Source organism: Oncorhynchus kisutch, linkage group LG26 (assembly GCF_002021735.2).
Source record: "Oncorhynchus kisutch isolate 150728-3 linkage group LG26, Okis_V2, whole genome shotgun sequence".
NCBI classification, from domain to species: Eukaryota; Metazoa; Chordata; class Actinopteri; order Salmoniformes; family Salmonidae; genus Oncorhynchus; species Oncorhynchus kisutch.
This window is the reverse complement of record NC_034199.2, coordinates 7,377,568-7,442,818: the sequence shown is the minus strand read 5'-3', so window position 1 is coordinate 7,442,818 and position 65,251 is coordinate 7,377,568. Positions and strand designations below refer to the sequence as shown.

The 65,251-nt window shown below is 43.3% G+C and overlaps 1 protein-coding gene across 4 annotated transcripts; it reads right to left on the bottom strand.

The window, feature by feature from the left end:
* Nucleotides 1-6,418: 6,418 nt before the first annotated feature.
* hecw2a (HECT, C2 and WW domain containing E3 ubiquitin protein ligase 2a) lies at nt 6,419-63,464 on the bottom strand. 4 transcript variants are annotated; one of them, XM_031805916.1, is made up of 30 exons: nt 62,853-63,463; nt 47,399-47,803; nt 41,877-41,984; nt 41,288-41,382; nt 41,107-41,176; nt 40,026-40,195; nt 39,425-39,564; nt 37,075-37,175; nt 34,584-35,416; nt 27,555-27,855; nt 27,194-27,286; nt 26,319-26,469; nt 26,026-26,132; nt 21,792-21,916; nt 21,236-21,421; nt 15,775-15,846; nt 15,030-15,132; nt 14,189-14,285; nt 13,981-14,064; nt 13,764-13,849; nt 13,353-13,473; nt 12,845-12,958; nt 12,536-12,688; nt 12,260-12,358; nt 11,779-11,908; nt 11,419-11,565; nt 10,827-10,941; nt 10,467-10,552; nt 10,049-10,161; nt 6,419-9,078 (listed from the first exon to the last, which is right to left on the bottom strand). In XM_031805916.1, exons 1-30 carry the CDS (start codon nt 62,902-62,904, stop codon nt 8,967-8,969), a joined length of 4,569 nt encoding a protein of 1,522 aa, XP_031661776.1. In that variant the 5' UTR covers nt 62,905-63,463; the 3' UTR covers nt 6,419-8,966. The 4 variants fall into 4 exon arrangements, with proteins under 4 accessions (XP_031661776.1, XP_031661775.1, XP_020317590.2 ...); XM_031805915.1 differs by having other exon boundaries at nt 15,775-15,909; nt 27,194-27,244; XM_020462001.2 differs by having other exon boundaries at nt 15,775-15,909; nt 62,853-63,462.
* Nucleotides 63,465-65,251: the final 1,787 nt, after the last annotated feature.

Genomic DNA, 65,251 nt, shown 5'->3' with positions numbered 1-65,251 from the left:
GACTACTAAAGCTGATGGCATCAAACCTAGCAGCCTCAGGCATGTTTTGAAAGAGACCAGGTACCCTGTGCGAAACAGTGCTAGGCAATTCTGGAATGTTCTTATACGTTTCACTGAAAGGCAAGCTTTGAATGATACCAAATCTAGGATTAAACCTAGAAACAGTCTTCGTGGGAATTAGAATGCTCTTCGCTGTGTTTATTCTGAAACCTAGAAATGTCAGGTGTTCCAAGAGCAGCTGACTGTTCTGTAGCGTTGCGATTTGCTCCCAGAGGACACACGCCGATTCCCCCTGAGCCCAAGTATATATAAATCTCTCTAATCGAGGTGGGGTGACTGCAAATTGCAGCAGCACCCTCTGTCAGGGGAAGGGTATTTGACAGTAGAAAACGCACTGCGCATGCTCGGCTGGCCTGCACCGGGAAAACGCTTATGTGGCCTATCACTACAGAAAAAGCAGTAGTGCCCTCTGGTGGTGTTGTAGGCAGGCACGCTGTTTGTTTTGATTTAGTCAGAAACATGTCTGACTGCGCACTTGGCCTGTAGCTTGGTTGCGCTAGTGGTAACATCTTTTTAGTGTGAACTGACATTGGGGACTGACATCCCTCACCCCTGTGGCGACTAACTTGTAGACCTTCTCTGTCGGGGAGGACTGGAAATGCTCGTACTTGATTGGTAAGGTGGGGCCAGTTGAGGTCATGGAGGACTTCTGGCTACGGTGTTGATGGGAAGCCACCAGTGGTTGGATGGGGGGCATGTGGGCAAGCCCAATCCCTTCCATGTCAACACAGTCCAACACCGACCCGCCTTGGATAGGGTTCTTGGAGGAGAAAGGTGTACTCCAGGTATGGGTAACCTCCTCCAGGCCTTCTGAAAGACTGGTAGTAATTGCATGTCCGCCCGTTGGACTTTGGGTACCCTCGTAGTGGGACGCACAGCTTTCGACCTTCGCCTCTCCCGAGTCCGTACGGGAGTTGCAGCCGATGAGACAAGACTAACTACCAATTGGATAGGGGAGAAACAGGGTAAAGATTTGAACAAAAAATACAATTTTGGGTGCGGAAAAACAAACAATGCAGGTAAGAAAAATAAGTGTCAAGTAAAAAATAAAAGTAACAAATAATTAAAGAGCAGCAGTAAAATAACAGGAGCAAGGCTATATACAGTGGGTACCAGTACAGAGTCAATGTGTGGGGAACTGGTTAGTCAAGGCAATTGAGGTAAGATGTAACGTCCTCTCACTGTCCTCAACTTAACATGTGTAAATATTTGTATGAACAAAACAAGATTAATTAATGTAATTAAGTGGTGTGCTCATGTACTCCCTGTTAATTAATTAATGTATGTTCATTAATTGTTTATGGTTCATTGAACAAGCATGGGAAACAGTGTTTAAACCCTTTACAATGAAGATCTGTGAAGTTATTTATTTAGTTATGTAGGTAGACTTAAAGTGCCTATGAATAGATAGTAAACAGAGTAGCAGCAGTGTAAAGGGGGGGGTGAAATGCAAATAGTCTGGGTAGCCATTTGATTATCTGATCAGGAGTCTTATGGCTTGGTGATATAAAAACTTCTTAACAGCTTCTATCTAGACTTGGCGCTCCGGGACCGCTTCACGTGCGGTAGCAGAGAGAACATTCTATGACTAGAGTGTCATAGAGTGTTTCCTGTATTACTAAACATTGAGAGAGCAAACCACACACAAGTCAGAGTTATATTAGAAAGTGCATCTTTAATAATATGAGCTTCACCATAGCCCTTTTTGACTCTCAGATCAATTCGGTGTCTATAAATGAATTCTCAGAGTCCCTACAAAACAGTTCTTAATATCATTTATAGCCAAGACACACCCATCTCAACTCACATGACGAAACACAGATCTCAGGAACAGTTCACAAATAACCTTTTACTTGAAAGAGGAGTATCCCATAGTCAGATAGCATTAGCTATAAATTATCATTCAGTTTGGTCTCCTAAACGAAGATCTTATCTCGTTCTTGGTACAACATAGTACCAAACCATTACCTCATCCAATGGCATATATCAATTGTCAATTCTAGATACTCCCATCTCAAATACACCCCCTCCTGGACAAGATCAGAAAAGACAGTGAACCTCTTAGGTCATATACTAAAGCAAGATAAGGGCAACCTCAGAGGAGACGTACAATAGTTACAGACACATTCCCATAAGAAGACAAACCTCCATTCTGTCCTCCTCCCCTTCTGATATTCTTCATAGCATCACATGGTTTAACAGATACATTGACATATGAAGACAAGCCTGACCTCTCCCCTCTCTGGGCCCCAAGTGACTAAGCCCTAGCAGAGAAGGGATAACTGCAAACTGCCAACAGTATTATCCAAAAGAAGACATTCTATTGACATATCTCACATAAGCATGATTATGTTTCATTTACATCTTATTTATCAATGTTACCTAACTAATTCTGATTCAGCCACGACAGGTCCTGATCACATAGCAGGAGAGGTTGTTGTCCTGGCACCACACGGCTAGATCTCTGACCTCCTCCCTACAGGCGGTCTCATCATTGTGGGTAAATCAGGCCTCCCACTGTTGTATGGTAGACAAACTTGATGATGGTGTTGGAGTCGTGCCTGGCCACACAGTCATGAGTGAACAGGGAGTACATGAGCACACACCCCTGAAGGGCCCCCGTGTTGAGGACCAGCGTGGCGGATGCGTTGTTACCTACCCTTACCACCTGGGGGTAGTCCATCAGGAAGTCCAGAATCCAGTTGCAGAGGGAGGTGTTTAGTCCCATTGTCCTTAGCTTAGCGATGAGCTTTGAGGGCACTATGGTGTTGAATGCTGAGCTGTAGTCAATGAATAGCATTCTCACATAGGTGTTCCTTTTGTCTAGGTGGAAAAGGGCAGTGTGGAGTGCAATAGAGATTACATCATATGTGGATCTGTTGGGGTGGTATGTAAATTGGAGTGGGTCCAGGGTGTTGGTATTAGACTCTGTCAGGGAGAGGTTGAAAATGTCAGTGACGACACTTGCTAGTTGGTCTGTGCATACTCAGAGTACACGTTATGGTAATCCGTCTGGCCCTGCGGCCTTGTGAATGTTGACCTGTTTAAAAGGTCTTACATCGGCTACAGAGAACGTGATCACCATCGTCCGGAACAGCTGATGCTCTCATGCATGTTCTAGTGTTACTTGCCTCAAAATGAGCACAGAGGTAATTTAGCTCATCTGGTAGGCTTGTGTCACTGGGCAGCTCGCAGCTGTGCTTCCCTTTGTAGTCTGTCAAATCAAAATATATTTGAGAATCTTCAAAGTAGCCACCCTTTGCCTTGATGGCAGCTTTGCACACTCTTGGCATTCTGTCAACCAGCTTCATGAGGTAGTCACCTGGAATGCATTTCAATTTATTTGCAAGCCATGCCACATCTGACGAGTGTCGAAGCCAGTATAGTACCATTCAATCCTAGTCCTGTATTGACGCTTTGGCTGTTTGATGGTTCGTCGGATTTCTTATAAGCTTACGGGTTAGAGTCCCGCTCCTTGAAAGCATCAGCTCTACCCTTTAGCTCAGTGCGGGTGTTGCCTGTCATCCATGGCTTCTGGTTTGGGCATGTACTTACGGTCACTGTGGGGAAGACGTCATCAATGCACTTATTGATGAAACCAGTGACAGATGTGCTGTACTCCTTAATGCCATCGGACAAATCCCGGAACGTTTTTGCATGTAAGAAGGAAACAGGAAGATATGGTCAGATTTTCCAAATGGAGTGCGAGGGAGAGCATTGTACGCGTCTCTGTGTGTGGAGTAAAGATGGTCTAGAGTTTTTTTCCCCTCTGGTCACACGTTATGCTGGTAGAATTATGGTAAAACGGATTAAAGTTTCCCTGCATTAAAGTCCCCGGTCACTAGGAGCACTGCCGCGTTTTGCTGTTTGCTTACGGCCATATACAGCTCATTGAGTGTGGTCTTAGTGCCAACATCGGTTTATGGCGGTAAATAGACAGTTTCGAAGAATATAGATGAATACTGTCTTGGTAAATAGTGTGGTCTACAGCTTATCATGAGATCCTCACCTGAGGAAGAGTAAAATCTTGAGACTTCCTTAGATTTCATGCACCAGCTGTTTACAAATATACATACACTACCGTTCAAAAGTTTGGAGTCACATAGAAATGTCCTTGTTTTCAATGAAAACATACATGAAATGAGTTGCAAAAGGAATAGAAAATATAGTCAAGATGTTGACAAGGTTATAAGTAATGATTTTTAATTGAAATAATTGTGTCCTTCAAACATTGCTTTCGTCAAAGAATCCTCCATATGTAGCAATTACAGCCTTACAGACTTTTGGCATTCTAGTTGTCAGTTTGTTGAGGTAATCTGAAGAGATTTCACCCCATGCTTCCTGAAGCACCTCCCACGCGTTGGATTGGCTTGATGGGCACTTCTTACGTACCATACTGTCAAGCTGCTCCCACAACAGATCAATAGGGTTGAGATCCGGTGACTGTGCTGGCCAGCTGACTGCTTCTTCCATAAATCGTTATTGCATTGTTTGGAGCTGTGCTTTGGGTCATTGTCCTGTTGTAGGAGGAAACTGGCTCCAATTCAGTGCCATCCACAGTGTATGGCATGGCATTGCAAAATCCAGTGATAGCCTCCATTCTTCAAAATCCCTTTTACCCTGTTCAAATCTCCCACTTTACCACCACCAAAACCCCTCCAGACCATCACATCCACCATGCTTGACAGATGGCGTCAAGCACTGCTCCAGCATCTTTTAATTTTTTCTGCGCCTCAAGAAATGTTCTTCTTTGGGATCCGAACACCTCAAACTTAGATTTGTCTGTCCGTAACACTTTTTCCGATCTTCCTCTGTCCAGTGTCTGTGTTCTTTTGCCATTCTTAATATTTTATTTTTGTTGGCCAGCCTGAGATATGGCTTTTTCTTTGCAACTCTGCCTAGAAGGCCAGCATCCCGAGTCGCCTCTTCACTGTTGACGTTGAGACTGGTGTTTTGCAGGTACTATTTAATGAAGCTGCCAGTTGAGGACTTGTGAGGCATCCGTTTCTCAAACTAGACACTAATGTACTTGTCCTCTTTCTCAGTTGTGCACCGGGGCATCCCATTACTCTTTCTATTCTGGTTGGAGCCAGTTTGCGCTGTTCTGTGAAAGGATGAGTAGACAGCGTTGTACGAGATCTTCATATTGGCAATTTCTCACATGGAATAGTCACAGTGAAGAGGGCACAGTGTGGACAGGAGCCAAGGGAGGCTGTCACTTCCTGGCCATGTTGCAGCCCAAGGCAAGCGGAGCACACCAAGTGGGTGTCCTTGGCCGATATCTTGTTTCCACAGGTGCAGAGTCGTGCCAGGAGCTTCCCTTCGTTTGGAATGGGAGATTATTTTGTTGCCATAGCTGGGATGCTAAGTTTCTAGCTTTCACTCTGTGGCACTCGAATGGCCGGATACCGTTTCCGAAATGACAGATTAGAAAAGATTAGAAAAGAAAAATGTACTAATAGCTAAGTAAAACCACAAAAGCTATAGCTAGCGTGGTGGCTAGCTTGCTAACGACTAATCACTGTTGGGATACAGCCAACTTTGTCGTGAACGAGGTAGCCGTGTCACAGCTGTACCCGTTCCTCCCTCTAATAATTTTCCTCTAACTATGGTGAAGGAAAAGGAAAATTGCCACCACTGCACAGTCCAGAGAATCGGGCCTGGCGAGCGAGTTCTAAGCTCAAGTCTGTGAACAGTTTAGCTAACTCTGGAAAATGCAGCCATGTCGAGGTAAGCTTTCTGATGAGAAGCGAGAAGAGGTGTTTCAATGACTCAGAGACGCTGCGTCTGACCTTTTTTTTTTTAGGAGGGACACTCTTCCCCGACTCACACGTCTCGAAGTCCAGCCAATCATGGGTGGTGTAAGTTTAGCAAAGGCTTCTGAAGAATACGCCGTATCCCATAAGTGAAATACCAAAAAGATTACTTGAAAGAGAATAACATTGTGTTATCTGATCACAGAACAATTGTCTCCCTAGGACAGGGTCATTCTGACATGTATTGCACAAAAAGCTGAAACCATCAATACAATCATTGATCAGCAAAAAAACATACTTTGCCTTTGAATTTATTAGTTGGGCCTGGGTATTTTCATTTTTTCCTATAGATGTTGTTTGTGGAATGCACAGTTAAAATAAGATGTGTTTGTTTATTTCTGCAGAAAGAAATATGTAGGATAGAAGAAGAGATATTCTCTATCTTATAGAACAGAAAACCATGTCCATTCTATGCTGTAGATCTTCATCTGCTGCTCTCTAAACGTTGGGCCCACTAGCCCCTGGTTCATCTCTCAAAAGATACACAGAAAGAAAACACGCATTCATGTAATCGCTAATTAAAACTTACCAATTAAAACTTGACATTTGTCATTGTCTTTTAATACAATAATGGTGGTGAAATGGAGAGATACAGGAGCTTTTGCATAGAGTAGTTCTGACACATATGTCCAATCCTATTGGTAATTGATCAGCCATGGGGAGTGGTGGTGGCGGTGAGCTTGGTCCTCATTGGGTGAGGAGCAAACTGACTTGATTCTTATTTGGACATTTGCAGCAGAAGAAAAATCCTTAGCGTGGAAAATGTATTGATTGGCAGAAATGATTTAAAAACAGTTGTGAATGGTTACTGGGCATGCCATGAAACTGCCCCTCTAAACTCAAGGGGATGTGTGGCCGAGGCTGGGGTCATTCCTAATTCTGTAAACCTGACAAAATTAGGGAGACATGCTTGACTATGCAAGCCCCAAACCTTTGGTACATTCAGTGCAAAATATATATTTACACACACCCACAACAGGTGCAGACATACATGTACACAAGGATGAGACATACAGGACCAGCACACACCGTGTGGTTCTCTGTGTAGCCATGAACCATGACCTCTAACCTATCATCAAGACAGGTGATCTCATGAATGTAACAAAAACAATTCCCTTAAAGTGTGTTGCCATAGTACTTCGGTAACACTAGTCATAACCCTTCATATAAACAAACAAAGCTTTTAACATTTCACAATTGTGAAGCCATAAACAATGTGGCACAAAACCTAAATATTTATTTGACCGCGTCCACCTCATCACGGACACATTTATAACGCATTATAGCAGCATACCCTACAGTTCTTATCCGGCTCCTCCCGCCCTTTTCTCAACATCGATAGCGATATCCTCATGCAAAAGTTATTAAGGACAGACTTGTGTTGCACTATTTCTGCATGCAAATATCGAGATATAACACAACACCATCTAGGGGTCCCGGGCTCAGTGCAGCTCACAGAGTTGCTGAGATGGACCTTGCATGCAGTTTCAAGCCAGGCTGAGATATGAAGGCTTCCTCCACAATGCATCACAGTGGGGCTTCCAGCCCGAGTGGTCTGTCTAGCTCGCACAGACCTCTGTACAGTAGTTGTAATCATGCGTACACACATAAAAAGGGTGTGTCTGTGAACACGTGTGCGTGTGTGTGTGTGTGTGTGTGTCTGAATGAGTCCGTTGGGTAGGGGATATGCACTGAGAAGTCCAAAACCAGGATGAACACGTGCTTTCAAGAGATCATAAGCATCTGTGTAGGTGTGTAGTGTATGTCCCGAGCTTATATATGCTTCCATAGCTGTGTGTACGGTACTGAAGTAAGTATCATATCATGTGCTGCCCCCGTGTTTGTATCCTGGAACTATTTTAGAATACAATTAAGAGTTGTAGCTCTGTTTTTGTTGTGTGTAACACACCTAGCCATTTGAATGTTCTTTTGACCGACCAAATAAACATTACAAAGTCTCTCGTTACAACTTTTCGGCTGTGACCCAAGAGGAAGAAATGGGTGCGCCCCACTATCGGGTCCCCAACCAACCCTCCTCAAAACACTGAGTGAAAGTGTCTGTCATAACAAGGCACGTGTCCGGTGCCACTTTCAGCCTTGGCTTCCATATTCAACAAATTTTAGGTGATCCACTTCCTGGTGTTTATTTGTCTTTGGCCGCAAAGGCTCCTCCTCCTACTACAGCAAGCCAGAGATGCTGAAGTTTCATACATTCAGTCTTTTATGTGATACATTCATCAGTTCAGTGGATGGGAGGCAATATCATTAGTGAGAAATAGAGCCATGTTAGGCAATGTCTCAGTGGGTGTGTGTGTGGAGCTACATATGTGTATGAGAAAGTGCATCTCATTTATTTTGAAAAGAGTGACCCTACAATTGTATTTGTTATCGTGAGTTAGTGTGTGCCGGTTTTCGAGCCTTGCTCATGTAGTCTAGCACAAGTACAATGTGTTTTGGAGTGAGTCAATGCCTTTGGTGCACCTTAGGAACTGTGACATACAATTTAATCCCCTCAGAAATTAGAGTCATCTTGAAAGTGTGTGAGAGTGAATGAGTGTGTGTTTGAAGACAAGGAATTAGTCAAATTATATATTATAGTGTACGTAGTCTCCAGTCCCAGAGTAGAAAGACACAGTTCCGAGGTCCAGAACAGGGGGTCAATCCAGGAGGAAGCATAGGGTATTAGGAAGAGGTGTCTCTGAACTTGAAGGGCAGTCTGAGCCCCTGTAGGAAAAAGGAGATACAGTAACCAAGGCCAATAAACAGATAAGAGATAAAGCACAAGTGTGGTGGTTGTTGTACACAGGAATCAAATGGAGGGCATCAGTGCAGGTAATGGAACAGTAACGTGATTCCAGGAAGTGTGGGATCATGGAGGCGGGAGGTATAGCCAAGCCGGAGGGGGGGGGGGGGGCAAATTGGGATTGTCTTGGTGATTCTCCAAAATGATAATTTCTGGTAGATGTCTTTTCAGTTTCCATTGTGTACTGTGAGTACTGTCTCGCCTCAAGCTAAGGTGACAGGATTTCCTCTCCACCAATTGTTCTTTCCCAATTCGACCCCTGGCTGTGGCAGCCATTTTGGAGAGTTTTACTCCAGGCCAAAGGTGCTGGTTTCCTCTACGGCTGTCAGCATCTTCTCATAGAGCATGGAGAAAGAAGGGTACGGTGGGAGGTCCAGACGGTTAAAGCATGTGTGAGCCCTGTAGAGAGGCAGACTGATAGTGAGAGGAGCGCACTGACAGATGCACATAACATACAGTCGTGGCCAAAAGTTGAGAATGACACAAATATTAATTTTCACAAAGTTTGCTGCTTCAGTTCCTTTAGATATTTTTTTCAGATGTTACTATGGAATACTGAAGTATAATTACAAGCTTTTCATAAGTGTCAAAGGCTTTTATTGACAATTACATGAAGTTGATGCAAAGATTCAATATTTGCAGTGTTGACCCTTCTTTTTCAAGACCTCTGCAATCTGCCCTGGCATGCTTGCATAATCAATGCTTGGAGTTTGTCAGAATTTGTGGGTTTTTGTTTGTCCACCCGCTTCTTGAGGATTGACCACAAGTTCTCAATGGGATTAAGGTCTGGGGAGTTTCCTGGCCATGGACCCAAAATATCAATGTTTTGTTCCCCCGATCCCACAGCTGAATCAACTTTAGGAGACGGTCCTTGCGCTTGCTGGACTTTCTTGGGCGCACTGACGCCTTCTTCACAACAATTGAACTGCTCTCCTTGATGTTCTTGAAGATCTGATAAATGGTTGATTTAGGTGCAATCTTACTGGCACCAATATCCTTGCCTGTGAAGCCCTTTTTGTACAAAGCAATGATGACGGCACTTATTTCCTTGCAGGTAAACATGATTGACAGAGGAAGAACAATGATTCTAAGCACCACCCTCCTTTTGAAGCTTCCAGTCTGTTATTCGAACTCAATCAGCATGACAGAGTGATCTCCAGCCTTGTATATGTATATGCAAATTGCCATCATACAAACTGAGGCAGCAGACTTTGTGAAAATTAATATTTGTGTCATTCTCAACTTTTGGCCATGACTGTACATGCACCGCATACACACTAATTAATGTGCATACATCTCACACACACACATAAGAATAGCTCATATAAACAGGTAGGCAAACATGGACAGACAGAGGGGTGTACTATACCTGGGTAAGGAGGTTATTTTACCCCACTTCTCCACACAGAACCTTCGTGGTCCATTGCTACCTCTGAGGGAGGCAAAGCCCTCATAGGGAATACTGGAGGTGCCTGTCACAAACTAAGGAGACATATACAATCCCCATTTAGGTAACATTTTATTTTACAGTGCCTAATGACCAGGTTTTCGCTGAGAAACTACATGTTAACAGGGCAATTATGTCAATATTACCCAGATTTATTTATCGGTTACTAGGGGATAAATTGTACCAGGAAGTTCCAAATGTTACCAAATAATATCACCTTCAATACCAGATAAATACCAGTGGAAACAGGGCTGAAAAATAAAGAGTTAGCAAAGTTAAGACTGGGGAGCTCAGCCTTTCGTCAGTATCATATATTGGAGTGTCCCTTGAAAAGTAGTACCTGCAGCAGTCGGAGTCTCTGCTCATTGTTGAACCTCTCCACTGCTGCCCAGAACCAGCGAATGACTATGTGGTTGTCATGGTAACCTAGGGAGAAGGATGAAAGGTGTACCGATCAGCCATAGACCAAAATAAGCCTGATCTTCTTAGAAGCACAATCTGTAACAAAAGTGGTGCCCATGAGTTGTGCGGAGCCAAGCAGTAACACCTGATTCCATCAAAGCCATGATCTAAATCTTTAAAGACTAACATTAGATGATTAATATAATCAGGGGCGTTACTAGTTGGCTGTAAAAATATCCCCCCACACCGTCTGACTCTCCAAGGCTAAAACTGCCCCCCGCTGCTCCTCTGTCTCTACCTCCTCTGTACTCTGTGTTGTTTCTCCAGTCGGCCAGGTCGATCTCTGCAGTGCCAGCAATCACCAGCTCCAGCTCTCTGGCATCAAACACAGACACCAGCCTCACGTCCACCACCTGACCAACACATGTCACAATTCTGATACATTTTCTATTACAGAGACATTACCACCTGGCCAAGACATATCACAATACTAATATACTCCTAATACATTAGGAGTAACCACATAAATTGTTATTGGCATGCATGATTATCTATTTCAGATAAATTACCCCTTGCTGCATCATTATCTATTACACAATACCTGACGTATTGTACATTGTACAATACATATGACAATGATGGACCATTATCAATGATGTGTGTGATGTCATAGTTACACAAAACACAGGGCCCTATGTCACAACCTGGATTTTAACCTTTATTTAAAGCTTTTTCATCAAACTATCCCCTTTTCTTTTCATGTCAGATGTTCCAGCACTATCCTCAGACAATTGCTTAGATTTTGCTGTAATTCTAATTTCTGTCTAAGGCTTAAAATACAGGATAAAATCTTGCTATGTCACATGATTGCGCAAAACACAGAGCCCTACCTCATAGAAGCCTCGCACCAGGCTCTCAGTCTGCTGAGCCACACCCCTTTCGATGCGCCACTTAACCATGCGCTCGATGTACTCCTTCTTATTCTTCTCTGACACTGGAACACCTGCACCGCCTGGCTTCAGCTCTCTCTCTGTGATCTATAGGGCCGTAAAGATAGAAACACAATATAGGGTGAATCCTACCTTACCATTGACATCAATGAATGACTAAGTAAAGTCAGGATTCACCCCCAAATACAACACATTGCAACAAGCAATTAAATATCAAATGCAGGGTAGTGTATGTAGTCTAAAATGATTGAAGATACATACAATACATTCACTATTCAAAACACAAGCATACACACAGACCTGCCCGAAGACCTCCTCGTTGACAGTGAAGGTGAGGTCCAGCATGTCCTCGATGTCATTGTCCTTCATCCACTGTAAACTCTGGTGGAACTCCTCGTCCAGGAACTCCAGGTCACTCAGGTCACATGGGCTGTAGGGGTCAAAGGTCAACAGAGGTGAAAAATGTATCTCATAACTAAGTCTTATATTAACATTTTAGTAATTTAGCATGATGTTTTCCAGAGTGTATATCAACCACATAATGAAAGCATGGTAACTGAATAACTAAAAAGTCAAATCAATCTAACCAAATCCTGTCTGTTCAGCTTCTTCCAGATCAGTAGTTACTACCTAAAAAATAGGTGGTGTGTATTTGTCATATAATTTATTTTATGCTAAAGCATAACTGGCCATTTGCCAAGGTGGTTGCATTGTCAAACATATAAAAAATGTGGTGTTCATCGCCATTTGCTAGCTAAGAGAACCTGATTGAGAAACTTACATACGCAGCAGGCCCTTGTAGAACGGGCGGGTAAAGAAGGCATCCAACAGATACTGGTGGATCAGAGCCAGGCCCAGGATACGCCCACTGAAACGAAACCTGGAAGACAGCAACATTGCTAGGTACAGTATGTACAGTATACGATGACAAGTCAGATGTTATTATAGGTCTATCTGCGTCTTTGTTCCTTATTTTATCTACAGCATGTCTGTCTTCCTAAATCCGACCACTCGCCTGTCCATCCATCCGTCCTGGTAGTGTAAACTTGTCACTCACCACTCGTGATGGTTGTCCACGAAGGCAGACATGGGGCTGATCTGCACAGTGTAGGTGTCGTTGGCAGAGTACTCAAACAGACCGTAGTAAGGGTTAAACAACTCCCTTGACACCAAGAAGAAGAACTCCCTCGAAGGGCCGCTGTAGTCCAGCCTATAACACACACACACACGTTTCATAAATCATGTATTGAGATTATGGAAAATAAACAATGTACACAGAGACAACATAACAACCGATGCAAATGAGCAAACTTAAGGTAATGTGTAGAAAATATTAAAAGACCTAAACTACAAAGGCGACACTCACCCTTCCTCTCCCACAAAGCTGACATACAGCTTACTCCTCTGCAGGTCTTTGCGGGAGTAGCACATGATCTGATTGAAGGCATCCTCCAACAGGTGATCTCTACGAACGATCAATCTGGAAGAAGGAAAAACAGCCAGTCATGAACCCGCTCAGGCACAGCACACACGCACACAGTTTAGGAATGAACAAATCTAATTGTATTGGTCACATAGACATATTCATCAGATGTCATTGCGGTGTAGCGAAATGCTTGTGTTCCTAGCTCCAACAATGCAGATCCAAACAATTCACAAAAATACACACAAATCTAAAAGTAAAATGGAATTAAGAAATAAATTGACTAAAATACAGCAGAATAGAATACAGTATATAAATATGAAATGAGTAAAGCAGTATGTAAACACTATTAAAGAGACTAGTTATTAAAGTGACCAGTGATTCCAAGTCAGAATACTGCTGAAATTTAGCGGTTCTCTCAACCTGTTGAATGACGTCATCAAGTACTCACTTGACTTTCCCAGGTCCCTGGCCATAGCCCTTTGTCTCCAGCTTGCGATAGAAGTTTCTCAGTTTGGCCTCAAAGTCACGTTTGTACGGGGCAGGGGCACGTGCATTAGCTCTCTGAGTACCTGAGAATGGGGCGGGAGGAGGAGGAAGAGGAGAATGAAAAGTAGACAAGAAAAATACACAAGTTCCTCAGAATATCGTAATTGTATCTCATTATTACAACTTTTATTACCATAGATTTGGTTCAGAAAAAACCCACAAAACTTCACTAATTGAGAGCGCTAAGCAACTTTTACAGCTCAAGGCTTTTTCTCATTATCTTGCCCTTTCTTGGATGGATAGTTTCGATTAGAAGCAAGACTAAGGGAAGAAGAAGGGCATGAGGAGAAAATATATGTGTGTGTGGTCTCACCAGGGGAGCTTTGAGGGGAGGAGCAGTAGCTAGGGTGCAGTAAGGCAGCAGGTGGCACATAGGACATGACCTCCTCGTCAAACAGGCTAAGGGAGAGAGGAGTACTTAAATTCTCACTCTCACACAGACAGACAGGCAATACCTTCTCGTACACACAAACATACACCAAACACGAATCACAAACAGACATTAGCACATAAAGACACAAAGATCCCACCTGAGCAAAATGACCAGATCAGCATCGCTAGAGAGACGAGCAAGCCCAGAAACACCCTCGCTGCGAATGAACTGTAACCTTTCCCTGCAGACAAACACGTTAACATCTGTGATACTGCTGTTTGGCATAATCATAATACATTTAGGAGGTTAAGATTAAGGGTTAAATATCTGACTAAAGGGTTCCCATGGTGATTGGGGTGACCTACTTGAGTGAGTGGTTCCTGACGAGTTCTGGTTGCCTCTCTTGCAGGATCTCAATGATGTTGGGTTGCCGTAGAAATGCCACAATCTTGTCATTGTAGGCTGGGGAGAGACCCGTGTAAATATCAACATTACTGTGTCTATTAGTGCATAAGTTAGCCCTGTATATAGCACGTGTGTGTAAAAAGTTTAAATAGAGGGTGCTTATATTCTTCCTGTTTCACTGCATGTACAAGTGGGTAACCTGTAGGAGTTTGAGGGGTGAAACGGACATGTTTCTTTGCATATCCCAACTCCCCTTGAGACACCCTCAGAGAGTGGGGTCGTGGCCAGGGACCCTTGGTGCAATTAGGGTTAAAGATGCACTATGCAGAAATTGCTCCGCCATTTCCGGGTTGCTAAAATACTAATAAATTGCCTAATTTCAGTTTTGTGACAAAACAAGCAGTCATTGTGTGGTGAATCATTGTACCATCTAAACCGCTGTGAAATAGATTTTCCATAACTAAAATATTGTATATTCAGCTGTTTTGAAGCTGCTGTACAAAACCGAAAGTACAGTAAAAGACAAAAAACAAACTTCAGAACGGGAAGCATAGAAATAGCACACATAGATCTACCTCTTCTTGACTTGCTTTCAATGGGAATGGAAGTCTATAACTCATGTTTCTATGTGTATTTGGTCATATACCAAATTGTAGCTTTAAGTGGAGCAATTAGGGTTAAGTGCCTTGCTCAAGGGGAGAATTTTCACCTTGTCCACACAGGGATTTAAACTAGCAATATTCTGGTTACTGGCCCAACACTAACTGCTAGGCCACCTACCGTGCATGCGTGTGTACTCACCTACAGGCACGAGATCCTGGTATTGATTGCGAGTGGACCCACTGAAGGTGCTGGAGGGGCGGGGCATGACAGGTGGGTTGGAGTGTCGCGTGTCATCTACCACCTGCAAGGGGACACTCCGAGTCAGGACGGATCCCTCTGCTGCTACCGATTGACACAATCAGGGAACTCCCAGCCATAAACCCAGCATTGTCATTGGTTTTCAATAGAAACATACTACTACTTACACCCATTTTAGGAGGTTAAGGAACCATTTCAATCTTTTTGATACATTATGAATTTTTGTCCATTCTATTAACCTAGTATTAGTCTTGCTAATTAGCATTATGATTGATATAGGTCTTATTAAACCAGCTAGTCTTAGTGATGATCACAGGTCAGTATTCCAGTGTGTCAGTGGTGTAGTGGGTGTAATAGACTAGATTTAGTGCTGATCTCAAGCCTGTATTAGTGGTGCAGTAGTACAGCAGTTTGCTGCGTTCACATAGTCGACTTATTACGGCAAGATGAAACCAGATGTAACATTTTCAGCAAGACAATGGCAAATTCTGATGAGGCCGACGACGGACAATATCATCCACTGCAGCGGTATTTTCTTATTTGGATGTTAGTTGGCATGTTCTTCAAACCAGCCAGGAAAATTGCCAAGCCACATGTAGGTTAGTCCACTAGTTAGCATGCCGTCATGCAGTCCAGTCAGACTTTTTTTTAAGTGGCCTGTGTGAATGCAGCAGTAGTCTCTCACCTCGCCTGCGCTGTGGCTGCGTTGGCGGCTGAGGTGCTGGCGGTGGGTCAACAGGCCAGTGGAGCGTACACTCTGGAGGGGGAGCCGTGGGTCGATGAAGGTAGTGGAACGACGATTGTGATCCACAAAGAAGGGCTGTGAAGACACACAGCCAGCCACGTACAGTAAGATAGATAAAGAAATATATATGTATATGCATGCAGGTGTACATACAGTACCAGTCAAAAGTTTAGCCAAACCTACTCATTCAAGTGTTCTGTATTTTTACTATTTTCTACATTGTAGAATAATAGTGAAGACATCACAAATATGAAATAACATATGGAATCATGTAGTAACCCCCCAAAAAAGTGTTGATCAAAATATACTTTATATTAGAGATTCTTCAAAAGTAGCCACCCTTTGTCTTGATGAGAGCTTTGCACACCCTTGGCATTCTCTCAACCAGTTCACCTGGAATGCTTTTCAAACAATATTTTCAACAGTCCCACATGCTGAGCACTTGTTCCTTTACTCCGAGGTCCAACTCATCCCAATTGAGTTGAGGTCGGGTGATTGGGGAGGCCAGGTGTTCTGATGCAGCACTGCAACACTCTCCTTCTTGGTCAAATAGCCCTTACAGAGCCTGGAGATATGTTGGGTCATGGTCCTGTTGAAAAACAAATGATAGTCCCACTAAGCGCAACCAGATGGGATGGTGTATCGCAGCAAAATACTGTGGTTACCATGCTGGTTAAGTGTGCCTTGAATTCTAAATAAATCACAGACCGTGTCACCAGCAAAGCACCCCCACACCATCACACCTCCTCCTCCATGCTGCACGGTGGGAACCACACATGCAGAGGTCATCCATTCACCTACCCTGCGTCTCAGAAAGACAAGGCGGTTGGAACCAAATATTTCAACATTTGGAAACATCAGACCAAAAGGACAGATTTCCGGTCTAATGTCCATTGCTCATGTTTCTTGGCCCAAGCAAGTCTCTTATTATTATTGGAGTCCTGTAGTAGTGGTTTCTTTGCAGTAGTTCAACCATGAAGGCCTGATTCACACAGTCTCCTCTGAACAGTTGATGTTGAGATATGTCTGTTACTTGAACTCCGTGAAGCAATTATTTGGGCTGCAATTTCTGAGGCTGGTAACTCCAATGAACTTTTTCTCTGCAGCAGAGGTAACTCTGGGTCTTCCTTTCATGTGGCGGTCCTCATGAGAGCCAGTCTCACCATAGCGCATGATGGTTTTTGCGACTGCACTTGAAGAAACGTTCAAAGTTTTTACATTTTCCGGATTGACTGACCTGTCTTAAAGTAATGATTGACTGTAATTTCTCTATGCTTATTTGAGCTGTTCTTGCCAGAATATGAGCCATCTTCCGTATACCACCCATGCCTTGTCACAACACAACTGATCAAATGCATTGAGAAGGAAAGAAATTCCACAAATGAACTTTTAATGAAGCCTCATGATTCCAAGAGTGTGCAAAACTGTCATCAAGGCAAATTGTGACTACTTTGAAGAATCTCAAATATATTTAGATTTGTTAATCACTTTAAATCATACACTCCATATGTGTTATTTCCTAGTTTTGACATCTTTACTATTATCCTACAATGTAGAACATAGTAAAAATAAAGAAAAACCCTGAAAATGAGTATACCCAAACTTGACTGGTACTGTATATATTACACAGTGCATTCATTAAGTATTCTTGACTTTTTCCATATTTCGTTATGTTACAGCCGTATTCTAAAATTGATTAAATACACTTTTTTCCTCATCAACCTACACACAATACGGATGAATAAAAATAAATGAAATATCACATTTACATAACTATTCAGACTCAGACTATTTACTCAGTACTTTGTTGAAGCACCTTTGGCAGCGATTACAGCCTCAAGTTTTCTTGTGTATGACGCTACAAGCTTGGAAGACCTGTATTTGGGGAGTTTCTCCCATTCTTCTCTGCAGATTCTCAAGCTCTGTCAGGTTGGATGGGGAGAGTCGCTGAACAGGTATTTCCAGGTCTCTCCAGAGATGTTCGATCGGGTTCAGGTCCGGGCTCTGGCTGGGCCACTTAAGGACATTCAGAGACTTCTCCCGAAACCACTCCTGCGTTGTCTTGGCTGTGTGCTTAGGGTCGTTGTCCTGTTGAAGGTGAACCTTCGACCCAGTCTGAGGTCCTAAGCACTCTGCAGCCGGTTTTCATCAAGGATCTCTCTGTACTTTTCTCTGTTCATCTTTACCTCAATCCTGACTAGTATTCCAGTCCTTGCTGCTGAAAAAACATCCCCCACAGATTGATGATGCCACCACAATTCTTCACCGTAGCAATGGTGCCAGGTTTCCTCCAGACGTGACACTTCGCATTCACGCCAAAGAGTTCAATCTTGGTTTCATCAGACCAGAGATTCTGGTTTCTCATGGTCAGTTCTTTAGGTGCCTTTTGGCAAACTCAAAGCAGGCTGACGTGCCTTTTACTGAGGAGTGGCTTCCATCTGGCCACTACCATAAAGGCTTGCTTGATGGGGTGCTGCAGAGATTGTTGTCCTTCTGGAAGGTTCTCCCCTCTCCACAGAGGAACTCTGGAACTCTGTCAGAGTGACCATTGGGTTCTTGATCACCTCCCTGACCAAGGCCCTCCTCCCTCGAATGCTCGGTTTGGCCAGGCAGCCAGCATTAGTCTCTCACTGTTGCCGCCTGCTTACCGACCCCCCTCAGCTCCCAGCTGTGCCCTGGACACCATTTGTGAATTGATCGCCCCCCATCTAGCTTCAGAGTTTGTTCTGTTAGGTGACCTAAACTGGGATATGCTTAACACCCCGGCAGTCCTACAATCTAAGCTAGATGCCCTCAATCTCACACAAATCATCAAGGAACCCACCAGGTACAACCCTAAATCTGTAAACAAGGGCACCCTCATAGACGTCATCCTGACCAACTGGCCCTCCAAATACACCTCTGCTGTCTTTAACCAGGATCTCAGTGATCACTGCCTCATTGCCTGTATCCGCTACGGATCCGCAGTCAAACGACCACCCCTCATCACTGTCAAATGCTCCCTAAAACACTTCTGTGAGCGGGCCTTTCTAATCGACCTGGAAGGATATTGACCTCATTCCGTCAGTTGAGGATGCCTGGTCATTCTTTAAAAGTAACTTCCTCACCATTTTAGAAAAGCATGCTCCGTTCAAAAAATGCAGAACTAAGAACAGATATAGCCCTTGGTTCACTCCAGACCTGACTGCCCTCGATCAGCAAAAAAACATTCTGTGGCGGACTGCAATAGCATCGAATAGTCCCCGCGATATGCAACTGTTCAGGGAAGTCAGGAACCAATACACGCAGTCAGTCAGGAAATGTTCATCCTGTAGCACTAACTCCAAAATGTTCTGGGACACTGAAGTCCATGGAGAACAAGAGCACCTCCTCCCAGCTGCCCACTGCACTGAGGCTAGGTAACACGGTCACCACCGATAAATCCATGATTATCGAAAACTTCAACAAGCATTTCTCAACGGCTGGCCATGCCTTCCTCCTTCATCGACCTTGCCAAGGCTTTCGACTCTGTCAATCACCATATTCTTATCGGCAGACTCAGTAGCCTCGGTTTTTCTGATGACTGCCTTGCCTGGTTCACCAACTACTTTGCAGACAGAGTTCAGTGTGTCAAATCGGAGGGCATGCTGTCCGGTCCTCTGGCAGTCTCTATGGGGGTGCCACAGGGTTCAATTCTCATGCCAACTCTTTTCTCAGTATATATCAATGATGTTGCACTTGCTGCGGGTGATTCCCTGATCCACCTCTACGCAGACAACACCATTCTGTATACTTCCGGCCCGTCCTTGGACACTGTGCTATCAAACCTCCAAAATAGCTTCAATGCCAACCGTTCGCTGCCTGCACCCGCACGCCCGACTAGCATCACCACCCTGGATGGTTCCGACCTAGAATATGTGGACATCTATAAGTACCTAGGTGTCTGGCTAGACTGTAAACTCTCATTCCAGACTCATGTCAAACATCTCCAATCTAAAATCAAATCTAGAATCGGCTTTCTATTCCGCAACAAAGCCTCCTTCACTCACACCGCCAAACTTACCCTAGTAAAACTGACTATCCTACCGATCCTCGACTTCGGCGATGTCATCTACAAAATAGCTTCCAATACTCTACTCAGCAAACTGGATGCAGTTTATCACAGTGCCATCCGTTTTGTTACTAAAGCACCTTATACCACCCACCACTGCGACCTGTATGCTCTAGTCGGCTGGCCCTCGCTACATATTCGTCGCCAGACCCACTGGCTCCAGGTCATCTACAAGTCCATGCTAGGTAAAGCTCCGCCTTATCTCAGTTCACTGGTCACGATGGCAACACCCACCCGTAGCACGCGCTCCAGCAGGTGTATCTCACTGATCATCCCTAAAGCCAACACCTCATTTGGCCGCCTTTCCTTCCAGTTCTCTGCTGTCTGTGACTGGAACGAATGACAAAATCGCTGAAGTTGGAGACTTTTATCTCCCTCACCCGCTTCAAACATCTGCTATCTGAGCAGCTAACCGATCGCTGCATCTGTACATAGTCTATCGGTTAATAGCCCACTCAATTTGACCTACCTCATCCCCATACTGTTTATATTTATTTACTTTTCTGCTCTTTTGCACACCAATATCTCTACCTGTACATGACCATCTGATCATTTATCACTCCAGTGTTAATCTGCAAAATTGTAATTATTCGCCTACCTCCTCATGCCTTTTGCACACAATGTATATAGACTCTCTTTTTTTTCTACTGTGTTATTGACTTGTTAATGGTTTACTCCATGTGTAACTCTGTTGTTGTCTGTTCACACTGCTATGCTTTATCTTGGCCAGGTCGCAGTTGCAAATGAGAACTTGTTCTCAACTAGCCTACCTGGTTAAATAAAGATGAAATAAAAAAATATCATTTTTTTTAAATGTAAAAAATTAGGAAGAGTCTTGGTGGTTCCAAACTTCTTCCATTTACTATGGACAATTGCTTCGACCTGGCTTGGTTTTTGCTCTGACCTGCACTGTCAAACGTGGGACCAAGTGTGTGCCTTTCCAAACCATGTCCAATCAATTTAATTTTCCACAGGTTGACTCCAATGAAGTTGTAGAAACATCTCGAGGAGGATCAATGGAAACATAGCAATCTCAAAGCAAACGGTCTGAATACTTATTTAAATAAGGTATACGTTTTTTTTTTATACATTGGCAAAAAAATCTTAACCTGTTTTTGCTTTGTCATCATGTGTGTAAATCGATGAGGGGAAAAATGGTATGTAATCCATTTTAGAATACGGTTGTAACGTAACAAAATGTGGAAAAAGTCAAGGGGTCTGAATACTTTCCGAATGCACTGTATATTCACGTCATTGCACAAACTAAAACATTTACACACACACCACCCCCACACACACAGTTTTCCAGACCTTGCCGGACTGGTCGTGCTTCATCTCCCAGCCCCTGGGTAGCTCCAGCTGTTTGTTGGTGAACATATTGAGAAAGGCCACCAGGTCCCTGTTGTGCTGGTAGCGCTCATAGTGGTGGGCGTCCCGACGCACCTTACTGATCATGTGCTTCAGGCAAGTGTTGCTCGTAAACATGCGGTAGGCACTCTGAGGAGGGAGGGAGGGAACAGATTGATGAGGTCATCAAAGAGGGACATGTGAAATTCCAGGCTCTTCTGTAAATAGGGTTGTCATTGCTTTGATAAAACACAGAATAAGGGAAGAATGATGACTCATAATGGGAAATTAAATCCCAGGTAGAATATTTCATTGTTCTACTTAAATTAACCTGATCAACGCAACATTTGACGTACATTTGAAAACAGCATTTCATTCCAAAAAGCTGTTCCCTTACCACACACTTTTGCAAATTGTTAACTACTGAGAGATATGAAGTGATAAGTGAGAGCTGGGGGATCAAAGGTGATCCATAAGAATGTGAACGGTGAGGGTTGAGGGCCTGTGCAGCCAGACTCACAGGGTTAGAATGCAGCATGGTGAAGAAGTCTGGGCTGCACAGGAACTTTGCGCTGGGGGACTGGAGCAGCAGAGAGAGACGCGACCGGGAGCTGGAGTGACCCACCGCACTCTCTCTCCTGTACTCTACAACAGACAAAACACACATTGTAAGAGTAGAATAAAATCAGCAAAAAACTAAATGTCCCTTTTTCAGGACCCTGTCTTTCAAAGATAATTAGTAAAAATCCAAATAACTTCACAGATCTTCATTGTAGAGTGTTGAAACACTGTTTCCCATGCCTTTTCGATGAACCATAGACAATTAATGAACATGCACCTGTGGAACGGCCGTTAAGACACTAACAGCTTACAGACGGTAGGCAATTAAAGTCACAGTTATGAAAACTAAGGACACTAAAGAGGCCTTCCTATTGACTCTGGAAAAATATCAGAAGAAAGATGCCCAGGGTCCCTGCTCATCTGCATGAACGTGCCTTAGGCATGCTGCAAGGAGGCATGAGGACTGCAGATGTGGCCAGGGCAATACATTGCAATGTACAGCTGACAGCTGATCATCCTCGCAGTGGCAGATCACGTGTAACAACATCTGCACAGGATCGGTACATCCGAACAGCACACCTGTGGGACAGGTACAGGATGGCAACAACAACTGCCCGAGTTATACCAGGAACTCACAATCCCTCCATCAGTGCTCAGACTGTCCGCAATAGGCTGAGAGAGGCTGGACTGAGGGCTTGTAGGCCTGTTGTATAAGGCAGGTCCTCACCAGATATAACCAATAACAACGTCGCCTATGGGTACAAACCCATCGTCACTGGACCAGACAGGACTGCCAAAATGTGCTCTTCACTGACGAATCGCAGTTTTGTCTCACCAGGGGTGATAGTCGGATTCGCGTTTATCGTCGAAGGAATGTGCATTACACCGAGGCCTGTAATCTGGAGCGGGATCAATTTGGAGGTGGAGGGTCCGCCATGGTCTGGGGTGGTGTGTCACAGCATCATCGGACTGAGCTTGCTGTCATTGCAGGCAATCTCAACACTGTGCGTTACAGGGAAGACATCCTCCTACCTCATGTGGTACTCTTTCTGCAGGCTCATCCTGACATGACCCTCCAGCATGACAATTCCACCAGCCATACTGCTCGTGCTCTGCGTGATTTCCTGCAAAACAGGAATGTCAGTGTTCTGCCATGGCCAGTGTAGAGCCCGAATCTCAATCCCATTGAGCACGTCTGGGACCTGTTGGATCGGAGGGTGAGGGCTAGGGCCATTCCCCCCAGAAATGTCTGGGAACTTGCAGGTGACTTGGTGGAAGAGTGGGTTAACATCTCACAGCAAGAACTGGCAAATCTGGTGCAGTCCATGAGGAGGAGATGCACTGCAGTACTTAATGCAGCTGGTGGCCACACCAGATACTCACTGTTACTTTTGATTTTGACCCCCCTTTGTTCAGGGACACATTATTCCATTTCTGTTAGTCACATGTCTGTGGAACTTGTTCAGTTTATGTCTCAGGTGTTGAATCTTGTTATGTTCATACAAGTATTTACACGTTACGTTTGCTGAACATAAACATAGTTTACAGAGAGAGGACATTTCTTTTAGATGTTGGGAAGGGTGTGTGTGTAAAATAGTAGATTACATTTTTTTTTACCAACTGGTGGCATTTTGTTAGTCCCCACAAGGTCAAATGCTACTTCTAGGGGGGTTAGGGTTAAGGAGAGAATTTGTTTTAGGGTTAGGCGCTAGGGTTTGTTTTAAGGTTAGGAGCTAGGATTAGGGGTTAAGGTTAGTGTTAGGGAAAATAGGATTTGGAATGGGACTGAAATGTGTCCCCACAAGGTTAGTTATACGAGACTGTGTGTGTGAGTGAGAGAGAGAGAGTGTGCGCACGCGCTAGGGCTATAAATAAAAAGAGATATAGCCTATATGAATTCTAGATACTTCTGAAGCACGTTGTGGCCTAAAAATTAATATGTAACCCTGTAAATAAACATATGTTTATTATAAAAAGCTAAAATGTTGATACAAATACCTGTCATTGAAATAAAGTCATTTGTAGAATATATGTAATTTTTACATTATGTAAATAAGCTGTTTTCCTATTAAAATGCATTACATTGGAAATTATACACTGTCTTTTTAAAGGAATAGTTAACCCAAATTACAAAATGACACTGATTTCCTTACCCTGATTGCAGTCAATAGACAAGGTATGACAGCAATTTACGCTTTGCTTTAGTTTCCTTGGCACCGTTTCCACATGCACATACATTTGTGGCACAAATCCCATTCAAGCCATTGGACCGATATCAGCATTTTTAGCGCATCATGTCCAAATCATCCAAAAGTATCTAAAATGAACTGTGAAGCTCAACAGTCACTAATAGATGATTTGAACATGCGTGAAAAATGCTAATATTGATCCCATGACTTGAATGAGATTTGTGCCACAAATGCTAAAACATTACCATGTAGAAATAGTGCCAGGTAAACTAAACCAAAGCATGGATTGCTGTCATACCTTATGCATAGACTGCTTACAGGGTAAGTAAACCAATATGTAATTTATCTGAACTATCCTTTTTACACTATAACTGCTGAAGCTTCTCCCAACAGTTGAAAGTGCATTACCCAGTTAATAATCACCCTGATAATTGTCTCGAAACTGAACCTAAACTATACCGAAACTAATTTCACACATATAACAACAGGTTAAATAAATGTGATCAAGTCACAGAAGCACAAATATCATTACCCTCCAAGACATGATAACCTCTCACCGTTACTATAACAGTCAGTGAAGGTTAGCATCTTTTCAGGGGATGATATTTGTATATGTCTAACTTTCTCTGTCATCATTATTGATGATTCATTCAGGACATAATCATAGTAGCGTCCACATGAATTCTTATTTACAATAAAAGTGACTCCAAAATGACAACACATTATTTACCATTAATTTCTATTGGACAAAAAAATGATCTGAAACACATAAAAAACAAATAGCAAATGCAGCCAACAAGTTTATAGAGTCACAAGCTGGATGTAATCATAAATTTGATTGACTGAAGTGAATTTGTCCTAATACTTAGTCCCCTAAAATGTGCTGTAATTTCTAAACAGTTCACCCGATATGGATGACAATACCCTCACATTAAAGCTGACAGTCTACACTACTTTAACCTCTGTGCTGTGCTGGAAAAAGCCAAAAGTAGAAACAATGCTTCACTGTCCCAGTAATTACGTAGGCGACTATAATGGCATTAATTGTTTTTGTGCCGATTTTCACCCTCCATCAAGCACACTTGGCACTTATAAATGATGTTTAGGCTACTGATGTTTTCATAATTTACCGTGCATCTTGCTGACCATGCGTCTTGGTGGTTGGGGTCATTTATTAAAATAAGCTGTTTCATAGTTGTAACAAAGGCACTCCACAAAACACTTGATTTTTTCATTTTTACATATAGCCTACAGTATCAAACTAATGAAAATCCAAGTGTGTTATTTGTTTTTCTTCATATTCTTATGTTATATAAGAAAAATACAACCAAATTATACATTTTTCCATAGCATATATGAAATATATTAATTACACTGTTAGAATGTTGCAATCAGAATGACGTCTCATTAGCCTAAGAGGGGGGTCCCTCGAGGCCTACCAGTTTTATTAAGAGTTCCATTTTTGATGACGACATGCAAGATATGTCCTTCATTCATTACTATGATCATTGATGTACTGAGGAAGCTATCCCTTTTCTTTCTTTCTGTGCCCCCCACATGTTTGGATATACTGGTAAAGTTACCAGGTTGATAGCTAGCTACATGACTGAACAAGGTGTAAAATAAATGCGGACCGCAATATGTTTTAGAACCACCATAAACCACCATAAACCACCATGGTTTATGAATGTAAAATGCGCCCACCCAATCTATGACAGGAAAAAAAAGACGTCGCACAGGTAATACGGGTCAGACTTTTTGAACAGTTTCGAATAGAAACAAGCAGTGTTCGCTATAGTAATTTTGCAAGCATGACGCTCCCAAATTAAAACTCCAGATCGCACAGCAAAATATTTTGTTGCATTTGGGACGAAACTGGTAGCACTTTATAGCCCTGTGTGTGTGTGTGTGTGTGTGTGTGTGTGTGTGTGTGTGTGTGTGTGTGTGTGTGTGTGTGTGTGTGTGTGTGTGTGTGTGTGTGAGAGAGAGACTATACTAGCGCACCAGGGATGGTCTGGGGTAGAAGGTCACTCTCTGTGAGCTCTGGCGGGAGTTCAACTGTGTTCTCCTCAGACCTCTCGCTGGTCATTGTCCTCCTTATGCTCTGATACCTGATAGAGAAAAATACAGAGACACAGAAATGGGTGTGAAGGGAAAATACAGAGGACTGAAGTTACAAAAGTATGTGTGCACGCGAGTGTGTGTGAGAGAGAGAGAGAGGGTGTGTGTGTATATATATATATATATATATATACATACACACACACACACACACACACACACACACACACACAGACCTGCGGTTGAGCTGCTCCATCTGTTGGATGGAGTTGGAGCGGGTCAGGCCCTGGGGGGCGGGTGGTCCGGTGGGGCGCTGCCACGTGGTGGTCCGGTTCACATGATCCACAAAGAAAATACGACCGTGACTATCGATCCTCGCCTCCCAGTCTGTAAGGAGAACAAACACATTGCTTTACATTTAAGACACAGGCAACGTCCCAAATGGCACCCCATTTCCTTTTTACTGCATTACTTTTAACCAGGGCCCATAGGGAATAGAGTGCTACATGGGATGCACAAACAGTCACAGTCAAACTGAATTCCCACATGGTTGACATGCACGGATGCATTCTAAACATCCAACCATTGCACCTTGAAATAACAAACATACAGTAGACCATTGTGCACATAGGACTTAGTCTATGATTTGGCCCACTTTTCTAAGATAGACAGCTCTAGTGCCCCAAAGCGTGTTTTAACATGGGCAGCGCCATTGAGGAATTCCACCAATTTGAAGTACAGTATGGGTTAAGGAAAGATCACATAATTCCATCCAGGTCATAAGGAGAGATCAGCCAATTAAACTATATTCCTGAACAAACATTTTATAACTGTAGGTGGCAGTAAATCACAAACCCTGGCTTTATACCAGTACACTTTAGGTGGAAGTATGCACCCTTTCAGTTTACCGATTCATAGAAGTAGTAGAAGAAAACAACTTTTTAACAGTTATTGCGCATGTTGTCACAGAAGCCAGTATGGCACAGGTACAAACAAACGCTCTCTATAGAGACAAATACACATACTATATCAAGCAGCTTTCTTTCTTTCTCTTTTGTCATCTTCCTTCACCTCAAATACCTACAGAGGTAGTATGTACAGAGACACTTACTAGGAGGCAAGGGTTCGTCCACTCGTTGGTATCGGTGGATGTCATGGCGCACTGTGGGGAGCGAGTGAACGGGGTGACCATTCACTTGAGCACCTGAGCATACGCAACATTCAGGAAAGGCAGAACACATAGCCTTTTACAGTTTTATTGCAATTCACTATTCGTTTCTACTGGATGAATGAGGGAATAATATTTAATGATTGTTCCAGGTAGGGGAGTATGTAGATGTTTTAATGAATCCCAAGGACGCAAAATAGATGATCATTTCAGAATGCCATTTAAAAGTAAATATCAGGTAAACATCAGACTGTAAAATAATGCGTAACAAAAAAATATTTTTCAAAAGTTGGTAGTTACATACCGTCCTCTCCATCCGTCTCCGTGGCAACTGCATCTGAATCCACAGATCCTGCATCTCCCGCTGGCCTTGGCTCCTCCCCTACCTCATCCTGGGACACCCCCCCAGATGCCTGCAAGCTCCGCCTAAGCTCACTTATCTCCTCTCCTGGCTCCAGCTCATTGGCTGATGGAGCATCTCCTTCAACCTCATTGGCTGGCGTCTGCTCGTCTCCCTCATCGTCTACATGCTGACTGGTGGGTGAGTTGTCGGTGATGGTATCTCCTCCTGGGTCAATGGCAGCTTCTGCCCCTGCATCCGCCTCCTACAAAGCCCAAAGACATCCAACAGCATGAAGGCCGATGAGGTCAGAGTGTTCTTTCCCAAATGGTGGGTTAGGACCAGGGATGTAGTGGAGCGTTAATAAATGCTGTTAATGCACCTTATTTGCTTTGGTGAATAATATTTGCACACCTACAACACTAAACTGACATTGTTTAGCATTTGTGTTAACCCGCCAGCATTATCTCGAAAGGCATTCTGTGTTTACTCAACTTTTTTTTTACCAATACTACAGTCCAAACATCTCCAAGGTGGCATAGCAGTTCAGACGTCTTTTGTCCTCGTCTTGTCGTGTCCTGTATATATATATATTTACAACTTTTTCACATACATTTTATTTTTATTTTCCATCAACTCATCTTCAAAACACTCTCCTGCAACCCGCCTCACCAATGTATATTTATAAAAAAGTATTATTTACCTCAGATCTGTAATCCTCCAAGAAGCTAGCCAGAAACTCCAAGAAGCTAGCCTGAAACTAGCCAGAAGCTAATCCAGAAGCTAGTTCAGAAGCTAGTTAGCTCCTTTACTGGCAAATCGTTAATATTCAGCTAACCACGGTTTGTGGTCATCAGCTATCCTTTAGCTCGAAAATCTATCGCCAGTTCTGTACGGCGCAGCGCGGCTCGGAACGGAACATACCGGACCAATTTTTCTCTCCATGTCCCTGGACATTCATACCCGGATCTCACAGCTAGCTAGCTGCTATCCGTGTGACCATCGGAGCTAGCAAGCTCCGTCAATCACTCCTGAGTTCCATCAATCACACCTGGGCTGCAGTCACCTATCCGGACCCGTTTTACTGCCTTCGCGGAGCCCCACCGGGCCTTCACAACTGGACTGCCGACGTTATCTACCCGAAGGAGTTATTCGGCCGGCTCCTCCGTCGCGACGTTACCTGAACGCCCATCTGCGGCCTGCTAACCGTTAGCTGTCTTACCGGCTGCTATCTGAATAGACAATCGGACAATTTTTTAATTATTATTATTTTTTAATTATTTTTTTAATTATTATTATTATATTTTCTTCTTGGGCCTCTATAACTATATCTATTGTTTTTATTTTTGTTGTTGTTGTGTGATTTGGATTAATCCCCTCTACCACACGGAACCCCACTAATCTACTGACGGAACGTAAGGGGTGGCTAACAGACCTCCATCCTATGCTAGCTTGCTACCGATGCCCTGGCTAGCTGTCTAAATCACCAACCAACCTCTCCGCTCACCGGACCCTTTTGATCACTCGACTAAGCATGCCTATCCTTAATGTCAATATGTCTTGTCCATTTCTGTTCTGGTTAGTGTTTATTGGCTTATTTCACTGTAGAGCCTCTAGTCCTGCTCACTATACCTTATCCAACCTATTAGTTCCACCACCCACACATGCAATGACATCTCCTGGTTTCAACGATGTTTCTAGAGACAATATCTCTCTCTTCATCACTCAATACCTAGGTTTACCTCCACTGTATTCACATCCTGCCATACATTTGTCTGTACATTATACCTTGATGCTATTTTATCGCCCCCAGAAACCTCCTTTTACTCTATGTTCCAGACGTTCTAGACGACCAATTCTCATAGCTTTTAGCCGTACCCTTATTCTACTCCTCCTATGTTCCTCTGGCGATGTAGAGGTGAATCCAGGCCCTGCAGTGCCTAGCTCCACTCCTATTCCCCAGGCGCTCTCTTTTGACGACTTCTGTAACCGTAATAGCCTTGGTTTCATGCATGTTAACATTAGAAGCCTCCTCCCTAAGTTTGTTCTATTCACTGCTTTAGCACACTCTGCCAACCCGGATGTTCTAGCTGTGTCTGAATCCTGGCTTAGGAAGACCACCAAAAATTCTGAAGTTTTAATTCCAAACTACAACATTTTCAGACAAGATAGAACTGCCAAAGGGGGCGGTGTTGCAATCTACTGCAAAGATAGCCTGCAGAGTTCTGTCCTACTATCCAGGTCTGTACCCAAACAATTTGAACTTCTACTTTTAAAAATCCACCTCTCTAAAAACAAGTCTCTCACCGTTGCCGCCTGCTATAGACCACCCTCTGCCCCCAGCTGTGCTCTGGACACCATATGTGAACTGATTGCCCCCCATCTATCTTCAGAGTTCGTGCTGCTAGGCGACCTAAACTGGAACATGCTTAACACCCCAGCCATCCTACAATCTAAACTTGATGCCCTCAATCTCACACAAATAATCAATGAACCTACCAGGTACCTCCCCAAAACCTTAAACACGGGCACCCTCATAGATATCATCCTAACCAACTTCCCCTCTAAATACACCTCTGCTGTCTTCAACCAAGATCTCAGCGATCACTGCCTCATTGCCTGCATCCGTAATGGGTCAGCGGTCAAACGACCTCCACTCATCACTGTAAAACGCTCCCTGAAACACTTCTGCGAGCAGGCCTTTCTAATCGACCTGGCCGGGGTATCCTGGAAGGATATTGATCTCATCCCGTCAGTAGAGGATGCCTGGATATTTTTTAAAAATGCCTTCCTAACCATCTTAAATAAACATGCCCCATTCAAGAAATTTAGAACCAGGAACAGATATAGCCCTTGGTTCTCCCCAGACCTGACTGCCCTTAACCAACACAAAAACATCCTATGGCGTTCTGCATTAGCATCGAACAGCCCCCGTGATATGCAGCTGTTCAGGGAAGCTAGAAATCATTATACACAGGCAGTTAGAAAAGCCAAGGCTAGCTTTTTCAAGCAGAAATTTGCTTCCTGCAACACTAACTCAAAAAAGTTCTGGGACACTGTAAAGTCCATGGAGAATAAGAACACCTCCTCCCAGCTGCCCACTGCACTGAAGATAGGAAACACTGTCACCACTGATAAATCCACCATAATTGAGAATTTCAATAAGCATTTTTCTACGGCTGGCCATGCTTTCCACCTGGCTACTCCTACCCCGGACAACAGCACTGCACCCCCAACAGCAACTCGCCCAAGCCTTCCCCATTTCTCCTTCTCCCAAATCCATTCAGCTGATGTTCTGAAAGAGCTGCAAAATCTGGACCCCTACAAATCAGCCGGGCTAGACAATCTGGACCCTTTCTTTCTAAAATTATCTGCCGAAATTGTTGCCACCCCTATTACTAGCCTGTTCAACCTCTCTTTCGTGTCGTCTGAGATTCCCAAAGATTGGAAAGCAGCTGCGGTCATCCCCCTCTTCAAAGGGGGGGACACTCTTGACCCAAACTGCTACAGACCTATATCTATCCTACCGTGCCTTTCTAAGGTCTTCGAAAGCCAAGTCAACAAACAGATTACCGACCATTTCGAATCTCACCATACCTTCTCTGCTATGCAATCTGGTTTCAGAGCTGGTCATGGGTGCACCTCAGCCACGCTCAAGGTCCTAAACGATATCTTAACCGCCATCGATAAGAAACATTACTGTGCAGCCGTATTCATTGATCTGGCCAAGGCTTTCGACTCTGTCAATCACCATATCCTCATCGGCAGACTCGACAGCCTTGGTTTCTCAAATGATTGCCTCGCCTGGTTCACCAACTACTTCTCTGATAGAGTTCAGTGTGTCAAGTCGGAGGGTCTGCTGTCCGGACCTCTGGCAGTCTCTATGGGGGTGCCACAGGGTTCAATTCTTGGACCGACTCTCTTCTCTGTATACATCAATGAGGTCGCTCTTGCTGCTGGTGAGTCCCTGATCCACCTCTACGCAGACGACACCATTCTGTATACTTCCGGCCCTTCTTTGGACACTGTGTTAACAACCCTCCAGGCAAGCTTCAATGCCATACAACTCTCCTTCCGTGGCCTCCAATTGCTCTTAAATACAAGTAAAACTAAATGCATGCTCTTCAACCGATCGCTACCTGCACCTAGCCGCCTGTCCAACATCACTACTCTGGACGGCTCTGACTTAGAATACGTGGACAACTACAAATACTTAGGTGTCTGGTTAGACTGTAAACTCTCCTTCCAGACCCATATCAAACATCTCCAATCCAAAGTTAAATCTAGAATTGGCTTCCTATTTCGCAACAAAGCATCCTTCACTCATGCTGCCAAACATACCCTTGTAAAACTGACCATCCTACCAATCCTCGACTTTGGCGATGTCATTTACAAAATAGCCTCCAATACCCTACTCAACAAATTGGATGCAGTCTATCACAGTGCAATCCGTTTTATCACCAAAGCCCCATATACTACCCACCATTGCGACCTGTACGCTCTCGTTGGCTGGCCCTCGCTTCATACTCGTCGCCAAACCCACTGGCTCCATGTCATCTACAAGACCCTGCTAGGTAAAGTCCCCCCTTATCTCAGCTCGCTGGTCACCATAGCATCTCCCACCTGTAGCACACGCTCCAGCAGGTATATCTCTCTAGTCACCCCCAAGACCAATTCTTTCTTTGGCCGCCTCTCCTTCCAGTTCTCTGCTGCCAATGACTGGAACGAACTACAAAAATCTCTGAAACTGGAAACACTTATCTCCCTCACTAGCTTTAAGCACCAACTGTCAGAGCAGCTCACAGATTACTGCACCTGTACATAGCCCACCTAAAATTTAGCCCAAACAACTACCTCTTTCCCAACTGTATTTAATTTTTATTTATTTATTTATTTTGCTCCTTTGCACCCCATTATTTTTTTATTTCTACTTTGCACATTCTTCCATTGCAAAACTACCATTCCAGTATTTTACTTGCTATATTGTATTTACTTTGCCATCATGGCCTTTTTTTGCCTTTACCTCCCTTCTCACCTCATTTGCTCACATTGTATATAGACTTGTTTATACTGCATTATTGACTGTATGTTTGTTTTTACTCCATGTGTAACTCTGTGTCGTTTTATCTGTCGAACTGCTTTGCTTTATCTTGGCCAGGTCGCAATTGTAAATGAGAACTTGTTCTCAACTTGCCTACCTGGTTAAATAAAGGTAAAATAAAAAATAAATAAATAAATGTACAGTACCTTCAGAAAGAATTCATATTTCTTGACTTATTCCACATTTTGTTGTGTTAAAGTCTGAATTCAAGATGGATTACATTGTGTTTTTCTCACCCATCTACACACAATATCCAATAATGACAAAGTGAAAACATGTTTTTAGAAATACAAAAATATCTAATTTGCTAAAGTATTGATGACCGTGAGTGAGCACCTGTTCGAAACACCTTTGGCAGCGATCACAGCTGTGAGTCTTTCTGGGTAAATCTATAAGAGCTTTGCACAACTGGATTGTACAATATTTGCACATTATTCTATCTCTGGGAAGTTGGTTGTTGATCATTGCTAAACATCCATTTAAATCCTGCCATAGATTTTCCACCTGATTTAAGTCAAAACTGCAACTAGGACACTCAGGAACATTCAACGTCGTCTTGGTAAGCAACTACATTGTATATTTGGCTTTGCGTTTTAGGTTATTGTCCTGCTGAAAGGTGAATTTGTTGTCTGTTGGAAAGCAGATTGAGCCAGGTTTTCCTCTAGGACTTTGCCTGTGCTTAGCTCTAAGCCGCCCCCCCCCAAAAAAAAAGTTTAGTATTTGGTCCCATATTCCTTGCACACAATGACAACATCATGCTTGTGACTCTACAAACTTGTTGGATGCATTTGCAGTTTATTTTTGTTGTTTTCTTTGGATTATGTTGTACCCAATAAGAACTGAATGGTAAAAAATGTTGTGTCATTTCGGAGTCACTTTTAATTGTAAGTAAGAAAAGCATCCACATTCATGGACATTCCCTGTAAAGAGAGGGGGTGGAGCTACCGCCCTGCTTTCACTCCTTGTTGTAGTATATTTTAACACGTTTGTCCCCAGAATTTAATAGATAATCTGACGCAATTACGCAAGACTTTAGTTCAGGATTTCCAAGATTATTATTTTACTTACTACTAGAGATATACTATAGGCTATTTAAGGTGGAATTATTGCATAGAGAACTTTTAACCACAGGTTAAAAGCTCAGTGTAGTCAACATTCAGTTTTTCCTGTGTTTTGTATCATATTGTCACACCTACTCCCGCTCGACGTCGCAGGTCTACTAACCACCGGTCCTGGCAACCATCCTTACCCACACCCCCTTGTTATGCACACCTGGATCTCATCATCACCTTGATTAAGCTCCCTTTATTTTGCCCTCAGTAGCCTCAGTCATCAGGCAGTATTGGTTTTGGCCACGTTCAGCACGTTTCTGTTTTCTGCCTTATTCTTATCAATAAACTCACCTTCTGCACCTGCTTCCTGACTCCCAGTGTATATGTTACACATATTGTACAACAGCTGATGAAACTAACACTGTAAAAGTGTGAAAACATTGGATCAGTGTTATTTCCTCATAGTTGCTTCTTGAAAATACAATCTACACAGGACCTTCTAATCAGCAGGTTTGCATGAGCGGGAGTTCTGGCTTTCCATGGTGAGATCACTATATGGTCAATTGGTTAATAGACCAATAACAAAGAGAGCTCCAAACCTTTCTGCCAATAACAGCTAGTTTTCAGTTTTCCCCTCCCCATTCAGACCACTCCCAGACAGTCCTATCAAAAATTTAGCTTGAGAAATAGTTTTCTGCCACAATTTTTGGGGGGCCCATTTTAACAGAATACTATTACATTAAGGTATTTAATTATTATTCAGACATTTTTTTAGATTTATAGAAAAATGACTGCATTGGGCCTTTAAGATCTACTTACTGCACCACCAGTCACACTCACCTGAGCTGTGGACATCGTGATTGGGCAACTCTCTGAGGAAGAGAAGACTGTCTGTGGTGCTGTTGCCATGGAGCATGAGTCAATCTCTGACGAGGGGTCGTCAGCAGGCCCCTGGCACTCTTCTGGCCCCTCCAGGACCTCAGTCAAAAGACTCTGGGACAGCACCTCTGAGAAGAAAGGAACTTCCTCCACCTCTGAGAAAACATCAGGCTCGGAGGCGTCTTCCAAGTCGAGGGCCAGGTCTAACTCAGGGGCCACATAAGATTCACCACCAGTGGCACATTCTTCCCCCTTTACCCCCTCCTGTTCATCACCCTCCACCCTGGGCTGAGGCTGCTCAGTGTCAGAGTCTTGTTGTAGCTCTGGGAAGAGATCTTCTTCATGGCCGCCATTGAGCAGCAGGGGGGACCCAGGCACCGGGTAGATGTCAGTGGACCCCGAGCGCTCCTCTTCTTCGTCCGAGTCAATGTGCAGCATGGCGCTGAGACGTGTGTGAGTGGGAAAGCTAGACCGCAGCTTCGGGGAGGCAGCGCCAAGGGGCCTCTCTCCGGGACCCTTGGGGGCCTCGATGGCATCCAGGCCTTCACTTAGGGACCTCTGCAGCCGTTGAGGGCCAGAGTAGGATTCGCCCTCTGTACCGCTGAAGTCCCTGTAGTCTGGGACTGGATAAGCTGTGGCCCCACCTTCCCAGGACCTCTGTGAGCCCAGAGAGCCAGTAGGGGAGGGGCCTCCAGTGACCACCCCTGGGAGTGGGTGGGGCAGATCTTCGTCATCTGACGGAGTCCCCGGGGCCCCATTATTGGGCACACCGATGATAAAGTCTAGTGAGGCCCCTGAGCATGAAACAGAGAAAAATTAATAATTTTGTAATACCTTGATTTTTATTACATTACAATTCATCAGTGTGTACAGTCGTGGCCAAAAGGTTTGAGAATGAAACAAATATTAATTTTCACAAGGTCTGCTGCCTCAGTTTGTATGATGGCAATTTGCATATACTCCAGAATGTTCAGATGAATTGCAATTAATGGCAAAGTCCCTCTTTGCAATGCAAATGAACTGTATCCCCAAAAAACATTCCCACTGCAATTCAGCTCTGCCACAAAAGGACCAACTGACATCATGTCAGTGATTCTCTCTTTAACACAGGTGTGAGTGTTGGCGGGGACAAGGCTGGAGATCACTCTGTCATGCTGATTGAGCTCAAATAACAGACTGGAAGCTTCAAAAGCAGGGTGGTACTTGGAATTCTTGTTCTTCCTCTGTCAATCATGGTTACCTGCAAGGAAACGCGTGCCATCATCATTGCTTTGCACAAAAAGGGCTTCACAGGCAAGGATATTTCTGCCAGTAAGATTGCACCTAAATCAACCATTTGTCGAATCATCAAGAACTTCAAGGAGAGCCGTTCAATTGATGTGAAGAAGGCTTCAGGGCGCCCAAGAAAGTCCAGCAAGCGCCAGGACCGTCTCCTAAAGTTGATTCAGCTGTGGGATCGGGGCACCACCAGTACAGAGCTTGCTCAGGAATGGCAGCAGGCAGGTGTGAGTGCATTTGCACACACAGTAAGGCAAAGACTTTTGGAGGATGGCCTGGTGTCAAGAAGGGCAGCAAAGAAGCCACTTCTCTCCAGGAAAAACATCAGGGACAGACTGATATTCTGCAAAAGGTACAGGGATTGGACTGCTGAGGACTGGGGTAAAGTCACTTTTTCTGAGGAATCCCCTTTCCGACTGTTTGGGGCATCCGGAAAAAGCTTGTACGGAAAAGACAAGGTGAGCGCTACCATCAGTCCTGTGTCATGTCAACAGTAAAGCATCCTGAGACCATTCATGTGTGGGGTTGCTTCTCAGCCAAGGGAGTGGGCTCACTCACAATTTTGCCTAAGAACACAGCCATGAATAAAGAATGGTACCAGCACATCCTCCGAGAGCAATTTCTTCCAACCATCCAGGAACAGTTTGGTGACAAACAATGCCAGCATGATGATCCAGCATGATGGAGCACCTTGCCATAAGGCAAGTGGCTCTGAGAACAAAACATCAATATTTTGGGTCCATGGCCAGGAAACTCCCCAGACCTTAATCCCATTGAGAACTTGTGGTCAATCCTCAAGAGGCGGCTGGACAAACAAAAACCCACAAATTCTGACAAACTCCAAGCATTGATTATGCAAGAATGGGCTGCCATCAGTCAGGATGTGGCCCAGAAATTAATTGATAGCATAGGTCTTGAAAAAGAAGGGTCAACACTGCAAATATTGACTCTTTGCATCAACTTCATGTAATTGTCAATAAAAGCCTTTGACACTTATGAAATGCTTGTAATTATACTTCAGTACTCCATAGTAACATCTGACAAAAATATCTAAAGACAATGAAGCAGCAAACTTTGTGGAAATTAATATTTGTGTCATTTCCAAAACTTTTGGCCACGACTGTACTTTAATATAGTTGTTAAACACAATAAATGAAAAGGTAATGGTCCTCACCGTCAGGTCCAGTGGATGTAAGCTCCACTTTGAACTGCATCTGGCCACTCACATGCTCAGTGGGCAACCGTCGACACAGAGAGAAGCTCAGAGGCTGGACACTGAAAACAGACAGAGGGACGAACATACAAAAAAAACAAAGGCAATCACTCAACTGTAGTGAACAGGCAATGATAAAGTACAGTGAACAATCCACAATTATGAGCATGGGTATACTTGAGTGTCAGTAAGAACACCTACACTACCAGTCAAATGTTTTAGAACACCTACTCATTCTTTATTAAATTTTTTACTATTTTCTACTTTGTAGAATAATAGTGAAGACATCAAAAATATAATATAAAACATATGGAATCATGTTGTATCCAAAAAAAGTGTTAAAGAAATTCAAAATATATTTTATATTTGAGATTCTTCAAATAGGGTGAAGGAAAAGCAGCCAACACGTGCTCAGCATATGTACGAGCTCCTTCAAGACTGTTGGAAAAGCATTCCAGGTTGAGAGAATGCCAAGAGTGTGCAAAGCTGTCATCAAGGCAAAGGACAGCTAATTGAAGAATCTCAAATATATTTTGATTTGTTTAACACTATTTTGGTTATTACATGATTCCATACAGTGGGGAGATCAAGTATTTGATACACTGACGATTTTGCAGGTTTCCCTACTTACACAGCATGTAGAGGTCTGTAATTTGTATCATATGTACACTTCAAATGTTAGAGACGGAATCTAAAACAAAAATCCAGAAAATCACATTGTATGATTTTTAAGTAATTAATTTGCATTTTATTGCATGACATAAGTATTGGATCACCTACCAACCAGTAAGAATTCCGGCTCTCACAGACCTGTTAGTTTTTCTTTAAGAAGCCCTCCTGTTCTCCACTCATTACCTGTATTAAGTGCACCTGTTTGAACTTGTTACTTGTCTAAAAGACACCTGTCCACACACTCAATCAAACAGACTCCAACCTCTCCACAATGGCCAAGACCAGAGAGCTGTGTAAGGACATCAGGGATAAAATTGTAGACCTGCACAAGGCTGGGATGGGCTACAGGACAAGCAGCTTGGTGAGAAGGCAACAACTATTGGCGCAATTATTAGAAAATGGAAGAAGTTCAAGATGACGGTCAATCACCCTTGGTCTGAGGTTCCATGCAAGATCTCACCTCGTGGGGCATCAATGATCATGAGGAAGGTGAGGGATCAGCCCAGAACTACACGGCAGGACCTGGTCGATGACCTGAAGAGAGCTGGGACCACAGTCTCAAAGAAAACCATTACTAACACACACGCCGTCATGGATTAAAGTCCTGCAGCGCACGCAAGGTCCCCCTGCTCAAACCAGCGCATGTACAGGCCCGTCTGAAGTTTGCCAATGATCATCTGAATGATCCAGAGGAGGAATGGGAGAAGGTCATGTGGTCTGATGAGACAAAAATATAGCTTTTTGGTCTAAACTCCACTCGCCGTGTTTGGAGGAAGAAGAAGGATGAGTACAACCCCAAGAACACCATCCCAACCGTGAAGCATGGAGGTGGAAACATCATTCTTTGGGGATGCTTTTCTGCAAAGGGGACAGGACGACTACACCGTATTGAGGGGAGGATGGAAGGGGCCATGCATCGCGAGATCTTGGCCAACAACCTCCTTCCCTCAGTAAGAGCATTGAAGATGGGTCGTGGCTGGGTGTTCCAGCATGACAACGACCAGAAACACACAGCCAGGGCAACTAAGGAGTGGCTCCGTAAAGAAGCATCTCAAGGCCTTGGAGTGGCCTAGCCAGTTTCCAGACCTGAACCCAATAGAAAATCTTTGGAGGGAGCTGAAAGTCCGCATTGCCCAGCGACAGCCCGAAACCTGAAGGATCTGGACTAGGTCTGTTTGGAGGAGTGGGCCAAAATCCCTGCTGCAGTGTGTGAAAACCTGGTCAAGAACTACAGGAAACTGTAGTAGCAAACAAAGGTTTCTGTACCAAATATTAAGTTCTGCTTTTCTGATGTATCAAATAGTTATGTCATGCAATAAAATGCTAATTGATTACTTAAAAATCATACAATGTGATTTTCTGGATTTTTGTTTTAGATTCCATCTCTCAGTTGAAGTGTACCTATGATAAAAATTACAGACCTCTACATGCTTTGTAAGTTGGAAAACTTGCAAATTCTGCAGTATATCAAATACTTGTTCTCCCCACTGTATGTGTTATTTCATAGTTTTGATGTCTTCACTATTATTCTACAATGTAGAAAATAGTAAAAATAAAGAAAAACCTTTGAATGAGGTGGTGTTCTAAAACTTTGATCAGTAGTGTATGCATGGGTGCGTCCGTTTACCATGTTACCTACCCAGGTATCTTCTCAATCAGCCTCTGGACAGGAATGGTCAGCTGACCAAGGAAGCGCTTGATGATTGGTCGACTTTTGGCAAACTTGTCCTTCACCTCGATGTTCAGAATGTCTGTCATTAGTGCTACGAAAGTGTATTTCTACAGAGGGAGGGAGACACAGACTGTTAGAACATGCGCTGGCTTTTTCACAAAAACATTTTTTTTAATGGTAAACAACAAGTGAATTGCGGCAATCAGAGGTTCAGGTCCAATTTAAGTGGACAGCAACTTAATCAGAATTCTGAAGTTCAGCATGACAGTGGACAGCGACCATCTGAGACGCCAAGCGAGACACAAAAAGGGAAAGCCTTGCTCGGCTCCCCATTAACTCTTTATTTGGAAGACCAGGGATGGGCAACACCAAAAGGTTAGCGGATGCATGTGTGGGTATGGATGTGGATACGCAGACCCGCAAGCCACAGCAGCCCCTCATGAGGAGTTCAGATTGTGTGCCCCCCACCCCTATCCAATTTACCAATCCCTGACCTAGTCTCTTCAGCCATATTGATTTCAAATGTCTAACCTTCACAATTTTGTAAATAATAGGGAATATAGATCACCTCTCCGTGCCACTTAGGGTTGGTGGTGTTGGCGATGATGGCGGAGCGTCTCTCCTGTCCATGGTGGCTGAAGGTGGGGAAGCCGCTCCTCTTCCCAGGGTGGATGGACATCTTCAGGTAGGGATCCGGGTTGAAGAACATTCCCTTCTTCAGCCCCACCGCACGCATATCTACACAGAGGAAGATTATCATCACATCAGGGGATGTATGTATCAACAGTATCAGAGTAGGAGTGCTGAGTCAGGATTGGTTTAGCCTTTTAGAGCACAATAAATAAGACTACATGGACAGGGGGACCTGATCATAGATCCAAATTCCGACTCTGAGACTCTTATACATACAGTATGGCCCCAGGTCCTTCACTGAGCATTGTCTGAGGCTTTGACAAAACAAAATTGGAGGCTAAACTGCCAACCAGAGGGGGCTAGTGGGTGGAGATAGAAGAGGACGGCCTTTGATGCCATTCCATTTATTCCATTCCAGCCATTACAATGAGCCCATCTTCTAATATCTCCACCAAACATATCCTCTCTGCAAATGCAGTGATGAAGGTTGTGAAACAACAACACATTGGCAGTAGACATTATGTTTACCTTGTTTGTTTTTTTAACTTTCCAAAATGAAGATGCCAAGCCGTTTCAATAATGGCTTTTATCTGCAACTATATCATACACGTTTAGCCAAGTCCAATTTCTTGTCAATGTCACAAGCCAGGGGAACCAACAAGCACCTTACTATATGAACAAGTATTGCAATTGGAGCGTGAACAGAACCTACTGCGTTTTCACACATTTTCTGAGGTTTATTGCAAAGGAAGGATGATATACATATATGCAAAGTTAGAACCTCTTATTTTCAAGTGGGAATAACACATGAGGAGGAATAAAAGGTCAAATAAAGTGGTAGATTATTATGATTAATCTTATTGATAAGATTTATCAATAAGTGACAAAAGCAATTTGCTGCCAAAACGTTGACAATCTTTTACTAAATTATTTGAAATGGAACTATAGTGTGTGCACCTTTTCTAAGACAGATTCAATGAGGACATTTACTTGGTTTTAGCCAAACCACACCTCACCTGTTAAAGTAAAGCTAATTAGTTTGCGAGGATGATCGGTGGATGACTGCCCCTCACTTTGAGCTTCTCCCTGAGAGACACATGTTGTATAAACATGATAAGACTGTTAAAACACACACACACACACACACACACACACACACCACACACACACCACACACACCACACACACCACACACACCAGGAATCCAGGATTCTTCACAGTGATGCAGGGGGTGGTTGCTCTCAGGGCTCCACTGACACCGTGGTAGTACTTGAAGCAGATCTTGGTCTCAGCTAGAGGGAAATCGAAAGATTCATGATATGAACACAACCTTCTCTTTTCCTTTCCTCACCAACTCTTTTGCTGGCTGAATCTCAATTGTGAGACATGACTTCTAATCTTGCTTGTTAAGAGGGTAGTATGTACAGAGTAATGCAAACATCTTGCTCACAATTACTTGTATTCACATGTATTACGGAACTAACAATTCAATTAAACGTAGTGTACTATGTAATTGCAGTGTAATTACCTTTCCAGTAGTAAACCATGAAATAATGGCCCTATGGGCCTTGCTCAAAAGTAGTAGTAGTACATAAGGAATAGGGTGCTATTTGGAACAAAAACCTGTTAATTAAGTGTTGCCTCTCCCCCTTTGTGAATCTCATCACATTGGACCGCACTTTTTGCTCAAAGACATTTTGAAGCTTCAATTCCACATCATACTTGATCATATTAAAGCTTTCTTTCCTTCACTCCCTTTCCTCTCGTTTTCTCTCCTCCCACTCACCGTCCATGAAGTAAGGACCAGGCTCCAGTCTCCAGACAATCTGACCCCTCTGTGTCCCATTCACCCCGCGATTCTTACAGTCCCACACATTAGACGGGCTGGTCTCATCTGAGCCGGCCAGGGAACAAAAAAGCTTTGTCAGACACTCAGTTTGTGTGTTTGGTTCTAAATGAGTAAAAACATGCATGTTTTGTGGTCTATACGTGGTCTATATGTTTTTGTGCTCTCTACGTGAGAGTGACAGACAAAATGTTTAACTATTGAAAAACTAGAAAATGGTGGACCCCAATGAACACTATAATGTTACGGTCAGATATTTATTGAACAGCATATATCTACACTCCACATTGCAGCCTTATCATAACTCTTGTTCCATGTAAACTCAGCAAAAAAATGTGTCCCCTCACTGTCAACTGCGTTTATTTTCAGCAAACTTAACATGTGTAAATATATGTATGAACATAAGTTTCAACAACAGACAAACTGAACAAGTTCCACAGACTTGTGACTAAAAGAAATTGAATAATGTGTCCCTGAACAAAGGGGGGGGGGGGGTAAAAATCAAAAGTAACAGTCAATGCAGCTGGAGGCCACACCAGATACTAAGTACTGCAGTGCATCTCCTCCTCATGGACTGCACCAGATTTGCCAGTTCTTGCTGTGAGATGTTACCCCACTCTTCCACCAAGGCACCTGCAAGTTCCCGGACATTCCTGGGGGGTTGGCCCTAGCCCTCACCCTCCGATCCAACAGGTCCCAGACGTGCCCAATGTGATTGAGATCCGGGCTCTACGCTGGCCATGGCAGAACACTGACATTCCTGTCTTGCAGGAAATCACAGAACGAGCAATATGGCTGGTGGAATTGTCATGCTAGAGGGTCATGTCAGGATGAGCCTGCAGGAAGGGTACCACATGAGGGAGGAGGATGTCTTCCCTGTAACACACAGCATTGAAATTGCCTGCAATGACAACAAGCTCTGTCCAATGATGCTGTGACACACCACCCCAGACCATGACGGACCCTCCACCTCGATCCCGCTCCAGAGTACAGGAGTAACGCTCATTCCTTCAACGATAAATGCGAATCCGACTATCACCCCTGGTGAGACAAAACCGCGATTCATCAGAGAAGAGCACTTTTTGCCGGTCCTGTCTGGTCCAGCGACGGTGGGTTTGTGCCCATAGGCGACGTGGTTGGCCTACAAGCCCTCAGTCCAGCGTCTCTCAGTCTATTGCAGATAGTCTGAGCACTGATGGAGGGATTGTTTTCCTGGTAGTTGCTGCCATACTGTGCCTGTCCCGCAGGTGTGATGTTCGAATGTACCGATCCTGTGCAGGTGTTGTTACACGTGGTCTGCCACTGCGAGGACGATCAGCTGTTTCTCCTGTCTCCCTGTAGCGCTGTCTTAGATGTCTCACAGTGCGGACATTGCAATGTATTGCCCTGGCCACATCTGCAGTCCTCATGCCTCCTTGCAGCATGCCTAAGGCACGTTCACGCAGATGAGCTGGGACCCTGGGCATCTTCTCTTTTGGTGTTTTTCAGAGTAGTAGAAAGGCCTCTTTCATGTCTTAAGGTTTCATAACTGACCTTAATTGCCTACCATCTGTAAGCTGTTAGTGTCTTAACGACCATTCCACAGGTGCATGTTCATTAATGGTTTATTGAACAAGCATGGGAATCAGTGTTAAACCCGTTATAATTAAGATATTTTGATTTTTACGATTGATCTTTGACAGGGTCCTGAAAAAGGGACGTTTCTTTTTTCCCCCCTGAGTTTATAATGTCTGTTTTGCCCTATACCATAACCTTAGATACGTCAAACTTCAGACAATTATCCTTTAATTCGTAAATGTAGTGCCTAAAATACATTCTCTACAACCTCTAACACAAAGGACTAGAAATTGCAACCTCCCACAGTGTTAAAACCGAGGGAATTCCGCTGTACGTAGCACTTTCACGTCAGGCTGAACTGAACAAGCACGAAGCAGCATGATGTGGGGGAAAGATGTGGAGGAGAGAGGGAGGAGGAGGAGATATCATTGAATGTCTGCTTAGTTGTGGAAAGTGGGAAAGCACGCAGCACCCTGGGGGGATTAATACCCTGACGCTAGTAATGAAGTGCATGATAGCTTTGTGATCGATATCTAGAGGGATCCCTGCATGGATTGCCTTCTCTGCTTACTCCCTCCCTCTCATATTTTCACCTGACAGGGATGATTGGGATCTCTCTTCCTTAAAGGAGGAAATCCAGACAGGTCAAGGGGCAGGTGGATAGAGGATTCAGAAGCTTCTGGAGGTTGACTGACTCGTCCCACAGCCAATTATTATATTGGTAAACTGGTAAATTAGTATTAGAGAGGAGTCTTAGACAAGCCTAATGTGGTTGCTTATAGTTTGTGTTAGATAAATACTATTTAGTTTGTTGCCCACTAAATACTTTCAGGCATGTATGCTCGCGTGAAACCGAATTGGTTATACTGTAGGTTCAAAACAATATGTGGTTCATTATATGAATAAATATGAAAAAGTTGGAGAAGTTGTTTTTTCACTGCAATATTTAACAAGTAGCCTTATACAGTGTGCCGCTTAATGTATAATGAACAAAAATATTAACGCAACAAATTCAAAGATGTTTCTGAGTTACAGTTCATTAGGACATCAGTCAATTTAAATTAATTCATTAGGCCCTAATCTATGGATTTCACATGACTGGGAATACAGATATGCATCCTCACAATGGGCCTCAGGATATTTTCAAGATATTTCTGTGCATTCAAACTGCAACTGTGTTCATTGTCCGTAGCTTATGCCTAACCATACCATAACCCCACCACCATCACGAGGCACTCATGTTCACAAACGTTGACATCAGCAAACCGCTTGCCCACACGATGCCATACAAGTGGTCTGCGGTTGTGAGGCCGGTTGGACGTACTGCCAAATTCTCTAATAAAACGGAGGCTTATGATAGAGAAATGAACATTCAATCCTCTAGCAATAGCTCTGGTGGACATTCCTGCAATCAGCATGCCAATTGCAAGCTCCCTCAAAACTTGAGATATCTGTGGCATTGTGTTGTGTGATAAAACTGCACATTTTAGAGTGACCTTTTATTGTCCGCAGCATAAGGTGCACCTGTGTAATGATCATGCTGTTTAATTTATTGATATGCCACACCTGTCAGGTGGATGGTTTATATTTGCAATGGAGAAAGGCTCAGTAACAAGGATGTTAACTGCATATGGAAAAATTCTGGGATCTTTATTTTCAGCTCATGAAACATGGGACCAACACTTTACATGTTGCGTTTATATTTTTGTTGGGTGTAGTTTACAATCAAAATCCTGACTCTAAGCAGGGCTATTAAACAGTGCATTCGGAAAGTTTTTAAAACACCTAGACTTTTTCCACATTGTGTTAGGTTACAGCCTTATTCTAAAATAGATTAAATAGATGTTTTCCACCTCAATCTACACGCAACAGCCCATAATGACAAAGCAAAAACAGTTTTTGAAAATGTATAAAAATTTAAAAACAGAAATACCTTATTTACATAAATATTCAGACCCATTACTATGCCACTCGAAATTGAGCTCAGGTGCATCTTGTTTCCATTGATTATCCTTGAGATGTTTCTAAAACTTGATTGGAGTCCATCTGTGGTAAATTCAATTGATTGGACATGAATTGGAAAGAAACAAACCTGTCTATATAAGGTCCCACAGTTGACAGTGAATGTCAGAGCAAAAACCAAGCCAGGAGGTCGAAATAATTGTCCGTAGAGCACCGAGCCAAGGATTGTGTCGAGGCACAGATCTGGGGAAGGGTACCAAAAAATGCCTGCAGCATTCAAGGTCCCGAAGAACACAGTGGCCTCATCATTATTAAACAAAATAAGTCTGGAACCAGTGTAATGTACTTAAGTCGTTTTTTGGCGTATCTGTACTTTACATTTTTGACTAATTTTACTTCACTACATTCCTAAAGAAATTATGTACTTTTTACTCTATACATCTTCCCTAACACCCAAAAGTTGTGTTTACATTTTGATTGCTTACCAGGACAGACAATTGTATAATTCACACACGTATCAAGAGAACATCCCTGGTCATCCCAACTGCATCTGATCTGGCAGACTCACTAAACACATGCTGCATTTGAAAATTATGTCAGTGGAGCGTGCCCCTGGCTATCCGTAATTTAAAAAATACAAGAAAATGGTCCTGTCTGGTTTGCTTAATATAAGGAATTTGAAATGATTTATACTTTTGATATTTAAGTATATTTTAGCAATTACACTTACTTTTGAAAGGTAAGTATATTTAAAACCAAATACTTTGACTTGAACCAAATAATTCACTTGAGTCATTTTCTAATGATGCGGTATCTATACTTTTACTCAAAACCTGCTCCAGAGTGCTGAGGACCTCAGACTGGGGTGAAGGTTAATCTTCCAACAGGACAACGGCCCTAAGCACACAGCCAAGACAACGCAGGAGTGGCTTCAGGACAAGTCTCTGAATGTCCTTAAGTTGTCCAGCCAGAGCCCGGACTTGAACCCGATCAAAAATCTCTGGAAATAGCTGTGCAGCAACACTCCCTATCCAACCTAACAGAGCTTGAGAGGATTTGCAGAGAAGAATGGGAGAAACTGCAAAATATAGGTCTTCCAAGCTTGTAGCGTCATACCCAAGACGAGGAGACTGTAATCACTGCCAAAGGTGCTTCAACAAAGTATTGAGTTGGGTCTAAAATACTTATGTAAATGTGATATTTTATTTGATACATTAGTCAAAATAACTAAAAACCTGATTTTGCTTTCTCATTATGGGGTATTGTGTGTAGATTGGTGAGGGAGGGAACAATTGAATCAATTTTTGACTAAGACTGTAACATAACAAAATGTGGAAAAAGTAAAGAGGTCTGAAAAATTTCCGAATGCACTGTATTGGAGACCACGCAGGATAGTCTAGGTGTATATGATATGTGTTGGTCGAAGTCAGATGTATATGTTGACTCAGGCTTCCCTTCTGTGGAACTTCAACAGCTCCAATTTCATTATTTACTCTGTAGTCTCCTGCACCAGAGACATGCATTTCTCAACTCTACATAACTTGCTAGAATCAGCAAGTCCTACACAACAGCTTGGATCAGTTCAGTCAGATCAATAGTATAAGTTAAAAAGTTTGCCTTGTCAGTCCAAATCAAAGAAACATTATTACAATAAAAAAAATGTGAGCATTTATTTAAACCTTTGATTCAATGCTCCACAAGTAGCTGGATAAGGTAAACTAGTGTTCTACCTTATTCTGGCGGGGTACCCCTGGGGTTGACCATTTTTGTTTACACCTGTACTAACACAACTGATTCATTTAATCAAGGGCTATATCATTAGTTGAATAAGATTATGTTGTACTGGACTACAACATAACTGGGGGCAACCAGTTCATGTGTTCTACTTTAAACGTTCCTAGTTACTAACTACCATTGTGAAATGAGCATGCTGAGTTTCTCACCGATGTGGTAGAGGCCAATCCAGTCGGTGGCATCCACCTCCTCCTTGATGTCCCAGGAGATGACCAGGTTCTCGCCCCTACCCAGCGTGAACTCCAGCGTGGATGCCGTCAGTGACGAGCGGCTCTGCGACGTCACCAGGTCCGTGTCACTGTTGGCCCTCGGGAGGCCAATGGGGCTACTCACCACGGAAGCCATGTCCCCGGCGGCGCCACCGCGCTCTGCCAGGCTCCGAAGGTTCTCCGGGCTGAGTGTGTGTCGCAGGTGCGGGCTGCGCCTCCGAGGCGCTGACAGGTGCTCTCGTCCCAAGTGTCCGGACAATCCGTGTGCATTGTGGGGGTGGGCCGTGTGGGGATGGTTACGGGTCCTTGGAAGGACCGCTGTGGCAAGTGAGGGACGCATGGTGGCTGCGGGGGAAAGGCCAAAGCAGGAAGTTTGGAGTTGTTGTTACAGGAGCTGGCAAAAGGTTGGTGGGGATTAGATAACCGGAAACCCTTGGTCTTAGTGGTTGGGTTACGCTTCAAAGATGCGGTCTACCTCACTTAACTATGGTAGATTGCTACAGCTTTAGCTTTCAGATGGTGGTGTTAATAATGTTTCATGTGGAGGTTGCAGAAGTTATCCTTCCATAAAAGCTCTGCACTGTTGTACCTAAAGTTCTGACCAAGCCCTCTCTGGCCAACGTAAAAAAAATATTATTCCTGGAGTGCAGTGAACAATCCAGGAGCAAAGACAGGTGGAAGACAGCCAGCGTTGTCCACTCTGCTACCTTACGCTGTCCAACAAGCAACGGTCGAGACAGAGAGCCCAAGAATAGGAAAGAGAAGACAAAATGGAGAGGGAAATGAGGGACAGGGGCAGACAGACGAAGTGAAACAAAGAACAAAACGTCAGTACTCTTAACCGACGCACTGCATGCACAGCAAAAACAATGAACACTGGACAACTCTCAGCGAAATGCAATCACGAGATTCCTGAACAAGCATTTGTCACCACCAGACTGCGATGTGGTATCACAGAACCAGTCACCAATGCATTTATAGTACATTGCCGCCTAGGCCTAGCCATTCTAATTTACACACCGAGTGATTCTCTCTTTCCTAATCAACATTACAAATTAATGACGAAATTACATCAGGAAAGCTTGGTTAAGGTGAAACTGCTGATTGTTTCATCTCTCCTTCTAAATGAAATGCATGCAAATGACAAAATCTAAAACAGGATTTATTGTATTAGAGACACGTTTCCATAACAATAACAACGTCCCAATGTACTGTTTTGAGAACTGATTGTCCTCCTCTCTTTCTTACTATGACTCTTAGCTATAATTTGAGCTAATGCTAGCACCAGTAATTTCTGATTTGGGATGATCTATGCTGGGATCATCTCATCGTCTGTTCAGCACTATTATAACCAACTAAGCTGTTGTGGGTGCGGACCATTACACACTACTGTAGCTCCTTGGTAAATTGAAATGATGATCTCTGTTGAACCAATTTACAGTACATTAGCAAAAGTATGTGGACACATGCTTGTCAAACATCTCATTCCAAAATCATGGGCATTGACATGGAGTTGGTCCCACCTATGCTGCTATAACAGCCTTCACTCTTCTAGGAAGGCTTTCCACTAGATGTTGAAGCACTGCTTCAGAAAATTGGAACGGAAATGGCGCCACACCAAACTGGAAGTATCGAAGAGCCCTTACTGCTGCTCGATCATCCTATTTTTCCAACTTAAAACCTCTTAGGGCTCTGGACTTTTTTTTCAACGTTTTGTTAAAAATCGTGCAAAATTTCAACGTCCTGCTACTCATGCCAGGAATATAGTACATGCATATGATTAGTATGTGTGGATAGAAAACACTCTGAAATTTATAAAACTAGTTAAATCATGTCTGTGACTATAACAGAACGTGTGGAGCAGGCAAAAGCCCAAGGAAAACTGTTCACCCAAAAAAAAAAAAGATATCCTTCCGCCAGTTGCCTGTACGGTCTATGGCAAGGGAAATAGATAGCGAGCAGTTTACAATGCCTACAGCTTCCACAGCTTTGCTTTGAAGTTAATCCTTGGTCAGATGAGAAATAGGCACTTCCTGTCATCGAGTACAAAGCTTGAAAGAGAAAACGGAGCATCATTTCAAGAACTGCTGCTATTGAATACAGATCGCCCCGTGATCAATTTGATCGATTATTAACGTGTACTAATACCTAAAGTTGGTTTACAAAAGTAGTTTGAAGTGTTTTGTCAAAGTTTATTGGCAACTTTTTTAATTTAAAAAAATGATGTTGCGTTTTGTAAAGCTGCTTTTTCCTGGATCAGACGGGCTTCATAAATGGACATTTTGGGTATACATGGACGGATTTAATCGGAATAGCTCGTCAAAGGTAATGAATGTTTTATATTTTATTCCTGCGTTTTGTGTAGCACCGGCTACGCTAATTCCTTTGTTTAAGTCTTTTTCCGGTATTGGCTATCAGATAATAGCTTCTCATGCTTTCGCCGAAAAGCATTTTAAAAATCTGACATGTTGGCTAGATTCACAACAAGTGTAGCTTTAATTGAGTACCCTGCATGTGTGTTTTAATGAAAGTTTGAGTTTTAGCGAGTACTATTAGCATTTGGCATTGCGCATTTCCATTTCCTGTTGGCTAGGTGAGACGCAGGCGTCTCACCTTGCCCTAAGAGGCTAATTGAGGAAAATAAGAACAATACGAAATGTATTTTTGATACTGTCGCAAAGCTACCTAAAAAGCAGCATTCCCCAAGTGGGGATGGCTTTCACTTCAGCAGTAATAAATTAATGAACTTCTTTGAGGAAAAGATCATGATTATTAGAAAGCAAATTACGGACTCCTCTTTAAATCTGCCTATTCCTTCAAAGCTCAGTTGTCCTGAGTCTGCACAACTCTGCCAGGACGTAGGATCAAGAGAGACACGCAAGTGTTTTAGTACTATATCTCTTGACACAATGATTAAAATAATCATGGCCTCTAAACCTTCAAGCTGCATACTGGACCCTATTCCAACTAAACTACTGAAAGAGCTGCTTCCTGTGCTTGGCCCTCCTATGTTGAACATAATAAACGGCTCTCTATCCACCGGATGTGTGCCAAACTCACTAAAAGTGGCAGTAATAAAGCCTCTCTTGAAAAAGCCAAACCTTGACCCAGAAAATATTTTTTAAAACTGTCTTCCATTCCTCTCAAAATTTTTTGAAAAGGCTGTTGCGCAGCAACTCCCTGCCTTCCTGAAGACAAACAATGTATACGAAATGCTTCAGTCTGGTTTTAGACCCCATCATAGCACTGAGACTGCACTTGTGAAGGTGATAAATTACCTTTTAATGGCATCAGACCGAGGTTCTGCATCTGACCTCGTGCTCCTAGACCTCAGTGCTGCTTTTGATACCATCGATCACCACATTCTTTTGGAGAGATTGGAAACCCAAATTGGTCTACATGGACAAGTTCTGGCCTGGTTTAGATCTTATCTGTCGGAAAGATAGTTGGTCTCTGTGAATGGTTTGTCCTCTGACAAATAAACTGTAAATGTCGGTGTTCCTCAAGGTTCCGTTTTAGGACCACTATTGTTTTCACTATATATTTTACCTCTTGGGGAGGTAATTCGAAAACATAATGTTAACTTTCACAGCTATGCGGATGACACACAGCTGTACATTTCAATGAAACATGGTGAAGCCCCAAAATTACCCTCGCTTAGAAGCCTGTGTTTCAGACAAAATGAAGTGGATGGCTGCAAAATGTCTACTTTTAAACTCGGACAAAACAGAGATGCTTGTTCTAGGTCCCAAGAAACAAAGAGATCTTCTGTTGAATCTGTCAATTACTCTTAATGGTTGTACAGTCGTCTCAAATAAAACTGTGAAGGACCTCTGCGTTACTCTGGACCCTGATCTCGCTTTTGACGAACATATCAAGACCATTTCAAGGACAGCTTTTTTCCATCTACGTAACATTGCAAAAATCAGAAACTTTCTGTCCAAAAATGATGTAGAAAAATGTATCCATGCTTTTGTTACTTCTAGGTTAGACTACTGCAATGCTCTACTTTCCGGCTACCCGGATAAAGCACTAAATAAACTTCAGTTAGTGCTAAATACGGCTGCTAGAATCCTGACTAGAACCAAAAAATGTGATCATATTACTCCAGTGCTAGCCTCCCTACACTGGCTTCCTGTCAAGGCAAGGGCTGATTTCAAGGTTTTACTGCTAACCTACAAAGCATTACATGGGATTGCTCCTACCTATCTCTTTGATTTGGTCCTGCCGTACATACCTACACGTTTGCTACAGTCACAAGACGCAGGCCTCCTAATAGTCCCTAGAATTTCTAAGCAAATAGCTGGAGGCAGGGCTTTCTCCTATAGAGCTCCATTTTTATGGAAGGTTCTGCCTACCCATGAGAGAGACGCAAACTCAGTCTCAACCTTTAAGTCTTTACTGAAGACTCATCTCTTCAGTGGGTCATATGATTGAGTGTAGTCTGGCCCAGGAGTGTGAAGGTGAACGGAAAGGCTCTGGAGCAACGAACCGTCCTTGCTGTCTCTGCCTGGCCGGTTCCCCTCTTTCCACTGGGATTCTCTGCCTCTAACCCTATTACAGGGGCTGAGTCACTGGCTTACTTGGTGCTCTTTCATGCCGTCTCTAGGAGGGGTGCATCAATTGAGTGGGTTGAGTCACTGATGTAATCTTCCTGTTAGGGTTGGCGCCCCCCCTTGAGTTGTGCCGTGGCGGAGATCTTTGTGGGCTATACTCGGCCTTGTCTCAGGATGGTAAGTTGGCGGTTGAAGATATCCCTCTGGTGGTGTGGGGGCTGTGTTTTGGCAAAGTGGGTGGAGTTATATCCTTCCTTTTTGGCCCTGTCCGGGGGTATCATCGGATGGGGCCACAGTGTCTCCTGACCCCTCCTGTCTCAGCCTCCAGTATTTATGCTGCAGTAGTTTGTGTCGCGGGGCTAGGGTCAGTTTGTTATATCTGGAATAGTTCTCCTGTCTTATCCGGTGTCCTGTGTGAATTTAAGTATGCTCTCTCTAATTCTCTTTCTTTCTCTCTCTCGGAGGACCTGTGCCGTAGGACCATGCCTCAGGACTACCTGGCATGATGACTCCTTGCTGTCCCCAGTCCACTTGGCCGTGCTGCTGCTCCAGTTTCAACTGTTCTGCCTGTGGCTATGGAATCCTGACCTGTTCACCGGATGTGCTACCTGTCCCAGACCTATTATTTGACCATGCTGGTCATTTATGAACATTTGAACATCTTGGCCATGTTCTGTTATAATCTCCACCCGGCACAGCCAGAAGAGGACTGGCCACCAGTCCATAGCCTGGTTCCTCCAAGTTTCTTCCTTGGTTTTGGCCTTTCTAGGGAGTTTTTCCTAGTCAACGTGCTTCAACACCTGCATTGCTTGCCGTTTTAGGCTGGGTTTCTATTTTCTGACATTGGCTGATGTAAAAAGGGCTTTATAAATATATTTGATTGATTGATAACTCTGCAGCAGGAGACAAAGGTCACTGCCTTATTCCTATAAGCCCTATAAGCCCCTAGTGCTAATGTTGACATATCTGAATCAGACAGGAAACGGTTCTCAGGGCCAGTTCAGAGAATTCCTCTGCTTCTGTGCTGGGTGGTGTCTCCCTGCTGAAACTTATTATATACAGTGCCTTGCGAAAGTATTCGGCCCCCTTGAACTTTGCGACCTTTTGCCACATTTCAGGCTTCAAACATAAAGATATAAAACTGTATTTTTTTGTTTAGAATCAACAACAAGTGGGACACAATCATGAAGTGGAACGACATTTATTGGCTATTTCAAACTTTTTTAACAAATCAAGAACTGAAAAATTGAGCGTGCAAAATGATTCAGCCCCCTTAAGTTAATACTTTGTAGCGCCACCTTTTGCTGCGATTACAGCTGTAAGTCGCTTGGGGTATGTCTATCAGTTTTGCACATCGAGAGACTGACATTTTTTCCCATTCCTCCTTGCAAAACAGCTCGAGCTCAGTGAGGTTGGATGGAGAGCATTTGTGAACAGCAGTTTTCAGTTCTTTCCACAGATTCTCGATTGGATTCAGGTCTGGACTTTGACTTGGCCATTCTAACACCTGGATATGTTTATTTTTGAACCATTCCATTGTAGATTTTGCTTTATGTTTTGGATCATTGTCTTGTTGGAAGACAAATCTCCGTCCCAGTCTTAGGTCTTTTGCAGACTCCATCAGGTTTTCTTCCAGAATGGTCCTGTATTTGGCTCCATCCATCTTCCCATAAATTTTAACCATCTTCCCTGTCCCTGCTGAAGAAAAGCAGGCCAAAACCATGATGCTGCCACCACCATGTTTGACAGTGGGGATGGTGTGTTCGGGGTGATGAGCTGTGTTGCTTTTACGCCAAACATAACGTTTTGCATTGTTGCCAAAAAGTTCAATTTTGGTTTCATCTGACCAGAGCACCTTCTTCCACATGTTTGGTGTGTCTCCCAGGTGGCTTGTGGCAAACTGTAAACAACACTTTTTTATGGATATCTTTAAGAAATGGCTTTCTTCTTGCCACTCTTCCATAAAGGCCAGATTTGTGCAATATACGACTGATTGTTGTCCTATGGACAGAGTCTCCCACCTCAGCTGTAGATCTCTGCAGTTCATCCAGAGTGATCATGGGCCTCTTGGCTGCATCTCTAATCAGTCTTCTTCTTGTATGAGCTGAAAGTTTAGAGGGACGGCCAGGTCTTGGTAGATTTGCAGTGGTCTGATACTCCTTCCATTTCAATATTATCGCTTGCACAGTGCTCCTTGGGATGTTTAAAGCTTGGGAAATCTTTTTGTATCCAACTCCGGCTTTAAACTTCTTCACAACAGTATCTCGGACCTGCCTGGTGTGTTCCTTGTTCTTCATGATGCTCTCTGCGCTTTTAATGGACCTCTGAGACTATCACAGTGCAGGTGCATTTATACGGAGACTTGATTACACACAGGTGGATTGTATTTATCATCATTAGTCATTTAGGTCAACATTGGATCATTCGGAGATCCTCACTGAACTTCTGGAGAGAGTTTGCTGCACTGAAAGTAAAGGGGCTGAATAATTTTGCACACCCAATTTTTCAGTTTTTGATTTGTTAAAAAAAGTTTGAAATATCCAATAAATGTCGTTCCACTTCATGAGTGTCCCACTTGTTGTTGATTCTTCACAAAAAAATACAGTTTTATATCTTTATGTTTGAAGCCTGAAATGTGGCAAAAGGTCGCAAAGTTCAAGGGGGCCGAATACTTTCGCAAGGCACTGTACCGGATAGGTTTTTGATTAACAAAAAGGAGAGCAGTGAAGTCAATCTGGAAACTCCTGTAACAGAAGTCTAATGTCTTGCATTGTGCACATCTGCAATATCATCAGTTCATCCTGCTGCCCGAGGCAACATATCACAGAATCTCAGTTTCATAGTGATTTATAGTGAACGATCCATGTTGCTCAGTGCGGCATTACATGAGAAGAGAGGTCATGCATGTGCGAGATGATTGCCTGTATGTCCGGACTGATATTGGAGAAAGGAATGATTGCATGTCCCTGAGTCAACAAGACTATTCAACTGGGGAAGACATGCATGCAGGCACAAATCGATACAGTGGGGCAAAAAAGTAGTTAGTCAGCCACCAATTGTGCAAGTTCTCACACTTAAAAAGATGAGAGAGGCCTGTAATTTTCATCATAGGTACACTTCAACTATGACAGACCTAGCCAGTCTCCAGATCTCAACCCCATAGAAAAGGGAGTTGAAAATCCGTGTTGCCCAGCAACAGCCCCAAACCATCACTGCTCTAGATCTGCATGGAGGAATGAGCCAAAATACCAGCAACAGTGTGTGAAAACCTTGAAGACTTACAGAAAACGTTTGACCTCGGTCATTGCCAACAAAGGGTATATAACAAAGTATTGAGATAAACTTTTGTTATTGACCAAATACTTATTTTCCACCATCATTTGCAAATAAATTCATAAAAAATCCTACAATGTGATTTTCTGGATTTTTTTTCTCATTTTGTCTGTCATAGTTGAAGTGTACCTATGATGAAAATGACAGGCCTCTCTCATCTTTTTAAGTGTGAGAACTTGCACAATTGGTGGCTGACTAAATATTTTTTTGCCCCACTGTATGTACACAGCAACATGTGCGCGCGCACACACACTTGTGGGAGAAGGAGCATTTCTTTTTTTTCTTTTTTTCTTTTACCCCTTTTTCTCCCCAATTTCGTGGTATCCAATTGTTGTAGTAGCTAATACTATCTTGTCTCATCGCTACAACTCCGGTACGGGCTCGGGAGAGACGAAGGTTGAAAGTCATGCGTCCTCCGATACACAACCCAACCAGCCGTACTGCTTCTTAACACAGCGCGCATCCAACCCGGAACCCAGCCGCACCAGTGTGTCGGAGGGTACACCGTGCACCTGGCAACCTTGGTTAGCGCGCACTGCGCCCGGCCCGCCACAGGAGTCGCTGGTGCGTGATGAGACAAGGACATCCCTACCGACCAAGCCCTCCGTAACCCGGACGGCGCTAGGCCAATTGTGCGTCGCTCCACAGACCTCCCGGTCGCGGCCGGTTACGACAGAGCCTGGGCGTGAACCCAGGGACTCTGATGGCACAGCTGGCGCTGCAGTACAGCGCCCTTAACCACTGCGCCACCCTGGAGGCCGAGAAGGAGCATTTTGAGTAATTTTGAGTCAAGAGAGAGAAAAGTCTGTACACTTGAATGGTAGTTATGCAACTGTTCTTGAGGTCAGTCCCTAAATTCCTTCCATGTCTGTATGCCGTTGTTTTCTCTAATTTGAGTGGGAGAGGTCTGGGTTATGTCTGTCTCACTGAGCCATCGGGATAAGGAGACTGTTCACTGCCTCTATACACAGTACAGAGGCCTTGACCAGCCTTCCTTTCCTTGAAATAAATAATGGCTCTTACATGACTGGATAGGTGAACGCTAGGCTTCTGCTACACCGCTTTAATCCATCATGTCATGTGAGATCTGTGATTGATTTTTATCTAGGATGTAAAGAAGGAAGCAAGTATTCATTTTAAAGATGCAAAACAAGGCCATGGTAACCATTTATGCTTAGGACAAAAAATTGCAGATTCCAAAAGGTTGGTAAAGAAAAAAAAAATAATAATGCTCTTCTTTATTGGGACCCACAGAATCCATCTGGTGCTTTGAGATTCTGGTTATAACTGTGTGAAAGAGTATTATTAGGCCTATAAATAAATAAATTAGTTCCATTTTGAACTTGTTGTGCACCAGGTTTATGGTAGCCATAGATTCCTATTGTTGGGCAAGAATACCAGAGCCATTCTGTTGGGTACAAATACTGGTTGAATAAACATTGCTTCCACAGCATTAACATTGAAAAAATGCAACAATTACCGATTTTACTGAGTTAGTTCATATAAAGGAAATCAGTCAATTGAAAAAAATGAATTAGGCCCTAATCTATGGATTTCACATGACTGGGCAGTGGTGCAGCCATGGGTGGGACCCATACCCACCCACTGGGAAGCCAGGCACAGACAATCAGATTATGTTTTTCCCCAACAAAGGGCTTTATTACAGACAGAAATACTTCTTTGTTTCATCAGCTGTCTGTGTGGCCAGTCCCAGACGATCCCACAGGTGAAGAAGCTGGATGTGGAGGTCCTGGGTTTGCGTGGTTACATGTGGTCTGCGGTTGGGAGGTCAGTTGGACGGACTGCCAAATTCTCTAAAACAAAGTTGGAAGTGGCTTATGGTAGAGAAATAAACATTACATTCTCTGGCAACAGCTCTGGTGGACATTCCTGCAGTCAGCATGCCAATTGCACGCTCCCTCAAAACATCTGAGGCATTGTGTTCTGTGACAACTGCAGGAGGATGCATCTTGGCAAATGACAAATTCTCACTAAACAGGGACGTAAACAAATTTATGCACAACATTTTAGAGAAAAGCTTTTTCAGTTAATGAAACCAACACATTACATAGTGTGATATATATATATACACACACTGCTCAAAAAAATAAAAGGGATCACTTAAACAACACAATGTAACTCCAAGTCAATCACATTTCTGTGAAATCAAACTGTCCACTTAGGACGCAACACCGATTGACAATAAATTTCACATGCTGTTGTGCAAATGGAATAGACAACAGGTGGAAATTATAGGCAATTAGCAAGACAATAAAGGAGTGGTTCTGCAGGTGGGGACCACAGACCACTTCTCAGTTCCTATGCTTCCTGGCTGATGTTTTGGTCACTTTTGAATGCTGGCAGTGCTTTCACTCTAGTGGTAGCATGAGACAGAGTCTACAACCCACACAAGTGGATGGCACATCAATGCGAGCTGTGGCAAGAAGGTTTGCTGTGTCTGTCAGCGTAGTGTCCAGAGCATGGAGGCGCTACCAGGAGACAGGCCATCACATCAGGAGACGTGGAGGAGGCCGTAGGAGGGCAACAACCCAGCAGCAGGACCGCTACCTCCGCCTTTGTGCAAGGAGGAGCAGGAGGAGCACTGCCAGAGCCCTGCAAAATGACCTCCAGCAGGCCACAAATGTGCATGTGTCTGCTCAAATGGTCAGAAACTCCATGAGGGTGGTATGAGGGCCCGACGTCCACAGGTGGGGGTTGTGCTTAGAGCCCAACACCGTGCAGGACATTTGGCATTTGCCAGAGAACACCAAGATTGGCAAATTCGCCACTGGCGCCCTGTGCTCTTCACAGATGAAAGCAGGTTCACACTGAGCACATGTGACAGACGTGACAGTCTGGAGACGCCGTGGAGAACGTTCTGCTGCCTGCAACATCCTCCAGCATGACCGGTTTGGCGGTGGGTCAGTCATGGTGTGGGGTGGCATTTCTTTGGGGGGCCGCACAGCCCTCCATGTGCTCGCCAGAGGTAGCCTGACTGCCATTAGGTACCGAGATGAGATCATCAGACCCCTTGTGAGACCATATGCTGGTGAGGTTGGCCCTGGGTTCCTCCCAATGCAAGACAGACCTCGTGTGGCTGGAGTGTGTCAGCAGTTCCTGCAAGAGGAAGGCATTGATGCTATGGACTGGCCCGCCCGTTCCCCAGACCTGAATCCAATTGAGCACATCTGGGACATCATGTCTCGCGCCATCCACCAACTCCACGTTGCACCACAGACTGTCCAGGAGTTGGCGGATGCTTTAGTCCAGGTCTGGGAGGGGATCCCTCAGGAGACCATCCACCACCTAATCAGGAGCATGCCCAGGCATTGTAGGGAGGTCATACAGGCACGTGGAGGCCACACACTACTGAGCCTCATTTTGACTTGTTTTAAAGACATTACATCAAAGTTGGATCAGCCTGTAGTGTGGTTTTCCACTTAAATTTTGAGTGTGACTCCAAATACAGACCTCCATGGGTTGATAAATTTGATTTCCATTGATAATGTGTGATTGTTGTCAGCACATTCAACTTTGTAAAGAAAAAAGTATTTAATAAGAATATTTAATTAATTAAATATTAGGATATGTTATTTTAGTGTTCCCTTTATTTTTTTGAGCAGTATATATATATATATATATATATATATATATAACACTATTTATTTTTGCGTCTGATAAAATGAATTATCGTGGAAAAAGGAATTTGGATATTTCTTTTTTTACTCAACATTTTACCTAAATCCAATGACATGGTCAAATGTTTTGTTGAAGTTCACAACTATATTGTTGAACTGATGTCTGTGCCCGGTTGGATAAGCAAAAGGTTGAATTCTCTTCATTATTTTAGAAATGCTATCTTCCTTAGAGCCCTTCTTTGAAGGAAAGTCACTGATCTGATATGACTAGATCGGTCAAAGATATGTTGTGGGGCCCTTGCTTTCTCCTGTCCAGTCATGTTAAATCAATAATTATTTAAAGGAAATAAGGAAAGAAGACTAAGTATTATAGTGAATAGCAGGAGTGAGTAAAGTCATCTCCCTTAGGGAGTTTGTAACATCCCAGCGCTTCACCATTAAAAGTGACTCACGCCTCAGATCTGGGACCCACTTCAATGGCCACACAGTGTGACATCTCATTTGGACACCAATGTAGCAAACGATGAGGGTGATTACCTCCCCGAATGGGAATGCTACCTGGTTTCCCTGATCGCAAAACAGCTAGCAATAAACCTTGTGGAAGTTCACAACTACCGTATTTATGTTGGAAGTTGGTGAGAATTTTTTTTTAAATAGGATGGATGGAATAAGAATATTGTTGTTCTTGGCAATTGACCCACATTCTACCAACACCACTGCACACCTAGACAGTGGGAAAGGTGTCCCTTTCGCTCTCTTTACACAGGAGCTCTGTGTCCCTGTTAGAGGGTGGGTGGCCTTGTGAATATTGATTGACACATGTCCGTCTTCCAGCCTTCCTGCCGATATTCTGTCCAGAGGAGATTTGGGCCTCTCAAAGGCCAAAAAAACTCAGGGAGGATAGTAAGTGCACACACTTCCATGCCTAAAACACATCTTGCCAAGGAGAAGTGCTGAATCTTCACAATGCAAGGCACTATTCAAAGCACACACACAAACATGGATTCACCTTGCTCTGAGTGTATTCTCTGAGGACGTTTTCTTGAGTGCGTTCTTGTGAGGATGAGTGTGGAGAACGCATGAACCATTACATTTGAGAAGCACTCGCACTCCCTCTACTGTATTGCCTCACACTGCATCTCCCCATTCACTGAACCTGCTTCCAGCCATGACAATGGCAACAATAGAGACGAAACAAGATACACATAAAGCAAACATTTTACTTCAGAATTATTAGCTAGATATGTGATAATGTAGCTAACCAGATAGGTTAATAGGCAAAAATTACCTAAAAATAATGTTACATAAGGTAGATGTCAATTCTTCATGGGTAGCTAGCTAACAATTCTTTGTGGCTATCTGGCTAGCTAACAGTAGTACCTAGCCAGTTAGCCCTATTGACATATTATGGGCTTGCGATCTACGGTGTGTAGGCAGGTAAACATGCCCGAAACAGCATGTCATTATTAACGTATGAAGATTAAATATTGTAGTCAGAAAACATAAGAGATGTGGATAGGCAGCATTTAATTCTGAAGTTAGACTATTTTCTCTCGCTTCAGCTCAAATAATGTGGTTGCGTCATATTTCTTTGCATATTTCCGTTGAAGCTTGCGTCAATGCATGCTTCAAAATATGTACTAATGGAATATGCATTTGAGAAGTGCCTTACGGGCTCCGTTTCGCGCACTTTGATTTGGACTCATACTCCGACCCTCCCGTGTGGTAGTCCGCATTTTGAGAACACCCAGGCATTGTATCTATGACGCATACACGTACAGTACTCTCAGAACCACAAATAAAAACACATGCAGAATGCACTCACAGTCCACACAGCTATAATATGATATGCGGTATATTAAGCATGCTAATGTTACTGTGGATATAGGCTAATCATTGACCTGTTCACTATGGGTAATGCAGTTCATATGAACGTGTAAGCTTTATTGATGCACTGAGGCCTCATAATAATGAATGCAGTTCTGACTCACTATGAGAGCAATAACTGTATACTGTGCCAGGGTTTGTCATGGCTACTTCGTTGGCTGCTTCCCCATGGGAATACTTGCCTGGAATGAGTCACATGCTGAGAAGTATCCCACAATGACCTGCAATGCGAATGAGCACCACGGAAGCTCACTTCCTGTTTTCATGCAGTACCCCTTTAGAACGCTGATATTTTTATAAACAATGGAAGAAGGCTACTATCATATGCACATTAATCTGCACCTTAATTTTACACTTATGTGCATACACACAGACAGAAAGACATGCAGGGTCAAGAAAAAACATATGAAACAAGCATGTAAACAAACTGTACAGCCAAACCAGATACATCCATTTAACCTGTTCTCACTCTCCCTACTGTACATCACTTTGTCCAACTACACCTGCACTGCATGACCCCACAAAACAGATGGTGACAAAGACAGCCTGAGACAACCAGGGACAATACGATGGAAAATGTACCATTCTGGGTCAAAGTTGTCCATTGGCACAGACCTAGGATCAGCTCATCTTCTCTGAATCCTCACCTTAGCGACACTTGTTTTAACCATTTCATTTTGAGTTTGATTAATTTCATGAACTGAGTTCAAATGGAAATGATCTTAACCCTGTCTGTGACTGCATCCATCCAAGTGAAGATTGGCAGGACTATTTGAAATTCAATATAAGATGCTACTGTTTGCTTTGATATAAACTAACGTAGCAGCTGTAAAAGAAAGAGTGGAGTGGAGTTCCCACATCTGGTTTTCTGCAAAAAAGAAGCTAGGTTGAATTAGCTGCATCCCTGAAAACTGGATGCATCCGGTTGTTGGCAACTAAGCCTAGCTTTGACATATCCTGAGTGTATCACTGATCACCTGATTTGAGGTGACTATACTGTATGTAAAGGCCAGGGGGGCACAGTTCTTGTCCTCAGTGGCTGCAGTCTGGCTTCTTTTCATCTCTCCCTGTACTGGCACTGAATTGATCAATTAAATGCACTGCTTTCCCAACGAATGTACACACATGAAGGCTTTTGGTTTTGACATTGAGCCGATTCAAGACAAATTCATGTCGTATTATACACATCCACCATAGTTGCTGCGATGATCTGAGCCAGCACAGTATGGTTTGAGTCTGCATGATATTGTGAAAGGGTAATAGTTTCCTCTTCCCAGGTCTTAAATCAGTGTCAGGTGAACAGGATAGAACGAGAACTAGCAGACACGTCAGCCCTTGAAGACTGGAGCTGTGACACCCTGGCTGTAGGAATAACAAACTCACTCATAACATCTGAAATAATGGCATGATGTCAATGCTCAGCTGCATAGCGCATGGAGTGAGCATTATGCTGTACTCCCCAGGGCATTACGCAGCCACAAAGTTATGTTACAATGGGTAGCCTATACCACCTACAGAGAAGTATCATGTTTAATAGCCTACTCTCAATATTGACAGGTGAATTGAACACATCTTACTATATTACCTACTGTAGTCTACAAGGCAAGTTAGCCTACATCAATTAATTAGCATGTCAACACGTTAGGCTTCTCTCGTGCTGTCGAGGCCACAGGCGCATTGCTTTGCACACATTACTGAATAGGGACCGCACTGAACAGTATGCGATCATTGCTCGCTATTGGGTTAGGCTACTCTGGGAATTCCCTACGTCAATTCTTAATGCAAATCTCCTAGGCTATAAAATCAATCAATTTCACTTAATTGAAAGTGATTACATGCACAACATGACACTATTCATATGTAACGGTTTGGCTATACTAACAGATTTAAATTATTTCGGTCACCATTCTAAACGATAATAAAATGCCACATGAAATATTGACCACGGGTGTATCCATGGGTAGCATACCCATTGCTTACCTTTTGCGCAGAGGTGCGATAAAACAGACGTACACAAATTAAACGCGAGCATAGCCTTTATCCGCAGTTATGGTGTGGATATCACGATGGTTTTGTTACCCCTCTGTGCAGTCTCGGATTTATGGACAGGCGGAATACCGCTTTAGGAGACCCAAGTCCAGGCCAAATATGTAGAGGCAGCCTGGGTGTGAGTCATGTATAGCATCGGTATCTCTCCTCCGGTTGGCAGTAATGTTGGCGTGAAATTTTTAGGCTGCGGAGGCTGGACGGCCTTCTTGTAGGAGGCTGTCAGTGTCTAAAGGTGCGCGCTAGAAACACAATTTCCCCTTATTATTACGACCACAACGTTCGTTTTGTCGTCTTTTCAATGTATAGCTTTCTATGGTTTTGCATCGCAATGCGTATTCCACACACTCAGCCATACTCTCCGAATCATCTTCCCTGCCAGCAGATGCTCAACTCCGAAAGCCCTATCCCGCAAGCAACACAGATTTGAAACCGAACCTACAGAGTAAGTTGGCAAATGTAACCTACCTAATTATTGCAGTTAGCCTATGAGTCGTTTGTCTAACTGGGGTCATTATGGAATTATTCATAATAAACCTGATGCGTAAGCCGTGCCTCCTCTGTTGAAATGGGCGGTGACTTAAAGGAGATAGACCCAGCCTGCAGAGCTGTGTATGGCGGCTGGCTGTGCAACCTGGTCTCAGAGTATTTTGTAGTATTCTGTACGCAAATCAGCCCGGCTATACAATTTTTGTAGTCAAGGTTTTACGTTTACTATGTTACATCTAATATATGAGACCAGGTTGGTGTGTTGGACCGTGTGCATGCACGTCTCATATAGGCAGTGGCGATTTTTGCATATACATTTTGGTGGGGCAAACTAAAAAATATATTTTTAGATGCATGCCAGCAAACCCACTGCACAACACTAAACAATAAATTAATTACACTATAACGGTGACAAACGGTGCCCACACAGTCCCAACACCTTACCACTGCTATACCTGTTAATTAATCAGCCTAATTTGCTGCCTTTAAAAAAAAACATATGGCTGACAATATGGCTGACTTGCTTAAACAAATTAGGTTCCTACTGATAATTGAGATGTACAAACTATGACATAAGGGGATGATGAGCAGATAATAGACTTGATACTACCCATCCCGCATGCAGGAGCGTAATCATAGCCTCAAACTAATTAGCATAACGCAGCAGAGATAAATCTTCCTAGAAAATGTTCCTATTCATGAAAATTACAAATGAAATATATTGAGACACAGCTTAGCCTTTTGTTAATCACACTGTCATCTCAGATTTTTTAAATATGCTTTTACAGCCAATGCTAGACAAGCATTTGTGTAAGTTTATCATGGCATAATGCTATGGCTAGGCTCTGCTAGCATCAGGCAACATTTTCACGAAAATAAGAAAAGTAATCAAATTAAATCATTTACCTTTGAAGACCTTCGGATGTTTTCACTCAGGAGACTCCCAGTTAGATAGCAAATGTTCCTTTTTTCAAAAAATATTACTTTTTGTAGGCGAAATAGCTCCGTTTGTTCTTCAGGTTTGGCTGAAAAATCGACCGGAAAATGCAGTCACTACAACGCCAAACTTTTTTCCAAATTAGCTCCATAATATCGACAGAAACATGGCAAACGTTGTTTAGAATCAAGCCTCAAGGTGTTTTTCACATATATATTCGATAATATATCCGTCGGGACAATTGGTTTCTCATAAGAAGCGATTGGAAAAATGGCTACTTGTGTACTTTACGCAAGATTTTCTGCGGGAGCCATCATGTGACCACTTGCTCAATGTGGTTCCTTACGGCTATTCTTCAACATAAATGCGTAAAAAGACGTCACAATGCTGTAGACACCTTGGGGAATACGTAGAAAACGTAAGCTCATTCGTAGCTCATTCACAGCCATATAATGAGTCATTGGCATGAGGCGGTTTTAAGAAATGCGGCACTTCCTGATTGGATTTTTATCTGGGTTTCGCCTGTAACATCAATTCTGTTGCACTCACAGACAATATCTTTGCAGTTTTGGAAACGTCAGAGTGTTTTCTATCCAAAGCTGTCAATTATATGCATAGTCGAGCATCTTGTCATGACAAAAATATCCCGTTTAAAACGGGAACGTTTTTTATCCAAAAATGAAAATACTGCCCCCTAGTTATAAAATATTTTTAATGAACAAGCTAGGACTGGCGTAGTCAATATAACTATTTGATCAGCTTTTTTGAAATGTACCAGCAACATAATTCAGAACATGGGCCGTTCTTATTCTCCCTGTACACCAAGTCAGAACCATAGGATAAATCAAAGGGGGCATAAAAGCAGACAATTTATGCAGCGGCATTTTTGGACTCACCTTGTTGTGCT

Bases quoted from the DNA above. Each gene is read 5' to 3' on its own strand.
- hecw2a (XM_020462001.2), bottom strand. From the start codon at position 62,904: ATGCTCGCGTTTAATTTGTGTACGTCTGTTTTATCGCACCTCTGCGCA. The intron at 12,359-12,535 runs GTGAGTGACAAG...GCTGTCTTCCAG, and splicing joins GTGGACAACCATCACGAGTG to GTTTCGTTTCAGTGGGCGTA. The intron at 10,942-11,418 runs GTAGGGCTCTGT...TGTGTTGGTCAG, and splicing joins TGGTGCGAGGCTTCTATGAG to GTGGTGGACGTGAGGCTGGT.